The following is a 72,089-nucleotide window of genomic DNA, read 5'->3' as shown; positions in this document are numbered from 1 at the left end:
GCAATCTCGGCCGTCCAACTTCGCTTGTAGAATCGACCGGCCAAGATTTGATTCAAGCAACTAGATAGGCGCGGTCATATTCATGGGAGGCTCAACAATAGCCCCGGCCAATCGTATGCTTCAAATACGCCAGCAATGCCACAAACTGATCAGTCAAAGTGCGCCGGTCACGCGGCTTTGAAAACCTTGAATTGAATCAACGGAAGTATGCAACTGCCGAAAATCATCTCATCCATCCAACTTGGCTAGCCAAATTGACCGTCTTAGATTTAATTATGGACGACCAATAAGGTGCCATCGTGCTTACCGGTCGCCGTTTTTCATGAGAGCCGATCGACTTGCCCCTTGACCTTCTCGAACGGCTCCTGGAAGCTGCTCAAAGATGGCTGGCCGCGCTCCTATGAGACATTAAGCTTCGCGACCAACCAAGACAGTCTCTATTAAACGATTCTTCATGAGCATCGATTATTTTGAGTTGCTTGCTTAAAAATGATGCTTTACATGCATCGACTGCAAGCGATATCCAATAAACATCGATTTCATGAATAACTTATTTATTCAACTTAAGAGCATTACATGTTATTTCTTGTGGCAAGACTCACAACTCGACTTGTCATATATGACTGCCCGCCGCCTAGCTTGTGCGTGATTGATTAGAATAATTAGGTCTTGCAGACAAGACCTACTCAGCAACATGCTGCATTTTTTCTACAAAATACTCGAGACATCAAACATGTCACAAACTGAAAGATGTTCATCAGGGTATTGGTATGGCGGTTTACAGCGTGCGGCGTGCAACACGCCCATTATAGTAAGTGTCAGGAAAGGCGAACAGTTAGTGGCAGCAGAGAAGTAGTGGGTGTAACCGACCGTTCTTCCCCTCATAGTAGGAACGTGGTTTTCAACATTTTACATGATCATTACTTCTCCATCACTCAACTATTTCCACTTCCTTTGGGATTAGGATGCGTTCAACTATGACTTGTATAAAATAGGTTTTCAACATATTTCAACCAACAATGGTTATCAACACAAGTATCCAGAAAACACCAAGAACATATAGCTTGCATTCGGCAAGCTGGTTCTACATTCTGATACAAGTCATAAAACAACCACACGTTCATCATTCAGATCTCAACACCTTCTTTGCTTCCCTCCCTAAGATCAACCCTTCTCCCTCATTTTGTGGCCGAAGCAAGACTGAAACGGGCATTTCTTGGTTTATGCCAGAATTGTACAGATTGGTCTTGGTAGGCTTTTAAGAGTGTAAAATAAGAGCAAGAAAGAAGCCTACTTGTTATACCTGCAAGTGCACAGGGTCTGTTGTAGTAGATGTGTGCAAGTCAGGGTCGAACCACAGAGACTACGTGTGTGTGATTGAAGGTTTCCTAGATAAGCTAGATCTCTAAGTGTAGCAGTGGCAGTGAGCTAATGAAACAAAGGCAATGAGCCTAAGGCAGTGAAGTGACAGCAAAGAAGTAAAGGGAATCAAATAAAAACAAGAAACAGTAAAGGAAAGAGGGATTTTGGGTGAAGACTAGGGATTAGATTCCACCATTTCACCTAGACTAAGTTAATCTCAGTTCAATACTGCTCTTGTCCCTTTTATAGTTATCAGTGAGCTTCTTGGCTCAACTGACTAACTAGATGGCAGTGGAGGTTCTATGCGTGCTGCTCATCAAAGGGTTGGGTTAGAAAGGAGGCTAAAGGCACTAAGATAATTCTAAACCTTGTAGTAGTTGGGGCTCTCACACTGCAACTACCCGCAGAGAAGCCACTTAGGTTTTTTAACAACCTAAAGGATGTTCTAATCACAACTAAAGTGCTTTGATTAAGACTATCCTAAACATTTCAGCACAACAAGCACAATATCTAGCTTGGATTAAATTAGCAGAAGCATCATGATTTCATCTCCCCCTTAGCAAATAAACTAGGACATGATGAATTTGATGAAACAACTGAAGATTAAAATGAACTGATATTGAAAACAAAATTAACAGTTGAGGACCTGGCTATTCCAGGCCTCTTAGTGGTGCTCTGGCTAATCCAGGCATAAGTTTTACATACACCCAATGTTCTCAATTTATAGTACAATGTTTTCCCCCAAAATTTAGAAACCCTAAATTTTGAAATCCTAATTTTGATTTGGGAATTTTCAATTCAACTCACCCACTGTGATTTCTGCTTCGACCCATGCTCGTACTTCTCCTCCTCTGCTAATGTTGCTGCTCTTGTCGTCTCTGAAATACTAGCTCGATATGTCTTACAAATCCCACACCCTAGGGTTCAGAGAAAGAGGTGCGAGTTTTGTAAAATGTCTAGGCTAGTAGAGGGATGGGTTTTGGGGGAAGGACTGAGCTGATGGAGGTGGTGGCAGTGATAGAAATAGTTGCGCCAGAGGAGACAGTGGAGGAGGTGGTGTTGCAGACGAGAAGAGAGTTTTGCAGAGGTGAGGGAGGAGAGAAGAGAGGGGAAGAGATCGATGGAAATGGGATTAGGGTTCGTTTGGTTGAGGGTGTAGGTTTATGATGCTAGGGTGTGAGGCGGGTGTATCAAAGGTTGATGCTCAGCGAAGCGAAAGCGTATGATGAAAAGGTGATGGAATGATCCAACGACGCGATAGGAGCGACCTTTGGATGATGAGATACAACAAAACTGACGGCTTCAGATGGAGTTAGGTACTACAGTGTTTGACAGGAGCTTCGGAGTTTGATGCACAATGATGAGGCGACCGTTGGATGATGAGATGGATCCAATCTGACGGCTCTCATGGAAATGGGTATGGATAATGGAAATGGATTTGGGTAAGGGTTTTGGGCCTTGGGTATGCCAAGCCCATATCTTCTTTAAGAACAATTCTTCCTCTTCAAGCCCACTTCTAGTTGATCCGTCTCTTGCAAACATAAATCTTACTTCCTCCTAGCGGGAATCTTTGCCGGTTCTTTGCTCTTTTCACTGCGTAATTCCATCCAAACTTTATTTACAACCTAAAAATGCAAAATTAATTAATAAAAATATTTATTCTTGAAAACAATGAAAATACAGAATATGGCATAAAATGTAGAATTAATGCACAAAAGATGAGTTAAATGCCAATAAAAAGATATAGAAATATGCACTTTTTAACACTCATCAGGTCTTTAGAATCTAAAGTACTCATGTGCAGTACATTTTTTTAGGGTTTAGATTCGTTTCTCGGCGTCACACCCAATTTACCATTTTCAACAGAATCAGTTTTTACCCCCCAAACAGGCGACCGCAGTGGGAGATTGGTCTCTCGGTTGCGAAATCAGTTTCTCAACGTTCATTCCAGTTTTATCCATTTCAAAAGGGTGGATCTTAGATCTAATTCAATCATTAACCAGAATTCACTTCAATCACCAATTCTAACTTTCCATTTTATGATGTACCCCGGTCAGCCAAACTCTTCCAAAGCCAAGAGTGCTCGAAATCTAATCACCATGGAAGGTATGGAAAAAATGCTAGAGGATATTGTCGCAAATCAAGCTGATATGTTGAATCTGCAAAATGAGACGTTTTATCTTCTAAAGAGTATGGAAAACCGGTTGCGGCAAGAGTCAGCAAACATTCGCTCGGAGAACGCCGTCAATTTTAAAGATGACACAAAAAATGTCTGAAGTATGTACCTCCGCCAACGACAATGCAGACAGAGTACGTATCCGTATCGTACGGGAGCAGAAAGGAAATGACCAACTAAATTCAGCCAACGACAAAGAGATGAGGCAGTTTCACGAGGCTAAGGGAACAAACCCGCTAGGTGTGTCACAATATCTGCATGATAAAATCAAGGAACCCGTTTATAAAGCTTTGTTGGAAAACATGTATCTTCAGAGCCTCGCAGAAGTTCAAAGATTTTTCCAACAGTCCGCAGCCATGATTGCTCTAACCTTACTAAAAGGAGAAGCACCTGAAGAAGGGGAAATCTACCAAGGCACCCACAAAGACGAGAACTGCGACAATGAACGGTATGTACAACCACCTCATATAGTTGTCACTGATGCAGAGCCTTCAAGAGAAGTTACACTTCAACAAAATTTCCAAACTAAACGATCCGCGCCTGCATCAACACTCGCTCATTTCTCGATTCTTCCCTCGAAACGAGCTCCATGCAAAAGCCTACAAGAGTTTCCACGGTATCAACCACTAACGCGAGATAAACCAGACTCAAATTACCTGCGCTTTCCACTCCCTATAAGGAAAGTGCTAGAGTTGCTGGAAGCGTGGGTACGAGATGGGGTTGTTCAGCTATCTCCTGTACGGCTTGGTAGGCTCGGAAACCTACAATAAAATACTGCAAGTGCACAGCGTCTAACTAGTAGACAATGGCAAGTACATGTCGTTCCAACGAGGAGTGTGAAATACTCTACCAACTAATACCAAAAACTAAGTAATTAACAATATGATGTTTTTGAGAGTTTTCAGAAATTCGGACAAAATGAAATAATAAATAACAAAGACGTAACTAAGAATGTGAGATTTGGTAACCAAAGTTTTATGGAATCCACCACTATTTCTATTCAAATACTGAAATGAAACATAATTACGAATATTTGTTTATCTTTCGTTCTATTGACATCACCTATTATAAGCTAGAATCGCAAATGTCACTGGTATGCCCTAAGCATGATGCATCAAAAGAATAAATCCAAGCATACACCATCAAATTGCATCAGTGAGAAAATTACACGAAACTAAATATTAATTCACAAATATTATTTGACTATTCTAAGCATAACTCATCAAAGAATTTAATCCAAGTATGGACTATCAAACAATGAGACCAAAAATATTTGTAAAACTATCAATTACGAGCAAAAGTTTCTAGAACCGGCAATGCAACAACTCATTTTTCAATTAATCAATAAACAATAATCAAAAATCAATCAATTCAAATCATAATGGTCTATTGCTTCATTATTCAGTTCAATTAAAAGTAGCTTAAACCCCAAGTAGCTTCAACCATAAAAACCCTAGTTACAAAACTATTAGCAAGACATGGCTTTCTCAAAAGCCGTAAACATGTTAAAAGAGAAATCAATTGCTAATCGGTAGAAAAAATACCAGAAACCAGAAAGCAGAGAATCACGAATCCTTCTCTTAAATATTTCGGCTCTCCAGCCGCCTCCAGTGATGTGATTTCAAAGTTGTTGTAGTAATATGATTCGTTCAAGACTTGTGAAAGAGGATTTTTAGATTTTTTAATAAACAAAAATTGCGACCTAAATTAAAAAGATGTTGTGAAAATTATGGAGAGAATGGGACTAGGATTCCACCATTGGTTGATATTAGTGATTTAATAAAACAATAATTATGCAACTCAACATTCAAATTGATTCTAATAGTATTGCCTAGACATGTAGATTTCCAAAAGAATAGATGTTAATCCAAGCATAGAATATCAAAACCCTAAAGCAAGCATATTCTATCAAGAGAAAATACACCTAACTAATCAAAATCATATAAACAATTTTTAGTTCAATGCAAAAATCATAATAGAGTTTTTGTAATTAATTAATAAAAATATATCACTTTTACCGAAACAACGGCTTCCTCTATATCCCCAAGGATTGGGTTTAGCTCCAACATATTGGAAACACACTCAGAATTGCTCAAAAGTGTTTACAAGTGATGAAATGGGAGAAAATAATGATTAAACCGGGTTTTCTCTAAACGATCCCCAAACTCTCCATCTCCTCACTGATACCCAAGACACTCTTATTTATACTGTGAAGCCAATCTTAGGTCGACAATCATCTCAATTACTCCAAAGATCTTTGCAGTTAATGAAAGTATTTCACGGGAATATTTCCTCTCCATTTTCACACGTCTTCTGAGTTGTATGGTATATCCAAATCTTCTCATTTAATTGAGCCAAATAATGAAGAGAATATCTTCAATTAATTCCGTGAATAATTCCTTCCCTGTTTTCGAAAATATCCAAAAGTATACGATTTCCTTCCATTCAAGACACGTACAAAATCTTACTGTCATGGTAAGAAGATAATCATGTCTTAAAGACACAAATATCCCCATAATATCATGACCAGAATCTCACACAGTTGAGATTTCTTTTCCCGCCAAATATCTTTCCCGTGAAGAAGATGGGTGCCCCCTATCCGGTCCTGGGGTGCGAATAGCATATACCATGAGGGGTGTCTCTGTTCATCTGCTTGGGTGCAAGTATCCTTTGGGTACCCCTTATCATTCGGGCGCCCCTTATCCACAAGTGAGAGTCTGAATAACACGTTCCTTCCGGTGCTTTAGACGACTTTTCGAGCCGATTTTTCCAAGAATGTTTATTTCCAAAAATACCTAAAAACACATAAAATACCATAATAAGTACAAAAATCGAGTACCAACAATACATGAAATTAAGGACAATGTAGACACAAAAATGTGTCTATCAAATACCCCCAAACTTATTATTTGCTAGTCCTCGAGCAAAACTAATCTAGAAAATAAAATGACTACACTTATCACGTGCAGCAAGCCGTTAGACCGCTAGGTGGCCCTAGCGGCGGAGTGTTGCTTCCGGAGGGTTTACCAGAGGTGTACCTACAAAACCTTTACTAAAGACCCTAGCTATCTACGCAGAACCTTGGAAGGCACTAAAGAATCTCCTTGGTTGGCATACAATCATTGACTATAGGAGGAAGTACCCTGATGCGAAATTCCAATTGATGTACACGAGTTTGCACTCAGCATACTAAAATTCATATATAAGTGACAGAGCTCTACTCAGATAGTTTGGACATCATAACCGGAGTCAAACGATCACATGGAAAAATTAAGAAGATGGATAAAGAAAAAGATGGTTTAAAGTGAACGGTGTTTCCCATATCTGTCTGAAGGCCTCTGCCAGGATGAACCTATCATAATGGACTGAGATACCGGTCTGACTAATATCAACACAACTGGCATATACAAGGGGACCAGTGGTCGATAAACCCAACTCTAGGTCAACACAACTGGCATATACAAGGGCACCAGTGGTCGAATTTATTGAATTTATTCCGGTTGGTCTAATGGTCTGGTCTCTCTTTTTTCTTTTTCTTTTTCTTTTTTCATTTTTTCATTTTTTTTGTTGGTATCTCAATCACTCTATTCCACTCTAGCAAAGGTAACAACTTGAATCGTGTGCCCCACCAAATCACTTAAAAAATAAAAACAGAAGGATTAGGATTCAACGAGATATGGCGAAACTACCATGTTTTTTTTAATTCTAACACCTGAGCTCTGTGCTTTTATGAATAGACTCTTTAGATGTTTCCATCTAATCAGATTGGTTCCTCAACTCCTACAACCAAGATGTTCCCATCCACTTAGATTGGTTAGTGCCAACCTTAATAAGCATAAATTTCTAGGCTCTGGAGTTTATTTGTTGCAGCTAAGAGCTAACAAAAAGTTTCTTCCCACCCCCAAACTTAAATCTAACATTGTCCTCAATGTTCTAAAGATGAAATTAAAAGCATGAACAATAAGAAACTGTTACCACTTGATGGATGGAAAAAGAAATAAGGAAGGATATTACCGTAAGCATGAGTACCTCCCAGGAAATGCTAAATTTAAAGTCTTTAGCTAGACATCAAATACCTCAAAAAGGATTGTCACCTTCCAAAGTCATATATCAATAGTCGAAACAATTGTGGGTCCATAAGACCAAATAGAGCTGACACCAGTATGAGACAACTGCACTGATTCAGAAAAATGAAAAGAAGGAGCACGTCCTCATCTAAGGTTTCTGTCAAGACAACTGGGTTTATTGCGCGCGTAATTGAACTTCATATGTGTGTCTCGATAAATAGATTCATCCGAAAAACGGGTCTCTAATACCTGGGTTACCTCCTGGACAGTATCAGGAGGATCGGGTTGCGGAGTCTGAAAAGACTCAAGTAATATCTCAGATGTACAAGGCTCGAGTCCCAAGTTAGGGACTCTAATTAGGGATACGATACAATCACAAGAACCATCACCCCCGAACTTAGGGTTCACAGACAAACCTCTAACTATTTCTTGAATTTCTGGATCTTCAGAGTCCTTAAAATACTCAAGAGATTCTTCTAGTTCTCTACCCCCAAAAACTTAGGGTCATCATTATTCTCAGAAAAACCTAAAACTATTGCCTGAATTTCTGGGTCCATAGAATCTTTAAAATACTCAAGAGCTTCTTCTAAAGATTGATCACATATCTGATCTAAGAGAATGGTTTCCTCAAAATCATCTAAAGAATCTACCAGTAAAGTGTCAAGCCAATTATCCTGAACCAAATCCTGAACTAAAGTGCTAATCATATTCACTTCTTCTAAATCATCGTTCTCAGAAGGTTGTCTAGTAACATTAAAGACATTTAGTTCAGTGGTCATATTACCAAAGGATATGTTCATAATCCCAGTCCTACAGTTGATGACAGCGTTAGCTGTGGCTAAAAATGGGAGACCTAAAATCACTGGGATTTGACGACTTGGGTCCTGAACAGGCTGAGTGTCTAGAACAACGAAATCCACAGGATAAATAAACTTATCAACCTCAATCAGAACATCCTCTATGTCACCACGAGGGACTTTGACAGACCTATCAGCTAATTGTAGTGTCATTTTAGTCGTTTCAACTTACCAAGACCTAGATGGGTGTATACATGATACGGGAGTAAGTTAACACTAGATCCTAAGTCAAGTAAAGCTTTATCGACCATGTGATTACCAATCGCACAAGATACGGTGGGGCATCCAGGATCCTTATACTTAGGGGGTGCTTGGTTCAGAAGAATGGAACTTACCAGACCATCTAAAAAAGCTTTCTTATGGACATTAAGCTTACGCTTTCGTGTAAAAAGATCTTTAAGGAACTTGGCATAAGCAGGCATCTGCCTAATTGCTTCTAATAGCGGAATGTTGATGTTCACCTGCTTAAATGTTTCCATTATCTCGTTGAAAGTCGACTCCTTCTTTGTTGGGGCTAACAAATGTGGATATGGGGCTCTAGGCACAAAGGTAGACCTATCAGGAATTTCTTGGGAATCCTTAGAGACTGTTTCAGTTTCCTCGTCTACGGGCTCCTCTTGGGAAGTAGAAGGTGGAACTACAGTATGTCCACTAGGCATGGCTACCTTATTGTCTACCGTTTTACCCACTCCTAAGGGTTGTTATCGAGTTCACATGGTTTGATGATTTCTCACCAGCTAAAGATATTTGATGGACTCCCCTAGGGTTGGGTTGGTTGACTAGGAAACTTTCCTTTTTCTCTCAATGTCTCATTTATCTGACTATACCTGGGTTTTCAACTCGGAAATAGCCTGAGAGTTAGCCTGACCTATTCTCTTATTTTCTTCTAAACCTTGAGCAACAGATTGCTGAAACTGCACAGTGTTACGAGTTAACAAAGCAAGAGACTCTTCTAAACTCATAATCTTCTTATCCGAAGGGTTCTGAAACTGTGCCGGAGCTGAAGGATTCTTAGTATAGCCAAAACCTGGGGGAACCTGAGCATTACTAGACTGACCTTGATTCTGGCCCTTGGACCAAGAAAGGTTTGGATGGTTTCTCCAGCCAGGGTTATAGGTTTCTGAATATGGGTCAAACTTCTGTTGGTTATCAAACCTAGTGTTGTTATAAAGCATTGGCTTGCTCTTCAACAGCATGGCCTTCCCAAAAAGGCTCATTTCTTCCACTACTACCACTAGAATGACCTAATTCTAAGGCTTCTAACCTTTTGGCTATAGCTGCTATTTTGGCATCTGACTCATAAGATCCTTCTACCCTATTAACATTTCCTCTACTTAGAAGAATTGTTTTCTGGGGTTCCCTACTATTTTCCCATTGTTGGGTCTTATCGGCATCGATTTCATTCAAAAATGTCATCGCTTCATCAACAGTTTTATTCTCAAACCCACCTGTGCATAAGGACTCAACCATGGTTGTTGTTGAATAATCTAAACCCTCGTAGAGGATCTGAACTAACCTAACCTTCTCCAAACCATGATGAGGACATTGAGATATCAAGTCATTGAACCTTTCTAAGTACCTATATAAAGATTCTCCCTCTTTGGGCAAAAGTACATATTTGTGTCCTAATAGACGATGTTTTATGCCTTGGGAAAAACTTATGTATAAAGGCAGAAGTAAGTAAGTGGTCATAGGTTTCAATTGACTCAGAGTCCAAATATACAGCCAAGATTTGGCTTTATCTTTTAAGGAAAAGGGGAATAACCTAAGTTTCAACGCATCATCACTTAGGTTTTTAATTTTCAGAGTACTACAAACTTCCTCAAATTCCCTAACATGAAAATAGGGGTTCTCATTCTCCTTCCTTAAAAAAATTGGGAGCATCTGTAAAGTCTCAGGTTTCAGTTTATAATTTGCCTCGGCTTCAGCTAACTTGAAACAAGACGGACGAGAGGTCCTAGTTGGGTTTATCAAAGCTTTCAAAGTTGCCATTTCTGGCACTACCAAAGGACTAGGAGTACTAGGGTTACTTTCCTCACAAAGAGACATATTCTCAAAACCGAAGTTTCCAAAAACGGGGCTCTCAAAAGAAGAGTCTTCGAGCTCCCCGTCTTCACAAGAAGAACTACTAGGTTTTTCACTAATCAAACGACCTAGAGTGTTTCTTTTTCAATCCCGTTTAAAAACTTCGGGCATACACTAGAAAAACAAAATCAAAAAGAAAAGTCCTAAAACGGAAGGGATGTTCTACGCAAACACAAACAAGGCTGACTCCACCACAGCAAACCTACTGATTTCTAGCAAACAAAAATCATGATGGCTCCACTTAGATTGTTTCTAGACCAGCTTCTAATCCTTCGAACGGGAATTCGTTACAATTTAAGCAAACTCCTCTGGAATCAATCCGAGTCAAAGTAAGTTGAATAGAGGCGAGGGAAGCTCGGTGGAGCTTTGATACCCAAGGCCTCACCGGTATTACAAGACGGCGCAGTCACGCATTCAACTTACAGAAACCATCAAGAACTTCGAAGTATGCTTAAAAGAGTAACCAATATTTTTCGAATGACTTTCCTGTTAAGCTCGTTACCCTATCGGTCTCGTTCTTCTCAAAATTTTAGGCTTAGGTTCGCGTTTGGTGTCGTTTTCCTAAGGCGGGCAAGAAGAGAACAGTGATGAAATCTGAACCCTTATCTTGTATGGCCAGTCCTTGCCCTTTACTAGGAAATTAAAGCAGCCGTTTTCAATTCCTCGACATATATGCATACAAAGGAAGACAGTAACTCGCTGACAGGGGATTCGCGAGTGTTTCGACAAACTTACCTCCCGTACCAGACGGGGGATGAACCTTTGTAGTCGACTCGGGCCACGACTCCTATGTCATGTACGAACCCGAGGGGCCGAGGTGATATCGTAATCACCGTCCTTCTCTGCAAACAGTTTATATTTAAACTACTCTTCCGTAGGGTTTAAAAAAAATAATGTCCCAAAATTTAAAGTCCAAAGTCCAAAAATATAAAGTGCAAAACAAAAAGAAAGTCTACGAAAATAAAAATGTCTCTCTTTTTTTTAATTTATATTTTTTTCTTTTTTTATAAAAAAAAAATCTTCTTCTTTCGCTCCTTTCGCTTTTCCTTTCACTTGAAGTCTTTAAGTATTCACCAAAAGCTTTGGCAAAATTTTCTTTCGCTCCAAATTCCGAATTCTGTAAGAAAAGGACAAAAACCCAAAAATGTAAAGAAGAACAAATAAAAAAAAACCTAAAAAGAAATATATATATAAACTCTATCCTAAAGACAAGTCCCCGGCAGCGGCGCCAAAAATTTGATGTGATTTCAAAGTTGTTGTAATAATATGATTCGTTCAAGACTTGTGAAAGCAGATTTTTAGATTTTTTAATAAATAAAAATAGCGACCTAAATTAAAAAAATGTTGTGAAAATTATGGAGAGAATGCGACTAGGATTCCACCATTGGTTGATATTAGTGATTTAATAAAACAATAATTATGCAACTCAACATTCAAATTGATTCTAATAGTATTGCCTAGACATGTACATTTCCAAAAGAATAGATGTTAATCCAATTATAGAATATCAAAACCATAAAGCAAGCATATTCTATCAAGAGAAAATACACCTAACTAATCAAAATCATATAAACAATTTTTAGTTAATAGAGTTGTTGTAATTAATTAATAAAAATATATCACTTTTACCGAAACAACGGCTTCCTCCATAGCCCCAAGGATTGGGTTTAGCTCTGCATATTGGAAACACACTCAGAATAATTTTTCCTTGCACAAAAGTGTTTACAAGTGATGAAATGGGAGAAAATAATGATTAAATCGGGTTCTCTCTAAACGATCCCCAAACTCTCCATCTCCTCACTGATACCCAAGACACTCTTATTTATACTGTGAAGCCAATCTTAGGTCGACAATCATATCAATTACTCCAAAAGATCTTTGCAGTTAATGAAAGTATTTCACGGGAATATTTCCTCTCCATTTTCACACGTCTTCTGAGTTGTATGGTATATCCAAATCTTCTCATTTAATTGAGCCAAATAATGAAGAAAATATCTTCAATTAATTCCGTGAATAATTCCTTCCCTGTTTTCGAAAATATCCAAAAGTATACGATTTCCTTCCATTCAAGACACGTACAAAATCTTACTGTCATGGTAAGAAGATAATCATGTCTTAAAGACACAAATATCCCCATAATATCATGACCAGAATCTCACACAGTTGAGATTTCTTTTCCCGACAAATATCTTTACCGTGAAGAAGAAGATGGGTGCCCCCTATCCGGTCCTTGGATGTGAATAGCAGATGCCATGAGGGGTGTCTCTGTTCAGCTGCTTGGGTGCATATATCCTTTGGGTATCCCTTATCATTTGGGCACCCCTTATCCACAAGTGAGAGTCTGAATAACACCTTCCTTTCTGTGCTTTAAACGACTTTTCGAGCCGATTTTTCCAAGAATGTTTATTTCCAAAAATACCTAAAAACACATAAAAAACCATAATAAGTACCAAAATCGAGTACCAACAATACATGAAATTAAGGACAATGTAGACACAAAAATGTGTTTATCATCCAGCTCCCCCCTTTTTCTTTCTTCTTCTCAGTTGATATATACTCGTGCTAAGAACAAGTTCTGTCAAGACCTAGCGATAGCTTCCAAGGCCCAGCCCAATGACCCGAAGGCAGCTTCCAACTTTAAGCTCCACCGCTTGACTGAACCATTTAATTATGGGGAAATTAGGGGGAGACCCAAAAAAAAATATTCTCATTCTCCGGCCCACAATTAATTTTGGGTACTGTGACACCCATAATTATTTCCGTGACACCCATAATTATATGAAATTATTAAAAACTTTTGCATGACGGATTATGCATCTGCATGACTGAGTTATGCATCAGGGGTATAATTGAAAACTCAACTTGGACATAACATATCTAAAAATCCGCACCTTAGAAATTTATAAATTTTATATGGTTGGAAATCTTTTAAAGAGAGCTACGCAACGAGTACAAACAACAATATCAAATTTTTGCTTTTCATGAAAAAATCAGAGGTGATCATCGTTTTAGGAAAAAAAATCGAAAACTGACTACATAACCATTATGCAGCCACCAAAAAAGATGCATAACACATTCTGCAGACGCATAACGAATTATGCAACCATTTTCTCGACTGCATAACAAATTATGCATATGCATAACAAAGTTATGCATCTATAACAAGTTATGTAACGAATGTATTAGTGCGTGCATAAAAAATAGATGCATAATGCATTATGCATCTTTTTTCTCGATGCATAAAAGATTGTGCAACAATTTTCTCGATGCATAATGCATTATGCAGTCGTATTTTCAAATGCATAACAGGTTATGCATCTATTTTCGCGACTGCGTAACATGTTATGCAGATATTATAGGTGCATGACAAGTTATGCAGTCTTTGTTTTTGTTGGTTTTAATAGTGACAAAAAAATTGCTGCATAAAGTGTTATGCAACCTTGTTCTGGACTGCATAATAGGTTATGCAACAAATTTTGTAGATGCATAATAGGTTATACATCCATTTTTATAAATGCATAATCATATTATGTGCTTTTCTTTCCTTGTATTGCACAACAATAATTCGTGCTTCTCTTTCCCTGTATTGCACAACAGTCATAAATTAATTCCCGACAGTAAAATCATTTCCTGTAACTTCTTCTTGCAATAACTATCTTCTCAGCTCCAACATTGCTTTGTGGATTGCCCTCTTACTCATTTCTTGATTCACTTCCCAAAACAACAATTTTAAATCAGACTGTTGTCATCACTTTTTGACTATGGGAGATAGATACAACATATATCTTGGCGATCAGTCTGAGCTTCTAGGCAGTGTTGTTCGAACTGGACGTTAAAGAGAGCTTGTTGCAACTTTGCGAGTTGTGTCATCAATGGGTTAAGGTGCTCTGCAAAACCATGTGCAAGAAACAGGGAGGTCACCTTTTCTATTTTTATCAAGAAAGACGAGAGTATTCAAAACCTTAGATATTCTCCAATCATCCCGTCCTTAGCACGCTGGCCATGATATGCAAAATGGCAAATATGAAATATCAAAGTCGACGGTTTCGTAATGAGGACCCTTGTTCTTGAAACAAAATTGGTGCGGACCTTCCCTGTGAACCACAAACTCAAATTTCTCGCTCGTCTTGTCATGAGAATAGTGAACCAATTCTCCTCTTGGATCCTTTGCCTGCATTATCGTTACTCCTATAGAACATCATCTTAACACAGCAATCAAAAAAAAAGACACAAAACTTACAATAAGATCGATACCGTCCTTCAAACCAGAATTACATGGTACATCTTGGATTCATTCACAGTACCACTTTCACCTTCCATATGATCAGCTGCAACCATTAAACCAACCAAACCATCTAAATCTATTACAATTGCTCAATAACATCTCAACCCATTCATTCTTGGCTTCACTTTCTCCTCCGTAACAGCTGCAGTTCCATGTATTTCCAGCAATCAAACCCCTGTTAATCATAGATCTACAGCTTCACTTTCTTGAAACAAGGTTTGATATAATCATAGATCTACCGCTAAAACTTGTTTTCAATGAAGAAATTTCGGATTTTTATGAAATCAGATTGAAATCAGATAGGATCTTGAGATGGAAGAGAAAAAAAAAAAGGAGAAAGATGAAGAGTACGATAAAATTTAATTTCAATAATTTTGGGTCCCAGAATATTTTTTCCCTAAAAAATGGGTGCGCCCCTTCAGATTTCTGGGCGTGGGTTTCACAGTGGAAAAAATCTGAAAAATGGGTCTCCCTATAGTTTTCACTTTAATTATTTACTTGGCCACAGCTAAGATATCCATCAAACTTCAGTAGAGGCACACAAGCCAGCCGCATCATCTAATCCAACATCTCCCAATACGCAGTCTCTCAACACTGGCATCTCAGCACCTTCCAGATCTGGCCACAACCTGCAAAATCGATTCTCCCTGGCCACCTAAGCACCACGACCGCGAGCTCTCCATCTCAGCTACCACTGGTAATAACAGCTCAACTATCTACTCTTTGTTTTGCTGCCATCAGCATCACTACCATTCACCGGAAAAACTAACTCACTTCTATTCTTCTCAAGCTCAGTCCACTGCACCAATTCGTTTTCTACTCATTTCCCTCTAGTCATGTAAACAACCCCAGCGACTATTCAGGCTAGGCGCTTCATCTCTATCCGTCTCAGCTACAGCATAAATTCCTCCACCGATTGCACCTAGTTCATCTTCATTTCTCAATATTGAGCACAGTATGATGTTATTCTCGGTACAAGACCCATCTAAACATCACTGCCATTCATCTTCTCCACTTGGGTACACAATAGCTTGATGTTCTTTTATCCAGCCACCAAACGAACTACGACAACACCACCTTCACCGGTTCTCAACACACAGACCCTACATCTCCTATTTCCTTGAACTGCATTTCCGAACCAACCAACTCCGACTGCAACCATCTACCACTGTACGGAAAAAACAACTGCAATTTCCGTTTACTGAACCTTCTCGACAATTACCAGTCGACCAGCTCATTGTTTCACTGCCATCTCCATTCGAGTATCGGTGGTTCGATGCCATCACTTCCCATGCAGCCTTCTTAATCATTCGCACACTCGCAGAAGCCATAGCATCAGCATTTCCACCAGTTCGTGCGTAACACTGATATCCAGACCAAGTCATTCTTCATAACTCGGATCAGCCAAGATCCGGACCCAAACTACAGACGAGCACCTTTACTTCTTCGCAATTTCATTTCTCCATTTACGTCTCAGCTTCATCTAGCTAACATCTGCCAACCAAACTCTATCGGCAGAAAAACACCATGTTGTAGTTAAAGAACGTCTCCACTCTTTCTTTGTTTCTGTAGGGAACTCGAGAGAATCACCACTCTTCATTGGGAACTTTCAGTAAAAACCATTCATGCCTGAATCGGTCATCACTAACTTCAATCTTCCATCTCCATTCGTACACAGCAAACCCAACGGCATAATCAACCAGATTGAGGACATATATCCATCACTGCCTTGTCTCACTGCTACGAACGAAACCATCAAATGATTCTTCCATTACTACCGGCATACAATTCAGCTCAAATATAACCCAAGTCTTCACCTTGAATCCCATATCACCATTGCCTGTTGATGTTGCTTCAACTTCAACTCGTCAAGAGATGAACAGAATATCGACCCCATATCTCTGTTTGATCCATGAAATTGCAACATAAAGAATCGGTGAGGCAGCTGCTTCAAACCCATTACTCCTCACTTTCTCACTTTCTTCAATAAGAGATGAACAACACTGATTGTGGTTGTACAAATGGACACGTTCTCCATTATATGTTTAAGAACTATGATTTTGGGCATACCAAAATCTTTCAAGGCATACTGAATGAAGACAAAAAAAGGTTGTGAAATAGCAAAATCAGATAACCCCTTAACCCAAATTTTTTTAAATGGCAAATCTGCCCTTTACGTATTAGTGTTAATAATCTTGATTAGTGATTAAATATTTTGTTTAGTGATTAAAATAATTTTCAGAATTATAAGAGTTGTTTAGATGAAAAATTTGAGGAAAAAAAAAATCAAGTTTTGGTTTGGTTAAGAAGGAGAGAAAGAGAAGGAGAAAGTGAGAAAATTCTAATTTTTGATTCAATGGAGGATGAGGAGGGTCATCATTCATCTAAAAAACCTAGGAAAATACATATCAACTACAACAATGATCCAAAAATGGCTGATTTCTTAGATTATGAGAATGATTTTACACCCACTCAAACTCAAGCTCAAACTCAAACACAAACTCAAGATGATGATTTTTATGAGCCAAATCCTGATGATGAAGACATTGATGAGGAACCCAATGCTTCTAATACACAGGTACACTTATATCCTATACTTAATCTCACTTCTATAGCTCTCAATTATCAAAAGTTAGGTTTTTTGAATCATGGTTCGGCGAAACAGGTTGAGGTTCGGCTCACATCTATGAGCCGAATCTACCAGTTGATGACCGGTTCGGCTTACTGAATCTGTTTACTGCATGCGCCGAACCTATAATTTCCAATTCCAACCCTTTTGCTAGACACTAGTTCGGCTTATATGAAAGTTTCATTGTAAGCCGAACAACATCCTGAATAGCCCGGAATAGAATCATTACTAATTTGGCTTACATATCCAAAACCGTATGTGCCGAACATAATTTGTTTATTTTTGGGTTAAACTATTGTTCGTGGTTCGGCACATATTGAGGATATCGTATAAGCCGAAACCTGTAAATGTTTATAGTTCGACACATAATGTGATTATCGAATGCGACGAACCTTGTTATTATATTCCCTTTCTAGTGTTTAACCTTGTGATATTCTTTGTAGATCGTGCTTGGACCCATGGAAAATCAACCTGATCCAGTAGACATAATTCACGAGGATACCAAGGATAACTAAAACATGAAATTGAGGAACATCAACCTGATCGTGCTTGAGGAACACCAATACTGGATTACACCAATAATGATTTTTAAAGCTCGTCTTATAACTCAAATTATAGAAAAAGCCGAACCTGAAGGACCATTAAAAACAAAGTTCAGCACCTAAAAGCAAAGGTGTTTGCAACACCATAAAAGTGTACTTAAAACTTAATAAAAAGTGTACCATAAAAGTGTACATAAAAGGGCATTTAACCACGACCCCTCTTCTTAGTTGCAGGACCACCTCTTCTTCCGCCTTGGTCTTCATCTTCCGATGCATCATTACCGGGTTGGACGGTAGCATCACCTTGGCTTGTACCTTCACCAACTTGTCGAGACCTCTTAGTGGTAGGCCTTTGTTCGGGTTCCTCGGGTCCTTGTCCTTTGTTGATGATTGCATCCCACTTGTTGATGAGGTATTTTTGTTCTTCCACGGTCATTGGTGTTTTGCAACCAAGTTTGGCCTTCATTTTTTTCAACATCTCCCTACCCGCGGCAACCTATTTTTTCATTTGTCAACAACTTATAACCATGAGGTTGAAGACATTTTTACCATAACTAATATATGAAAATAGTATAAAGTGAAGTCATTCTTACCATAATCTTGAAAGCCTTGACTACATCTTCGGAAGTAGACTTGTTGGTGATCTTGATTGGCTTCGCCTTCCCCATATCAGCTATCTTTTGCCTTTTCTTATTGATAATGAAGGGATGAGAAATTTGGTTATACCAATCCATATAGCTCGGATCCTCTTCACATGGATCATCAAGTAAAGGTGTTAACTTGGACGCATCTAATGTGTGATTGTCTAAATTATTCCGAAACTCAACGGTGGGACCAGGATCATACTTTGGTTCCCAAGATGAAGTGGTGCTTTTAGTTCCCTTACCACTCTTTGGTAACAACCTGAATTTCTCGTCAAACAAAGGAACCTTTTGGACGCATCCTAATTGACGGAGTACTCGCCTAGGATCGTATATAACATAACCACCGGGATACCACAATGGCCCATGATACATACCTACCGGCATATCCTCATCTTCAACAACTTCATCTTCTTCATCTTCCTTCTCATATGGTTGAAAAGTGACATCATCAACACCAAGACGGTCTAACGTCTCTCTCAAACTTGCCACCAACTTCTTTTTGTTCCTTTTCTTGGAGTCCTCGTACGCGTACCGTTCTGCAGTTGGCTCAGTATCAACATAATCGACATCTTTCTCAAATACTTTGGCCAAGTTCAAAATTGGGAAATGGTCATATATCCACACCTACATCCAAAGAACCACATTAAAAAATCAAAGGAATTGAATTGATAGAAACAAGTTTTACTTGGAAACATCAAAGTAAGACTAAAGTTTGCAAACTCAGAGAACTGTTCGGCTTATATGGGTCAAGTATTATAAGCCGAACCAAGTAAGTAAAAACTTCGGCTTAAAATATTTTATGGTTATAATCCGAACCATACTCTGAACTCCCAAAAGTTACCTGGAGCAAAGTGAAGTTCCCTCCGATGTTTGTACTTGTCAACCTAGACGCGGTGGTAAGTTGGTCCAGCAGGTAAGCGAGCGTAGTCGTTCCCCAAGAAAACTTGTTACAAGTTTCAAGATTGTTTACCAATTGGAGATAATTAGCATTTACCTTGTTTTCGGTAGTGTCGGGAAAGATGTCTCTACCAAGAGTATAAAGCAAGTAGGCAGTTCCGGTTTTCTTCACTTTGACGGGATCCATTATCAACAAACCTTTTGTGACTCTTTCCTTTGTGTTCTCAAACTCCCCTTTCAAGTTAGTCAACTTGATCTTCTTATTCTTCTTATTTCTGCCACCTGGTATGCAAACGGTATCGACATATTTAACCGATCGACAAAACTCAAACTCAGTTTTCTGTGAACCCCAACCAAGGCATTCCAGGTACAAATTGTATAGCTCATCCCAACTCATGTCATAAAAACCAGCATCCACACTTACACCCCTTGCTTTAAGGCATGTAATCTTACTAGCCTCATCAGGAGTGATTGCCATCTCTCCAAAAGGTAATTGAAATGTGTAAGTTTCTGGACAAAAGCGCTCGATAAATGCAGAGGCCGACACACTATCATATTCCTTATGTCCATAATTGATGATAGGCCATAAAGCACTGCGTTGTACGTAAGCAATCACCTCAGGAACCTCTTCATCAAGACTCCATTCCGCTGCCCTCTGGTGTCTCAATACTCGGACTGCACGGTTGTGATCAGGAGTCTCATAAATTTTCTTCGCCCAAGAATCGGCATAACCAATCAACACATTTCCTCCATCTTCCGGAAGACCATGAGGCAAACCATCTGATCGAGGTGTAATTACGTCATCTTCATCAGGAATGTGTAAACCAGTGATCCGTCGATCATCATCGTTCTTCTCTTTCTCGGGTTCTGCCACCTTCTTACCTTTCTTATCTTTCTTGGGTTTTCCTTGGGGTTGTGTTTCTTGATGAACTTCTTGATTATCATCAACTTCTTCATCTTCAGCTATTCCTTCTTCTTGTCTTTCAATTCTTACTTGTTCAGCTTCTTCTAAAATTCCTCCTCTAGGTCCCGCTCCCAATTTTTTCTTACCTCCTCCTCTAGGATCGGGAGTTTTAGAAGTAGAAGGTGTTACCTCCATCTTCTTCCTCTTTGTAGCTGCATTGGTCCTGACACAAGTATGAAAGTTATAAGACTAATTCGAACAACAAAGAGATTTGGAAAGCCAAAAACTTGTAAGAAAATAAGAAGGCTCGGCTTACCCGAAATAACACATATGAGCCGAATCATGTCTTGAAATTTTTATTAGCTTACACAGAGAGTGGATCGGCTCATACCACAAAACAATTATAAGCCGATCCTATATATTCGGCTCACAACCGATACCGTCGAATAAGACGAGTCTATGGTTATGAACTCAAACATGTATTCGGCGCAACATGATATCATATAAATAAGTCGATCCTATACACTTGTAAAATTTATGAAATTTTAACAATGATATTCGGCGCAACCCTAATATTATCGAATAAGCCGAATCTAGACTTATGAATTGAAACCTTTATTCGGCGCAAAACTAATACAACCATACAAGTCGATCCTAAGCACATGCAAAAATTCTGAAATTCAAACAACAATTATTCGGCACAAAACTAATACTACCATACAAGCTGATCCTACGCACATGCAAAATTTCTGAAATTCACAAAACATATTCGGCACAAAACTAACACCATCGAATAAGCCGATCCTAAATATAAGTCTCTGTGTCACTAAGTTCGGCTCAAAACGGATTCAGATATACGCCGAGCCGTTCATATGCACTTTCAGGGTTCAGTTTCAAGAACAGCTCGGCGCACATCTAAGATTTGTTTTGCGCCGAACCATACCCTGTAACCGCCGCAGAAACATGATTTTGACGAATTAAATCAATCAAACCAATCAAAAACATCAAATACGAGATGGGTTTGTAAAACTAACCTTCTTATTCTCATTTCTGGAGTTGGTTCTTCTTTAATCTCTTCTTCCGGTTGATTTTGTGGTTGATTTTGAGTTTCTTCTTCACTCTCTAAATCTTCTTCTTCTTCTTCAATGGGTTGTTCAATCGCTCGATTAGAACAAGATACTGGCTTACGGCGAACCATTATATAGATGAGTTTAATCGTCGACTAAATTTTCACGAATCGACGATTAAATTTCGGCAATGATACGATGAAAAAAAAAAGGAGAAGGTGGGTTCGGCTGTGGAGGATGAGGAGGAAGAAGAAGGGGTTGAAACTGATTTTAGGTTTATGATTATAGATTTTTGTATTAAGGTTAGAGATAGATTAGTAATTTATAGGATTTAAGGGCATATAGGTAATTAAACCACCCATAGGGTACCCCTTATAAGGTCACCCAAGTTAGTACTAGTCCTTTGTATGCCTTGAAAGTTTTTGGTATGCCCAATATCATGGTTCATGTTTAAGCTCTAATGGGATTCTCATGATTCCTTGTGCCACACAGTCTATTGTTCTCTGGACGTGAAATGATTCCATGCTGTTGAAATATGGAGATACCAGGCCAGCTATTTGTTATTTTCGTCGCAAACGCCATTTAGCTTTATATGACCATTTATTCTACCGGGTGATCCAATTCACTTGTACTTTCTAAAAAGAACTAAAATAGTGTTATTATTAAAAATATAGAGTCCTGGCTAATATAAATGCGGGTATAAAATGTCGTGATTACGTGCTTATCAGATTCCCCAACACTTATATTTTGCTAGTCCCGAGCAAAACAAAATAAAATCCACTCTACAGCTGGATAAAATAGGAGATAGGGGTATCCGCTCGACAGCGGGATAAAATAGGAGATATGGTATCCGCTCTACAGCTGGATATAATACTGTTTTCTTTTTTTTTTTTATTTTATTTTTTTGATGAAAAATTCCTAACGAAAGAGCCACTCCCCCACACTTAAACCTTAGTTTTGACTAGGTTTTGTTAGGGGGAGGTCACCTTCTGCACTAGGTTTGGGTAGCCCAAATTCATCCTCAGCACTCAAATTTGTCCTCAGCACCTCAGTTGGGAACCTACTATTTGCACCCCCGGTTTGGTTAGAGGGAGGTCACCTTCTTCACCTTTGAATTTGGAAAATTGGCGGGAAAACTTGGTGTTTTAATGACAGAATTAGGGTTCGAGTTTTGGTATTTTTCCGAGGAGACTCAATGGATGAAACTGATGGCAAGCATATGTTAGAGCATAACAGGGATAGTAGGAGTGATTTTGTCGATTGAATTTGGATAGAACTCGAGTTGGAAGGAAACAAAGGTGTGAACTTTTCACGGGTATTTCAGGCAAGATTTTGCTGGAGCTTTGGACGGATTCAATGAGTTCTTTGGATTGGATATACCCTGTTTCTACTAAACAGGGTTGGTAATCACTCCAAATTCGATAAAACAGGGTTTAATCCTTGTGTCAAGCAAAACAGGGGAAGAATATTTACTCGAGGATATCACGGGATTTCTGGTTATGTTTGGGAAGATTTCTTGTGGCCTGAGCGTGTTTGATACATGCTGGGATGTGTGGAAGAGTGTTTGGATGGAGGTTGACTACAACAGACGCATGGACAAGACAAGAATGGAAAGAAAATATTCCCGAGAATATTTTCTTCACTTCTGAGTAAAAGGAGATTACTATGAGTTATTACACATGATTTTTTCACCTGTTAAGTATAAATAGCCTCTTGGAGTATCATAGAGGGGTTACGGAGAGTTTGGGGGAGATTACAGAGTTGTGAAAGTCGAGTTGCAGAAGAATCACCATTTCTGCTCCTGTGAAGAACACCAAGAACATTAGGCGTGCAACAACAGTCGTTTCTCAACAGTGGAAACGACACACATGCGAGGGTCGAGAATCAGCGACAGTATTGTTCTATCGTTCTTTTTGATGAAAAATTCCTGACCAAAGATCCACTCCCCCACACTTAAACCTTACATTGTCCTCAATGTAATTGAGTCATCCAACATAAAAGTTAAAATGGGAAATTCATAAGCAAACAAATAAAAATAAAAACAAAGGATAAAGAAAAGGGAACAAATCTGATGGGTTGACTCTCACGAAGCGAAAGGTATTTGTTTCCCTACTTGCCAGTAAAGAATCTTAAACAAGGTGTTGATACACCAAAATAAGTTTCCAAGCATACATATAAAGTCTGAAAAGTTGGGGATCAATCCAACAAGTCAGGTCAGCTGCAAATATGAACCTGCCAACACTATGAAACTCCAAAAAGATATGTAAATTCAATCCCAATAGAAAACTGTAAGTGATACTCAAATAATGCATGGGAGGGATAAGTAAATCATTATAAACAACAAATTCAGATTGTTTAACAGTATCTATTTGCGGAGCATGCTCTAAATCAGGTTCTAAATCAGCTGAAATAATTTCCACAGCTGATATTGGTTCAAATTCAGCAAAATATGGCACACAAACATATATTGGCTCAAATTCACTAGCTGAACAATGGTTCAATGGAGCAATAATATCATGACTCATAGACCCATTCTCATCAACAACAGTTTCATTATTAACATCATCAAGATGAAAACAATCAGACCCTATGATAGACACATTTTTGTGTCCGATTTGTCTCGATTTTATATATTGTTAGGGCTCATTTTTGTACTTATTATGGTGTTTTATTTATTTGTAGGTATTTTTGGCCAATAAACATTTTTGGAAAAAATTGGCTCGAAAAGTTGTCGGAAAGCACCCGGAGGACATTTGCTATTCGGACTCTCACTTTGGATAAGGGGTAACCTAATTACTAAGGGGCATCCCATTTCCATGCAGTTTCTAATCGCACCCCTACTCTGGATAAGGGGCAACCATCTCCAACATTTCAAAAATCAGGTTTTTTGGCGGGAAAATAGTGCAGTGAAGAACAGTTTTGGAAATCGTGATTTGGAGGAGCTTGAGCTCGATTAAACCTCTGATTTTCATAGGATAGACTCCTTATGGGTCTAGGAAACTGATATGGGTGTTTAAATCGATTAGACTGGGCTCAATCGACGGATTTTTCTCACAACAGAAAATATGAAAAGTCACGTGTGTGACTTTTTTTAGGGAATTTTAGAGAGATTAAAGCACTGTAAACCTTCCCAAAGATTTGTATCTATCTAAGGAAGAGTTTAGAATAAAAAGGAAAGCTCAGAAACGCGTAGAAATTCTAAAACAAGAAATTGCCGCAACTTGGCGTGAAGAGAAGGAAAGAGATTTTGGAAGATTTGGGAGAGATTTAATCGGTATTTTGATATAAATAGATGTCTTGGGTCATATAGAAGAGGTGTAGAGAGTTTGGGAACCTAAGGAGAGCCAGAGAAGAAGAAATCAGAGCTTTACCAAACTTTGTTTCTGCTGTTGCTGCTGCTGATGAGAAGAAGAACGCGAAGAACATTGACGCACGGTAAACAGTCGCAAAACAGTGTCGTTGTTTAACAATTGAAGAACATTAAGCTGGGCAGGGCAGTCGTATTCTAGGGTCTTAAAATCAGCGACAAAGCAACAGTTTTTCTGTAACAGTTTCATTGTAACAGTTGTTTTGCAACACCAATACACTGTTGCAAACAGTCTGTGCTATTACTTTTCACTCTTTTAATCATCTTTTGAGCAACAAACACATATTTTGAGATCATGATTAATATGAGGAGCTAAACCCCATTGCTGAGGCGATAGAGGAAGCTATTTTTCCAACAAAAAGTGGTATATTCTATTTTATCTTTTTATTTGCAATAATTATATGATTATTTGCCTTGAACTATTATTGAATATGATTTTTATTTGAGTGATTGTGATCTATTTTGATGGAGTATGCTTAGTTTTAAGACTTTTGATGCTTCATACTTGGTATTTACAATTATTACTTTTGAAAATATACTTGTTGCAATATTTTAGAATCAAATTAAACAAGAAAATTGCATAAATATAAGTATTGGTTTAATCACTTTGAACTTGGAAAATAGTGGAATCTTAGCCTCAGTGTTTCTTTTAGTATTGATATCATCTTTGATTGTGTTTGCCATAATTTTTAGTGAGTTTTCTATTTTAATATTAAAATTTAAGTCTAATTAATATCCTTCACAAGTCTGAGAATCAAACCACTTTTACCACTATCAACAAATCACATCAATACTTAGCGTCGCTGACGCAGACTTGTTTTTAGGGTTTTAGATTTATTTTTTTATTTTTTTTATTATTATTTTTGTCTTTTTTTATGTTTTTGGGTATTTATCTTGTGTCTACAGGTTCTGGATCATAAAGAAAATTGAGCCAAGGATTTTGGTGATTTCATAAAGACTTGGAGCTAAAGATTAAAGCAAAAAGAACATAAAAGAAGACAATTTTATTTTAGACAATTTTAGTTTAGGGTTTGTTTATTTTATTTAAAAAAAAACTGTATTAGGGTTTATTATTTTTGTAATTTTTCTTTCTTTATTTTTTTTTGGACTTTTGGAATTTTGGACATTATTTTTTTTTATTACCCTACGGAAGAGTACTTTAAATATAAACTGTTTGCAGAGAAGGAGGACAATTACGATATTGTCTCTGCACCTTGGGTTCGTACACTAGACATCGGAGTCAGTGGCCCGAGTCGACTACAAACGATTCATCCCCCGTATGGAACGGGAGGTAAGATTCTAAACACTCGTGAATACCCTGTTAGCGAGTTACTGGACTTCTTCGTATGCATATATGTTGAGGACTGAATACGGACATTTATTTTTCTAGTAAAGGGCAAGGCCTGGCCATACAAGATAAGGGTTCGGATTTAATCACCGTTCTCTTCTTGCCCGCTTTAGGAACACGTAACCTACGCGAACCTAAGCCTAAAATTTTGACTAGAACGAGACCGATAAGGTAACGAGCTTAACAGGAAAGTCATTCGAAAAATATTGGTTACTATTTTAAGCATACTTCGAAGTTCTTGACGGTTTATGTAAGTTAAATGCGTGACTGCGCCACCTTGTAATACCAGTGAGGCCTTCGGTATCAAAGCTCCACCTAGCTTCCCTCGCCTCTATTCAACTTACGTTAACTCGGATTGATTCCAGAAGGGTTTGCTTAAATTGTAACGAATTCCCGTTCGAAGGATTAAAAGCTAGTCTAGAAACAATCTAAGTGGAGCCATCATGCTTTTTGTTTGCTAGAAATCAATAGGTTTGATTTGGTTGAGTCGTCCTTGATCTGTGTTTGCTTACCCTTCCAATTTAGAAAATTCTACTGTATGCCTGAACGTAAAAGAGACACACTAGGTAGATTTGTTAAAGAGAAACCTAGTAGTTCGAAGCGTCTCGATTACCTTAATCTAGAAAGTCCGGCTTTTGAAGAGTCTGTTTTTTAATGTTCTTTGACTGAGGAGAGAATCCATGTTGCTCTGATAGCGCCAGAAATGGCAACTTTGAAAGCTTTGTTGAATCCAACTAGGACTACCCGTCCTTCGTGTATTAAGTTAGCTGAAACGGAGGCACCCTATGAACTGAAACCCGGGACCTTACAGATGCTCCCAGTCTTTTTAGGGAAAGAAAATTAAAACCCTTATTACCATGTTAGGGATTTTGATGAAATTCATAGTACTCTAAGAATTAGAGGCTTAGATGATGATGCTTTGAAACTTAGGTTATTCTCATTTTCCCTGAAAGATAAGGTCAAGTCGTGGTTGTATAGTTTGGACTCCGAGTCAATTGAGACATATGAACAACTTACATCTGCCTTTTTCAATAAGTTTTTCCCTAGGAACAAAACATCGTCTATTAGGACGCAAATATGCACATTTTCACAACAAGAGGGAGAATTTTTATATAGGTATTTGGAAAGGTTCAATGATTTATTATCCCAGTGTCCTCATCATGGTTTAGAAAAGGTTAGGCTAGTTCAGATCCTTTATGAGGGTTTAGATTATTCCACAACGACCATGGTTGAGTCTCTATGCACTGGTGGATTTGAAAACCAAACTGTTGATGCGGCGATGGAATTTTTTAATGAAATCCCCGAAAAAACCCAGCAATGGGAAAATAGTAGGGCACCCCAGAAAACAATTCTTTTAAGTAGAGGAAACGTTAATAGGGTAGAAGGAGGCTATGAATCAGATGACAAAATTGTTGCTATAGCAAAAAGGTTAGAAGTCTTAGAAGTGGGCCAGACTAGTGCTAGAGTGGAGCCTTTTTAGGAAGGCCAGAATATTGAAGAGCAGGCCAATGATCTTTATAATAACACTAGATTTGATAACCGTCAAAAGATTGACCCATATTCAGAAACCTATAATCCTGGTTGGAGAAACCATCTGAACCTTTCGTGATCCAAGGGCCAAAGTCAAGGTCAGTTTAGTAATTCTAATGCTCCCCCAGGTTTTGGCTATACTAAGAATCCTTCAGGACTAGCTCAGTTTCAGAATCAGTCAGATAAGAAAATCCTAAGTTTAGAGGAATTTCTCGCTTTGTTAACTCAGCAAACTGCAAAATTCCAGTTATTCGTAGAACAGAGTCTACAAGCTAGTAACAGGATAGGACAAGAAAATAATCAGGCTATTTCCGAGTTAAAAATCCAGGTTGGTCTGATAAGTGATTCTTTGAGAGAAAAAGGTAAGTTTCCTAGTCAAACACAACCCAACCCTAGAGGAGTTCATGAATTAGGTGCAAAACCATCGAATCAATTGAATACTGTTAGAACCCTTAGAAGTGGTAGAGTTGTAGACAATAAGGTAACCATGCCCGATAGTGAACATACTGTAGTTCACCCTTCAGGATATCACCTATCAGGACCAGTAGCTGAAGAGACTGATAAAGTTACTGATGATGTGAATTCGGTTCCTGAAAGGTATGATTTTAGGCCTAGATCCCCATTTCCTCAGCTATTAGTACCAACAAAGAAGGAATCGAACTTTAATGACATAGTGGAGCTTTTTAAGCAAGTTACCATAAACCTTCCCTTATTAGATGCAATTAGGCAAATTCCTGCTTATGCCAAGTTCCTTAAGGATATGTGTACGCGAAAACGAAAATTTAGCTTCCATAAGAAAGCCTTTTTAGCTAGTCACGTAAGTTCAATCATTCAGAACACCACAACTCCAAAGTACAAAGACCCAGGTTCTCCTACCATTTCTTGCACAATAGGTAACTTCCGGGTAGAAAAATCTTTACTTGACTTAGGAGCCAGTGTGAACTTACTTCCATTCCATGTATACTTACAGCTAGGACTTGGTGAAATGAAACCTACTCAGATGACACTGCAGTTAACTGATAGGTCTGTTGAAATCCCTCGAGGTGTTATCGAGGATGTTCTTATTGAGGTCGACAAGTTTATTTATCTAGTGGATTTCCTGTTCCTAGATACCTAATTTGTCCCTGACCCAGAGAACCAGATACCTGTGATTTTAGGTCGCCCATTTTTAGCTACGTCTAATGCGATCATTAACTGTCAAAATGGTGTGATGAGTTTATCTTTTGGTAACATGACTATGGAGATGAAAATTTTTAATGTCAGTAAGCAACCTCACGAGCTAGATGACGCATGTGTTAAGGAAGTGAACATGATAGAAGCCTTAGTTCAGGAGTCATTACCAAACATCTTGTATGAAGACCCATTAGAAAGTTGTCTATCCCATTTTGGTTTATATTTTGACGACGATAGCACTATTGAACAGGTGAATGCTCTATTAGATTCTACCCCTGTGTTAGACACTGATAGATGGAAAGCTAGGTTCGAACCGTTACCAATTTCTGAGACTACCCTAATTCCTTCTTTAGAAGAGCCCCCAAAGTTGGACCTTAAACCACTACCCGATACTCTAAAGTATGTGTTTTTAGGCCCATCTGAGACTTTACCTGTGATTGTAGCTTCCAATTTGGATAGTGATCAGGAAAGTAGGCTAGTAAATGTACTTCAAGACAATAAGGAAGCTTTAGGGTGGACTATAGCAGACATTAAGGGTATAAGTCCTACTGTGTGTATGCATCAGATTCATTTAGAGGAAGACTCCAAACCTTCTAGGGAGATGCAACGTCGACTGAACCCTAACATGAAAGAGGTAGTTCGAAAAGAGGTGCTTAAGTTGTTAGATGCGGGTATTATTTACCCAATTTCAGACAGTAAGTGGGTCAGCCCTGTTCAGGTTGTCCCCAAGAAATCAGGTATCACTGTAGTCCAGAATGATAATAATGAATTAATCCCAACCCGAGTGACCACGGGATGGCGTGTGTGTATTGACTATAGGAAATTGAACAAGGTCACAAGGAAGGATCACTTTCCCCTTCCTTTTATCGACCAAATGCTAGAGCGATTAGCTGGACATAGTCACTATTGCTTCTTAGATGGCTACTCCGGTTATAATCAGATCGTTATTCCCCAGAAGACCAAGAGAAAACCACTTTTACCTGTCCCTTTGGTACCTTTGCGTATAGACGCATGCCTTTCGGGCTATGTAATGCCCCTGCAACTTTTCAGCGTTGTATGATGAGCATATTTTCTGATATGGTAGAACGGTTCTTAGAGGTCTTTATGGATGATTTTTCAGTGTTTGGTTCATCTTTCGATGAGTGCTTGCATCATTTGACATTAGTGTTGACTAGGTGTAAGGAAAAAAATTTAGTGCTTAATTGGGAAAAATGCCATTTCATGGTTAAATCAGGAATTGTATTAGGGCACATCGTCTCTTCAAAGGGTATAGAGGTAGACAAAGCCAAAGTTGACCTTATTAAGACTTTACAGGTCCCAAAAACCGTAAAAGATATTAGGTCATTCCTAGGGCATGCAGGTTTTTACCGTCGATTCATTAAGGATTTTAGCTTGATTTCTAGACCTCTTTGCAATTTGCTTGCAAAAGATGTTAAGTTTGTCTTTGATGATGCTTGTTTAGAGGCTTTTGAGAAGCTTAAAACTTTACTCACTACTGCCCCGATAGTCCAGGCACCTAACTGGAACCTACCCTTTGAGATTATGTGTGATTCTTCAGATTATGCTATAGGCGTCGTTTTAGGACAACGAGAAAACAAATTACTTCATGTGATTTATTATGCTAGCAAAACTCTGAATGATGCCCAAATGAACTACACAACTACCGAGAAGGAACTTTTAGCCATCGTGTTTGCCTTGGATAAGTTTAGGTCCTACCTATTAGGTTCTAAGATCATAATCTATACAGATCATGCTGCTTTGAAATACCTTTTATCTAAGAAGGATACCAAACCTAGATTGATTAGATGGATCCTATTGTTACAGGAATTTTCCCCAGACATTAGAGACAAAAAGGGTGCAGAAAATGTAGTAGCAGATCACTTGTCTAGGCTAGTTGTTAGTTCCCCTAGTGATTCCCTTCCTATAAGGGATAGCTTTCCTGATGAACAATTGTTCTCTGTTTCCCAATCACCTTGGTATGCAAATATAGTGAATTATCTTGTTACTGGTCGAACCCCTCAACATTGGGGTAAGCAAGATCGTTCTAGGTTTTTAGCCGAGGTTAAGCATTTCTTTTGGGACGATCCTTATCTGTTTAAGTATTGTCCGGACCAGATTATTAGGAGATGTGTATCTGAGAGTGACCAGTCTAGTATTATCTCCTTTTGTCATGAACATGCATGTGGGGGTCATTTTAGTGCTAAGAAGACTGCTGCTAAGATTTTGCAGTGTGGATTTTACTGGCCTTCGTTGTTTAAAGATTCCCATAGTCATTGTGTTTCTTGTGAGCGTTGCCAGAAGTTAGGAACCATTTCCCGTAGAAATATGATGCCTTTGAACCCTATTTTAGTGATTGAGGTCTTTGATGTGTGGGGCATTGATTTTATGGGTCCATTTCCTATTTCGTTTGGTTATCTTTACATACTTGTCGCTGTAGACTATGTGTCTAAGTGGGTTGAGGCGGTTCCGTGTAAACGAATGACCACAGGGTCGTAGTCCAGTTTTTGAAAGAGAATATACTTACACGTTTTGGTACGCCGCGAGCTATAATTAGTGATGGAGGTTCACACTTTTGTAATAGACCGTTTCTCTTTTAATGAAACAATACGGTATTACCCATAAAGTAGCAACCCCATATCACCCTCAGACTAGTGGTCAGGTAGAGGTTTCCAATAGGGAAATTAAACGTATTCTAGAGAAAACAGTTAATCCAAATAGGAAAGACTGGTCGTCGAGGCTTACTGATGCCTTATGGGCTTACCGTACTGCGTTTAAGACACCCATTGGAATGTCACCTTATCGTTTAGTGTTTGGCAAGGCATGTCACCTGCCTGTTGAGTTAGAGCATCGAGCCTATTGGGCTATTAAGAACTTAAACTTTTCACTTGACAAGGCAGGAGCTCAAAGAAAGCTCCAGCTCAATGAGTTGGACGAGATTCGTAGAGATGCATACGATAGTGCTAAGGAGTATAAGAACAAAATGAAACTTGTGCATGATAGGAATATTTTACGAAAGTCATTTTCTCCAGGTCAAAAAGTTCTTCTGTATGACACTCGTTTGCATCTATTCCCCGGGAAGTTGCGCTCTCGGTGGACCGGTCCTTTTGTGGTCCGTACTGTTTTCCTCATGGCGCTGTTGAGATTGAGACACCAGATGGTAGTAGTTCTTCGAAGGTTAACGGTCAGCGATTGAAGCCCTTTTTAGAGCCTTTTCCTACAGGTGATGTTGAGGAGGTCCCTCTGGAGGACCCTGTTTACCTTGATTGACCATCGAGGCGATTTTGTATGTTGTATAATATTTTTGTAGGTTTTTGGTTACACTTCACCCAGGTACTATCTTTCCGACTTCTCTCTTTACTATTTCCTCATGTTACTTATATTTTTGGTACTTTCTTTGATTAGAAACATTGAGGACAATGTTAGATTTAAGTTTGGGGGTGGGGTAGAACTTTTTGTTACCTTTTCGTTGCAATAAATAAACTCCAGAGCCTAGAAATTTATCCCTATTAAGGATGGCACTAACCAATCTAAGTGGATGGAAGCATTTTGGTTGTAGGAGTTGAGGAACCAATCTGACTAGATGGCAACATCTAAAGAGTCTATTCATAAAAGCACAGAGCTCAGGTGTTAGAAATAACATGATAGTTTCACCATATCTCGTTGAGTCCTTTTCACTTCTGTTTTTATTTTGTTTTTTTTTTTAAACTATGTTTCTCTAAGTGATTAGGTGGGGCTCACGATTCAAGTTGTTACCAATGCTAGGGTGAATTAGAGTGATTGAGATACAAAAAAAAAAAAAAAAAAAAAAAAAGACCAGACCAGACCAACTGGAATAAATTCAATAAAGTCGACCACTGGAACCCTTGTATATGCCAGTTGTGTTGACCTAGAGTTAGGATTATCGACCACTGGTACCCTTGTATATGCCAGTGTGTTGATATTCGTCAGAACGGATCTCAGTCCATTAGGATAGGTTCATTTTGGCGGAGGCCTTCAGACAGATATGAGAAACACCGTTCACCTAGTAAACATCAAAACCATCTATGTTTTTCTATATCCATCTTCTTGATCTATCCATGTGATTAGTTTTGACTCCGGATATTGATGTCCATAGTGCGACTATCTGAGTAGAGCTCTGTCACTTCATATGAATTTTAGTATGCTTGAGTGCAAACTCGTGTACAACAATTGGAATTTCGCATCAGGGTACTTCCTCCTGTAGTCAATAAGTATGCCAACCAAGGAGATTCTTTAGTGCCTTCCAAGGTTCTGTGTAGATAGCTAGGGTCTGGAGTATAAAGGTTTTGTGGGTATACCTCTGGTAAGCTCTCCGGAGACAACACTCCGCCACTAGGGACACCTAGGGGTTTAAAGTCTTATTGCATACGCTAAATGCAATCGACGATGCCTGCGACAGTGAGTTAGGATTTTATTTCTATTTTATTTTTGCTCGAGGACTAGCAAATAATAGGTTTGGGGGTATTTGATAGACACATTTTTGTGTCCGATTTGTCTCGATTCTATATATTATTATGGCTCATTTTTGTACTTATTATGGTGTTTATTTATTTGTAAGTATTTTTGGCCAACAAACATTTTTGGAAAAAATTGGCTCGAAAAGTTGTCGGAAAGCACCCGAAGGACATTTGGTATTCGGACTCTCACTTTGGATAAGGGGTAACCTAATTACTAAGGGGCATCCCATTTCCAGGCAGTTGTTAATCGCACCCCTACTCTGGATAAGGGGCAACCATCTTCAACATTTCAAAAATTGGGTTTTTGGCGAGAAAATAGTGCAGTGAAGAACAGTTTTGGCAATCGTGATTTGGAGGAGTTTGAGGTCGATTAAACCTCTGATTTTCATAGGATAGACTCCTTATGGGTCTAGGAAACTGATATCGTTGTTTAAATCGATTAGACTGGGCTCAATCGACGGATTTTTCTCACAACAGAAAATATGGAAAGTCACGTGTGTGACCTGTTTTAGGGAATTTTAGAGAGATTAAAGCGCTGTAAACCTTCCCAAAGATTTTATCTATCTAAGGAAGAGTTTAGAATAAAAAGGAAAGCTCAGAAACGCGTAGAAATTCTAAAACAAGAAATTGCCGTAACTTGGCCGTGAAGAGAAGGAAAGAGATTTTGGAAGATTTGGGAGAGATTTAATCGGTATTTTTGATATAAATAGATGTCTTGGGTCATATAGAAGAGGTGTCGAGAGTTTGGGAACCTAAGGAGAGCCAGATAAGAAGAAATCAGAGCTTTACCAAACTCTGTTTCTCCTGCTGCTGCTGCTGAAGAAGAAGAAGAAGAACGCGAAGAACATTGACGCACGGTAAACAGTCGCAGAACAGTGTCGTTGTTTAACAGCTGAATAACATTAAGCTGTGCAGGGCAGTCGTATTCTAGGGTCTTAAAATCAGCGACAAAGAAACAGTTTTTCTGTAACAGTTCCATTGTAACAGCTGTTTTGCAACACCAATACACTGTTGCAAACAGTCTGTGCTATTACTTTTCACTCTTTTAATCATCTTTTGAGCAACAAACACATATTTTGAGATCATGATTAATATGAGGAGCTAAACCCCATTTCTAGGCGATAGAGGAAGCTATTTTTCCAACAAAAAGTGGTACATTCTATTTTATCTTTTTATTTGCAATAATTATTTGATTATTTGCCTTGAACTATTATTGAATATGGTTTTTATTTGAGTGATTGTGATCTATTTTGATGGAGTATGCTTAGTTTTAAGACTTTTGATGCTTCATACTTGGTATTTACAATTATTACTTTTGAAAATCTACTTGTTGCAATATTTTAGAATCAAATTAAACAAGAAAATTGCATAAATATAAGTATTGGTTTAATCACTTTGAACTTGAAAAATAGTGGGATCTTAGCCTCAGTGTTTCTTTTAGTATTGATATCATCTTTGATTGAGTTTGCTATAATTTTTAGTGAGTTTTCTATTTTAATATTAGAATTTAAGTCTAATTAATATCCTTCACAATTCTGAGAATCGAACCACTTTTACCACTATCTACAAATCACATCACCCTACTAGGTCAGACATTGGCTTACGGATCAAAGTCGGAGACTCAGGCAAAGCTAGAGGTTCTATCTTGGGCTTCCATTTATTCTTGTCTAGTAGCGGTGTGGAGTCTAACAACGCATTGACTTCACAAATAACACTATCATCATCAAAATCATACCCAAAATTAGCTAAGAAAACCTCTAATAGATCTTCCAAGTCGCTCTTGCATAAGCTTAGTGAGTGCATACTTTCTTTTCGCCCACAGCACTTCAGGCTAAGGTACCTAAAAAAAAATCAAACAAAATGCGTAAAAAGAACCAAAAGAAATCTAAAAGAAAAACAAAATAAAATTATGTACAAAAAGATATCAATCAGAGAGTATTTTGCAACCACTCCCCGGCAGCGGCGCCAAAAACTTGGTAGGCTCGGAAACCTACAATAAAATACTGCAAGTGCACAGCGTCTAACTAGTAGACAATGGCAAGTACAGGTCGTTCCCACGAGGGTGTGAAATACTCTACCAACTAATACCAAAAACTAAGTAATCAACAATATGATGTTTTTGAGAGTTTTCAGAAATTCGGACAAAATGAAATAATAAATAACAAAGACGTAACCAAGAATGTGAGAGTCGGTAACCAAAGTTTTATGGAATCCACCAATATTTCTATTCAATTACTGAAATGAAACATAATTATGAATATTTGTTTATCTTTCGTTCTATTGACATCACCTATTATAAGCATAGAATCGCAAATGTCACTAGTATACCCTAAGCATGATGCATCAAAAGAATAAATCCAAGCATACACCATCAAATTGCATCAGTGAGAAAATTACACGAAACTAAATACTAATTCACAAATATTATTTGACTATTCTAAACATAACCCATCAAAGAATTTAATCCAAGTATGGACTATCAAACACTGAGACCAAAAATATTTGTAAAACTATCAATTACGAGTAAAAGTTTCTAGAACCGGCAATGCAACAACTCATTTTCCAATTAATCAATAAACAATAATCAAAAATCAATCAATTCAAATCATAATGGTCTATTGCTTCATTATTCAGTTCAATTAAAAGTAGTCTAAACCCCAAGTAGCTTCAACCATAAAAACCATGTTAAAAAACTATTAGCAAGACATGGCTTTCTCAAAAGCCATAAACATGTTAAAAGAGAAATCAATTGCTAATCGGTAGAAAAAATACAAGACTTGCAAACCAGAAAGCAGAGAATCACGAATCCTTCTCTTCAATATTTTGGCTCTGCAGCCGCCTCCAGCTCCCCCCTTTTTCTTTCTTCTTCTCAGTTGATACATACTCGTGCTAAGAATAAGTTCTGTCAAGACCTAGCGACAGCTTCCAAGGCCCAGCCCAATGACCCGAACGCAGCTTCCAACTTTAAGCTTCACCGCTTGCCTGGACCATTTAATTATTTACTTGGCCACAGCTAAGATATCCATCAAACTTCAGTAGCGGCACACAGGCCAGCCGCATCATGTAATCCAACATCTCCCAATACGCAGCCTCTCAACACCGGCATCTCAGCACCTTCCAGATCTGGCCACAACCTGCAAAATCGATTCTCCCTGGCCACCTAAGCACCACGACCGCGAGCTCTCCATCTCAGCTACCACTGGTAATAACAGCTCAACTATCTACTCTTTGTTTTGCTGCCATCAGCATCACTACCATTCACCGGAAAACTAACTCACTTCTATTCTTCTCAAGCTCAGTTCACTGCACCAATTCGTTTTCTACTCATTTCCCTCTAGTCATGTAAACAACCCCAGCGACTATTCAGGCTAGGCGCTTCATCTCTGTCCGTCTCGGCTACAGCATAAATTCCTCCACGGATTGCACCTAGTTCATCTTCATTTCTCAATATTGAGCACAGTATGATGTTATTCTCGGTACAAGACCCATCTAAACATCACTGCCATTCATCTTCTCCACTTGGGTACACAATAGCTTGATGTTCTTTTATCCAGCCACCAAACGAACTACGACAACACCACCTTCACCGGTTCTCAACACACAGACCCTACATCTCCTATTTCCTTGAACTGCATTTCCGAACCAACCAACTCCGACTGCAACCATCTACCACTGTACGGAAAAAACAACTGCAATTTCCGTTTACTGAACCTTCTCGACAATTACCAGTCGACCAGCTCATTGTTTCACTGCCATCTCCATTCGAGTATCGGCGGTTCGATGCCATCACTTCCCATGCAGCCTTCTTAATCATTCGCATACTCGCAGCAGCCATAGCATCAGCATTTCCACCAGTTTGTACGTAACACTGATATCCAGACCAAGTCATTCTTCTTAACTCGGATCAGCCAAGATCCGGACCCAAACTACAAACGAGCACCTTTACTTCTTCGCAATTTCATTTCTCCATTTACGTCTCAGCTTCATCTAGCTAACATCTGCCAACCAAACTCCATCGGCAGAAATCACCATGTTGTAGTTAAAGAACGTCTCCACTCTTTCTTTGTTTCTGTAGGGAACTCGAGAGAATCACCACTCTTCATTGGGAACTTTCAGTAAAAACCATTCATGCCTGAATTCGGTCATCACTAACTTCAATCTTCCATCTCCATTCGTACACAGCAAACCCAACGGCATAATCAACCAGATTGAGGACATATATCCATCACTGCCTTGTCTCACTGCTGCCAACGAAACCATCAAATGATTCTTCCATTACCACCGGCATACAATTCAGCTCAAATATGACCCAAGTCTTCACCTTGAATCCCATATCACCATTGCCTGTTGATGTTGCTTCAACTTCAACTCGTCAAGAGATGAACAGAATATCGACCCCATATCTCTGTTTGGATCCATGAAATTGCGACATAAAGAATCGGTGACGCAGCTGCTTCAAACCCATTACTCCTCACTTTCTCACTTTCTTCAATAAGAGATGAACACCACTGATTGTGGTTGTACAAATGGACACGTTCTCTACTATCTGTTTAAGCTATAATGGGCTTCTCATGATTCCTTGTGCCACACAGTCTATTGTTCTCTGGCCGTGAAATGATTCCATGCTGGTGAAATACGGAGATACCAGGCCAGCTATTTGTTATTTTCGTCGCAACCGCTATTTAGCTTTATATGACCATTTATTCTACCGGGTGATCCAATTCACTTGTACTTTCTAAAAAACACTAAAGTAATGATATTAGTAAAAATATAGAGTCCTGGCTAATATAAATGTGGGTATAAAATGTCGCGATTACGTGCTTATCATGACTCCCGCCAACTGATCAAGAAATGCTAGATTCAAGATATTTTCACTATCACAGATTCATCCATCATCCTACCAGTGAATGCAATGGCCTGAAACGCATTGTCCAGGAAAAAATTAACTCGGGAGAATTACGTCTATTAACCGGAGGTTCCCCATTTTTCTACAGGCCAACATGTGTGTTAACAAAGGCAACAAATTCCGGCTGGGGACTTCTCATTGTTAAAGATGCCTCATGCAATGAACTTGGATTTGAAGCAATTATCCGGGAAAGTCCAGTTTTGTTTGTTGGAAGGTCTCGTGAACAAGTAAGCTTCATTTAAAAATCGTCTACACATACAAAGGTTTTGAAATTTGTTGGGGACTAGACACATACGTCAGTCCATATTAATAATAAAAGCCAACGACCGGATTATTCTAAAATATCATATCATCCTTTCTTCTATAGCATTTCCACTTTTCATGAAATATTTACGATTTCTCCAAACTGATCGCGCTACTCATATTCATAATTAGGATTTCAGCTTATTAGTTGATCTACGTATCATTCCTTTCAAAAAATTACTCACGAATCATTTAAAAAATAAATCAATTCAAAATCCTCACAAAGCAATCATCTACTAGTTCAAAACCAGAAAATCAAATCACAAAAGAGGCTTCTCTTGCCTTTCAAAAAAAAAACTAAGAGGAGAAAGTTCGGAAAAATAAAAGCATTCAAGGGAAACCATCCAACAACAGCTCATTCTTCTTAGAGAAAGCGTCCTTCATGTTTTCGAGAGCAACCTACTTCAGCTTGAATTCTTGGGATAACTTCTCGATCTATGCCTCATGCATATTAGTGAGATCCAGGGAGGGAACTTTGTTCATTTCAGCTTGCGGATTTTGGATTTTGGAAAGCCCTTACAGAGTCAGGAGGCGTTAAACTCAAAGTTCACGCACATGTCCCGATGGTACTCCAGTTTGAGACTACTTCTTCAGAAACGGTATGTCCAGTCACACTGCACATATCACGGATTGAAGATAGGGTTTCCTCCACGCGTTTAACCAACGAAACACGACTGTTAATTTTCTTGGTCGTTGCGATGTGTCCATGCTTTTCCCATATTTGGGTATACAACTCCGCATACTTAGCTGGTACGCTGAATCCTCCAATTAACACATGATCTGCAAAGGGAGCAACAAATGGAGGGTTGAAGGTAGCTCCTACAGCAGAATGTACGACTAGCGCTCCTTCAACTTCAGAAGATTATTTGGAAACAAGTGCACCCGCAGCCATAGATATGGTGTCTACATTGGAATGCGCAGCAACATCCTCATTGTGATTAGTCTTCATATCATGGTTATCTCCAGGTGCAGTTTCTTTCTGTAATACCACAAATTCAATATTTATTTCATATCAAAGAATAAGTAATCCAAGAAGAAAAACATGTGGGAGACTCACCGACTCATCTGTTGGCTCATTCGAAGAGATGGATTCGCTACTACTATATTTAGAAGTGCTTTTCTCGTCACCACCGGATCCTGAACTTTCTTATCCTTCATCTTCACCTTTGAAACACTCAGTATCACCGGATTTCTCCTCTGGAGATGCCATGTTTTGGCCGCGTGCAAGCCTGGAAAAAGCGTTCATGATCTCAATCCCCTAGTTTCAAAAAAAAAAAGGGAGTTCCGCAAGATCATTCCAAAATACTTAAATATTCGGCTGGTCAAGAAGAAACGTATACGTACCTGCATATTCGAAGAATTAAAAACAACCGGAGTTGTCGAAGCCATTCGAATGCCACTTGCACGCCTCTTTGATCTAGTTTCTTTCTCCAGGGGACTGCACCCGCTTTGTTTAGAAACACGATCTCTCACCTGAACCGGTTCACCAGAGGGTTTCCGTTTACTCGAAGGAAGCGTCTTCAATAGCTTGTGTTTCTTCAAGATCTCATAAGTAGGCTTGCCGCGTGGAACTATCACAACTTCCTGTACAAACTTATGAAGATCAAGAAACTCTTTCTGTCAGGAATCTTTGTATTTAGGAGTTACCACTGGTTTCCTTCCTGGAAGTAATAATGGAAGACTTCTCTTCGTCACATGAACACTCATGTTCAAAATAGATTCCAAGAGGTCATCTGAGGGTGCTGACGGATGACAAAACGGAACTCCCTGGTCAAAACCCATCTGACGAGCGGCTCTGTCGATATTATAAGGACTAACAGTAAAAGATTCCATGAAGAAAGATAGAACATATCCAGGTGTGCAGCTTCGCAGGAATATGGCTTCTCCGATACTCAAATCTTCGTTATCCGAGTGCAATGTTGTACCCAAAACAGAAACAAAAGTATGTGGTTGAACCATAGATGTATGAACCGATGCCAATTGAAGAAAGTTAAATACATGCACGTTATCGAAGAAACCAATGAGCCTTAGGCCAGGTTTTGGGCGCTTTTTCAACCAATGAAGTATTCTGGCACCTCCATATATGTTAGAAAATGAAGTTAAAGGATTATGAGCATAGCCCTCAAAGTGCTCCCACAAACATGCTTGGAGAAATGCAATATGAATATGTGATTCCATCTTCATGTGTCCATTGGAAGCATACATATCTGCTGCTAGAGAATCCAGATGGGAATATAAGGATCCAAGAAACAAGCTACCTATAAGTAGCGCCACACCTTGCGCCAGCCTTATTGAAAAAGTAACAAGTTTTGGCCTTATTGTCTTTGTACCAGAACCATCGCCAAAAACGTCCCTAGACAGCCACAGGGATAAAAATGCAGCAACACTGAGTATGTCATTCAATACCTGACCCGTCTTTGGTTTCATGGGGTACCATTCTGACGCCCACCAAGTGTAGAAGCATTTTTAAAGGTTATCCTCAGCGTCAAAATCTTCTATCTTTTTAATCAGGGTAGCTTACAGTACTTCTTGTTCTTCATACAAGACGAAGTTAAGATTTCCTATGATTGGAAGGGTCAGCAGAACATCTACACTCTCCAAAGTAATAGTCATTTCTCCCATCTACATATGGATGTATGGGTATGAATGCACCATCAATAAATAAAAGTAATCAAACCTGACACATCCTTCCTAATGTGAAGTGTTGCAGACGCCTTGACAGCTTCAACGATTTTTGCTTTATTCAAGTTGTCCCTCACATGATCGTTACTAAACATATATCTCATCCACCCATCATAAGAGCACAACGGAATATGGAAAATTTTAAAATCAATAAGAGAAGCTGGATACTCGTTCTTCTGGAGACATAACCTCATTATACGCTCTGGGGAAATTGATGAAACAAGTTCTTGATTCTCCGAATCAGTAAAGAGAGTTATTATGTGACTGGGATGAGTTCTCATAATTGAGTAAGGCGCTGTGAAGGATTCATCGTCTGTGTTCGGCATATCTTTGGAGTCATTCATACTTCCTGGCTTAGCAGCAGAAACATATCCAAGTGACATCTTATTCAAATAAGAATTCCTTGCGTTATTGTTCACTTTTGAGTATCTACAATGAAGAAAAATGGGAAAAGAGTCACTACTTCATACTAAAAAGAGGGAATCATGCATACAACTTCTTATCAAAATTAGATGTAATCACTAATGGTCGAAGCTCATGGATGAGGAAGTATGGGGATCACATGCCAGCGAGGATGGTGAATGGAGACACATTCATGTAAATAAAAAATAAAAAATTTCTTTGGCTGCGGGATATACGCACACAACCTGCTCGAGTAGGGACCTTCATCCGCTTGAGCAAATGAAAAAAAAATTCCGCGAGAATTATGCCCGCGGGCGAAAACCTAAAACTAGGTTTTACAAAAAAATAAAAAATAATAAAAAAAACAGTAGCACTCACCTTCGAATTATTTGCTCGTCTTGCTGGTGATCTTAAGTGATGCTAATTACTTTGTTATTGATGTTGCTATTGAGGCTCACTACGATACTGCCAACGAAGAAGTATCATTCATACTGGGATAAGTTTTCAAGTTCATGGAAGCTACACCTAAGGCTAGGGTTCACATTCACACACAAAAAAACGGAAAACAAGATGCACTTACCTTTAAGCTGGTAGTTGGAGCTCCCAGTGATGATGACAACGTCCAAGGGACGCACACTTCCAAAGAAGAAGATACAAAAGTGAAGCAAGCGAAAGATAAAATTAAAAAAAAAATCGTCTCGCCCTTTTATGCAAACGGATTTTCCAAATCCGAGAGGGAGAAGGAACTCTTCTCGGTTCGTGCACCGGTAAAATTGATCGGTCTCACGACTGCCATATTTGCGCCATGTGGATTGAGTTAGCAGCGCGTTAATACAAGGACCACTAGCTGTACGGCCCCATTGCTGAAAGCCAAATACAACTCTTCTGGTAACTTCCATTTCTTTTGTCTTGAAAATTTCATTTTGTCTATCACCATCTAGTGCTTACCCCGCAACAATGTCACTGTTATATACTAAGCAGGGGACTCAATGTTGATGGTGGTTTTTAGTTCAAGTGAGCCATCATTCTGCAAAGAAACTGAGCCATTTAAAAGTGATGAGTGCCCAGACCTCTTTACTTACATATGTATTGAGCATTTCAGTATATTTATATATAAAATTTATCCAGAATGGTGCATGTAGCAACAATCCCAAATATTCTATAAATTTTATCTTCCACATGCATTACTCACTATTGCATGGCATGTCGAGTATTTATTCTATGTCATGTTCCCCAGACGGATCTTGATGTTGACATGACATGAAAATTAATGTTCGCTCGCAGCTGAGTAGCATAAAATTCCCGAAATGTCGGGATTAATATGTGCATGGAAGTACTCAATTAGAGGCACGCAAAGTTATGCTTCCCTCTGAAACATAATTAGTGATTTTGTATGAACACAACAAATTCACCAGAAATTGATTGATTTTGTGTCATCTCGCAAAATTCAATCTTTATAACCTAATTTTATTAATTTACAAAAATTAAGTCTTTTTTGCGGCCTGCGCAATATCTCGAACCCTATTGGTCGAGACCAAACCTAAGCAAGCTAGGAAATCGATCCGCCATGGACTAGTATGAGCAAAATCCTACCAAAAGTGGAAAACAAGAAACAAAGAGAAACTGCGGAAAATAAAGGAAGCAGCAAAAGGAGGAGCGGCCACATCACTTGGACGGCCAGTTTGCCCTAGAAGGCGTTGCCCGAGGCCGACCTGCCACCCCTTATATTACTGCCTGCTGGCCCTCTTTCTCATCGACCAATCAAATCACTCCAAAAGCGCCGCCTGCACTTTTTATTAAAGTTGGAAGTTGGCTGGTCGAGACACTTAATTCCTTAAGGAATCGAATATAGGCTGCCCATGTCAGTCTCAAAACGATCGCGACCGTGCTTTTTGGCTGTCAGATTTGTCAAGCTTGGCCGCCTCCTAACGCGACCGGACAAGCACCATCATGTACACTGGTGGGCCCACTAATACTTCGGCCAACCGAAGCTCTCCCAACCTGCAAGCAGAGTCTCAAAACTATCTCTTAAAGAAGGTTGGATGCACAGTTTTTAAACCCTAATTTATGTTAGCGGAAGCATATTACTGTCGCAAAACGATCTTGGCCGTCCAACTTGGAAAGACAAATCGACCGATCCAGATCCAATTTTAGTCGGCCAATGAAGTACCAGTATGCTCACTGGCGGCTTGCCTTCAGCCCTGGCTAATCGAATTGCTCACAACCAGCAACTAGCACTTCCAACCGTTATCCAAAGAAGGTTGGCAACACGGCCTTAAAACCTCAAGGTCGACCAACGATAGTATATAACTGCCACAAAGCAATCTCGACCGTCCAACTTCGCTAGCCGAATCGACCGGCCAAGATTTGATTTCAAGCAACTGGCTAGGTGCGATCATATTCACGGGCGGCTCAAAAATAGCCCCGGCTAATCGTATTACTTCAAATACGCCAGCAATGCCACAAACCGATCAGTCAAGGTGCACCGGCCACGCAGATTTAAAAACCTTGAATTGAATCAACAGCAGTATGCAACTGCCTCAAATCATCTCAGCCATCCAACTTGGCTAGCCAAATTGACCGGCTTAGATTTAATTTTGGGCGACCAATAAGGTGTCATCGTGCTCACTGGTCTTATCTCTTCCATAAGAGCCAATCGACTTGCACCTTGACCTGCTCGAGCGGCTCCTGAAAGCTGCTCAAAGATGGTTGGCCGCGCTCCTTTGAGACATTAAGTTTCGCGACCAACCAAGACAGGCTGGCTCTATTCAACGATACTTCATGAGCATCGATTATTTTGAGTTGCTTGCTTAAAAACGATACTTTACATGCATCGATTGGAAACGATATCCAATAAATACCGATTTCATGAATAACTTATTCATTCAACTTAAGAGTGTTACATGCTATTTCTTGCGGCAAGTCTCACAACTCGACTTGTCACATATGACTACCCGCCGCCTAGCTTGCTGATGTGATTTTTTAATTTGTTGTTGTAAATAGTATTCGAACTCTAAGACTTGTGAAGATTAAATTTAAATATTTAATAAAAGCGAGAGTTACTGGGACGAGGAGTTCACCGAATTCATAACATAAGGCTCAATTACGTATTCTCAATAATTATCGCTCAATAAATAAAACAACATGGAATCTTATTTTTGCTAAGGTAGATTCTCAAAATATTAGTTATAAATCGTAAGCATGGGACATCAAACATCTAAGCAAGCATGACCCATCAAATAAAATGATAACTAATTAATTCAAATCATAATTCTATTTTAATTAGTGCAAAAGTCATATAGAAAATAAAACAAATTCACTCATGTATGAAGTTCGGCTTCCTCCGTCGACCCAGTGTTGGGGTTTAGCTTATCATGATGAAAACACACTCTAAAATATAATTCATAGCTCAAATGGTGTTTTTATTGAAGAAAACTAATAATACAATGAATCTGTAACGCTGTATTGGCATTACAGAAGTCACCGTTACAAGAGTTGTTGCAAATTCAAAATAAGCATGCCAAACTGAATGTTACGAGTACTGTTTATGAGCGACAATTCTCTGCGACATTCAATAGGCGTCGATGTTATTCTTATTCTTCTTCCTCCGCAACCCTCTTTTCTTCACCCTTATCACTCGATGATCTTCTCTGCTCTCAGGAAACTCTATTTATACTCACAGGTCTTCAAAAATCTTCATAATTACTCCACAATATATCGTCATAACTCCACAACAAATAAAAATATACTCGGGAATTTCTTTCCTTGCTTGCTTCTTCATGCGTCTTCTACAACTCAGCACACTCCCAGTACGATGCTACACGTATGTTTATTGAGTATAACTCTCCGCAACACATGAGATCCTCCAGAAATATCTCAACTAACTTGTGGAATACTCGAGATATCCCCGTATCCTGTTTTTCTTCGACTTGAGTTATCCAGCCAAACTTAATCGAACCCAATACCTATATGACGCCTGTTAAGCCCAAACAAACCTTCCCAAAGAATTCCAGCGATTTAATCTCGCTAAAACACTTCCAAATCAAATCCATAAAATCCCACAGAATATTTATCACTTTTCATGTTTATCGAAATCTCTTGAAGTCCTACCTTCTTTCCAATTTTTAACTCTATTACCAACCCTGTTTAGGTAAGAAACCTCATTACAAACCAATTTCCGTGAAAGAGTCACCTCAAAATTGGATTAAATCTGCACCAGGAAACTTCGCCTGTAGCTGCTCACTTTTCCGCCAAAAGTATGTTTTATGTTTTGCTTCAAGTCGACCGTTCTAGACAATTTTTATTGAAACGAAGACTCATACCAGCTTTGTTTAGGTCCTAGGAACAAACCCATTTGATTTTAGACATTTTGTCTCACCCAAACACCTCCAAAACTGAAACCCTAATTATGCTGTCATTTTCCCGCCAAAACTGAAATTTGAATTGTTGAAGATGAAGTGCCATGATCCAAAACATGGGCGTCTTTAACAACTGGGATGCCTGGGGGTGTCCTTATCCAAAATGAGAGTGCCTTTAACGCCTTTTTGGGGGTGCCTTTAATACTTTTCCTGAGGTGTTTCCAATACATCTCTGGAACGCTTTTAACACTCATTCGGGGGTTCAAAAACAACTTTTCGAGCAACTTTTTCCATAAGAGCTTATTTCCTTGAAAAGACTTAAAACAAGATTATTAGTGATAAAATGAGTCCTAGCTAATGTAATTATGGGTGAAATGCGTCGCACTTTCGTGCTTATCACTTGTGCGTGATTGGTCAGAATAATTAGGTCTTGCAGACAAGACCCATTCAGCAACGTGTTGCACTTTTTCTATAAAATACTCGATACATCAAACATGTCACAAACTGGGGGATGTTCATTAGGGTATTGGTCTGGCGGTTTACAGTGTGCTGCGTGCAACACGCCCATTATAGAAAGTGTCAAGAAAGGCGAACAGTTAGAGGCAGCAGAGAAGTAGTGGGTGTAACCGACCGTTCTTCCCCTCATAGTAGGGACGTGGTTTTCAACATTTTACACGATCCCCACTTCTCTATCACTCAACTACTTCCACTTCCTATGATATCAGGGTGCGTTCAACTATGACTTGTATAAAATAGGTTTTAAACCTAGTTCAACCAACAACGGTTGTCAACATAAATATCCAGAAAACACCAAGAAAATATAGCTTACATTCGGCAAGCTGGTTCTACATTCTGATACAAGTCATAAAAACCCGCACCTTCATCATTCTGATCTCAACACCTTCTTTGCTACTCTCCCTAAGATCAACCCTTCTCCTTCATTTTGTCACCGAAGCAAGACTGGAACGGCCATTCCTTGGTTTAGGCCAGAATTGTACAGTTTGATCTCTCGAATCTAAAGTACTCATGTGCAGTACATTTGTTTAGGGTTTAGATCCGATTCTCGGCGGCACCCAATTTACCATTTTCAGCAGAATCAATTTTTACCCCCAAAACAGTGGGAGTTTCTAGAGGTGTGGGAGAAATAATAATAAAATAACAAAAACGAAAAGTGAGAGGTGTGGGACCGGCCGCGGCCCGGGCATGGTCGGCTAGCCGGTGTGTCCGGTCCCTGCACCTCTTATTCTTTCTCTTTTATTATTATTATTATTTTGCTTCGCTTTCCTATTTTGCATAGGTCTCCATATATATCCTCACGCATGCGTTAAATATTTTATTTTGAACTATTTAAATAATATATTATTTTAATATTATTATTTATTATTTTATATATTATTGATAAAAAGAAAACCTAATAGTCGTCGGACTAGGTTTTTGGGAGAGTTGCGCGATATTTGGAAAATATGGAAGCTCGGAGTTTTGCTCTAACGAAGGAGTTTCAAGAGATGAGGGAAAAAATTAATAAAACAAGGAATTAGAGAGCCATGGGACCATCCACGACCGTCGCATGGCCGGCCAGCCAGTGGACTTGGTCCCAACGACGCCTCTTCCTTATTTCTATCACTATTACGTTTTAATTTCCTTAGCTCTTCATATTTCATCGTTCGTCCATATTTGAGTGATCGTTTGTACATATTTGGGTGCTCCGAAAAAGTGGGGGTCTAACAACCACACCCAATATTTCGTTCGTCAATCTCTATGGATTAACTCCAATATAATTCCAAGAGAATCAACTAGACAGTCAGACTCAATCAAGGAAATATATCCAAGAGTTATATCTCAATTTCTCAACACAATCTGCAATCGAACACATAGAAATATGTGAGCCCGATTTATATGAGAAATAACTTGAATGGTATCAAAAACCAATGTTCAAGTGTCAATCAACAACCAAAGGTTGGATTTAGCAATTGATTGAACTACGTACAACCTGTGATATGTCAACTATATAAAAATATAATACGAAAAATAAATAACACAGACACCAAAAGTTTTGTTAACGAGGAAACCGCAAATGCAGAAAAACCCCTGGACCTAGTCCAGTTTTGAACACCACACTGTATTAAACTGTTACAGATTATAGAATACTACAAGTTAACTTCGGACTGGAATGTAGTTGATCCTTAACCAATCTCACACTGATTAAGGTACAGTCACGTTCTTTACGCCTCTGAATCCCAGCAGGACTCTACGCACTTGATTCCCTTAGTTGATCTCACCCACAACTAAGAGTTGCTACGACCCAAAGTCGAAGACTTGATAAACAAATTTGTCTCTCACAGAAAAGTATATTCTGATAGATAAATCTGTCTCCCACAGAAATATCTATGGAGTTTTTGTTCCGTATTTTGCTAAATCAAGGTGACAGGAACCAATTGATAATCCGGTCTTATATTCTCGAAGAACAGCGTATAAATATCAATCACCTCAAAATAACTTAACCATATGGTAGTATAACAAGTTATTATGGAATCATAAAGAATGAGATGGAGAGCTTTGTGATTACTCTTTATATCTTACCTATCGGAGATAAATCTCGAGCAAATATTAGAGAAGATAGTACTCAATACAATAGAACAAGTAAGATCAGAACGCGCAACTACAGATAAAATAGTTGGGTCTGGCTTCAGAATCCCGATGAAGTCTTCAAGTCGTTAACCTATAATGGTTTTAGGAAAAACCTAGGTTAAAGGAGAATCGACTCTAGTCGCAACTATTATCACTCAAGAGGTGTGGGGATTAGGTTTGCCAGTTGCTAGAGTTCTCCCTTATGTAGTATTAAAATCAGGGTTTGATAGCTTTGAAACAAAGCTATCAATATTCACTGTTAGATGAAATCCCGATTTAAGATTCAAGCTAAGTTTTCTTAAAAACAAAGCAATATTACTCCACCTTTAGATGGTCTTAGCTTCTTACATACAAATGAAATATACCTTCATTTAAATATGGGTAACCGTACTTAAACGTGTATATTGAGTTGGCTCAACAATATTTAACCGAAGTTAACCATATGAATACTTTTGTATTAACCGCATTCATCTTAACACTTCTAGATCAAATGATAATCAAATGAATCTAATTGTGTTACTCATAAAGTTGTTCGATTGTTTATATTCTCAGATTGTTTCAAAGAATCAGTTCGTGAACATTTTAGCCACGGTTTGCAAAGATTGCATTCCTTAATTTATAAATGTATTTGTTCATGAGTATGAAATCATACTTAACTGATTTTAGAACTTAAACTAACTCAGTTTGCAAAAGGGTACGCAAACTAGAGTTCCGGACTTTGATCTTTTCCGACAGTTCGCAAACGGTTACGCATACTGTCGTTCCAGACCGAACTAAGGTGAAACAGTTTGTAAACGGGTACGAAAACTTGGTTCTCGGACTTTTAAGTTAAAACTGTTCGCATACGGGTATGCATAATTGGTTCCCAGACCTGAATCATTCTTACAACAGTTTGCATACGGGTATGCATACTGTGTTATATCCAGACAATGGTTATTTGTTCTAAACTCACATTTCAATCATTGAAACATCCTTAGAAGATGATAATAGCTGTCTCACACAAACTATTAGCTTATAAGTAATTTTCAAGTGATCAAATGATCAATACGAAACATTCCGAGTCTACATCAAATGACTGTCTCACACAAATCATGTAAGATGTTACAAGGAGATTTTCACATGATCATCTTTTGACTCATTATTTAGTTTACAACAAATAAATTGTTTCCAACTAAACTCGTTAAGAATAATAATGAATGTAGTTAAAACAAAACACTTTCCAACACATATTTCGAGAAAGATATAAGCGAGTTAAACTCAACTCGAAATATCAAATGCGTATAATGTAAAAGTCTATATAACTGTACGACTTAGTCTCAATAGGAGATATAAGATAATAGACTTCTGAGTGATAGATAAGTTTTAGTCTCCACATACCTTTTGTTGATGAAGTTCCTCCAAGATCCTCAGTAGATCTTCGTCTTCAATTGGTGAAAGCCATGAAGTCTAAAGCTCAACTACACATTATATCATAATACGAGACATAGCTATAAGTAGACTAGAAATCAAGTATATAGTTTGATCAACTAAACTTGACAAACAAGCTTGAGATAGAAACGCTTGCGAGTTCGACCGAGCAGTGCTCTAACAATCTCCTTCTTTGTTAATTTTAGTGACAAAATTATAAATACATATGGATTACAAAATAAATAACTTTGTAGCTTCTCATCCATCACGCTGGATTTCTGGCTCTTCAACATTCCTTGAATTCTTCACTACTCTAAGTACTTCAGTGATTCTAAACGTGTTCAACTCAGCATCATAGTTGTTGAATATCCGTAGCCATAATAATAAGAAAACAGATGTTCTCAATTATTGTTATACAGTTTCGTAGTATTATTACACATCATCAAATTTCAATTGTATCACAACTTTGACAATAATACTACGGTGATATGTATCACTCTCCCTTAGTCAATACTTCATCTCACAATGAAAACCACTCCCCCTTGCGTAATGATCCATAAACCATATGTATGTAGTGTGAAGTACGAAATAATTCTCCCCATTTTTGTCAATATAAATTGGCAAAGGTACGAAAATTAACTGGATCATAATGAAATTCTCATAGAGACACTTCATGACTAAAAGAGAACACATCAACTTTGTTTCGATGATTTCACATAGTCGAAACTTAGTGTATTCATCAAGGAGTTTATAAAGATACAAGATAACTCGTACAATATTCCACAGTCGTACTCCCGATAAAAATTTGGCAATTAAGCACAAGTCAATTAAGAACTCTCCCCCATAAAATGACATTCCCGACAGAGCAACAAGAGAGACCTTACTTTTACGAGAAAAGAATGATTTCTTTGGACATTAACAAATCACATGAAACATGAATTTATATCTAGTAAACTCAATTAAATTAACCATAAAGGAACCTTAATGATTAATTTAATCGAAAATGCTCAACATAAGAAAACTTATGGAGCCATACACTACTTTCACATAGAAGTGGATCAAGGAAAGATCAATACTGCGGAATATATAAAAGTTCATTCTATCTTTTATCAATATTTGCATAATGACATAATAGACTTAACTTTTGACATATATGGGACAATCATAGGTCAAGGACGTAAACACACATATCCCATAAATTTTTTGTAATATAAAAAACCATAAAGATTAATACTGCAAAATCATCTTCTAAATAACTTAGAATTTAAATAAATAAACCTAAAGCATTGCAAGATGAAAATCGTTGGCAATAGCTATAAGAAATCACAATATATGTTATTCCAAACCCTAGTTATCCTTCTTAAACACAAGAATAAATTCTCATAAGAAGTTACCTATACATTAAGATTCTTGAAAAATTCTTTGTCGTCCCCTAACTCTTTGTCGTCAACAGACATTTGAATATAAGGTTCATGAAGAAAGGAGTCAATTCCAATGAACCTTCTAGACTGATGCCGAACCAGGGCCTTCTGAATTTCAAGAGTTCTCAAAACAGTAGCCTTTATTTATTGAATCTCCTTCCTTGTTTCCTTCAACTCTTCAAGAACACCAGAAAACTTCTGAAGATTGGAGGGGATAGTCCTTGGTTTCTTCATATTCGTCCTTTTTCTCTGTAAAGTTGTAGAGGATGAGATTTATCTTTTTCCTTCATGATTGATGGTTTAACAATCATATTAACATCTTTTCCATCAGAAGATATGATGCTTGGAGTCTCTATCAATATGGAATTGTGAGAGAAATACACAATTAAAGCTCTACAAGCAATCTTGTGATAAAAAGAGTTTTCAGGGAAGGAAAAAAGAATGTAGGGTTATGAAACCTATACACAGAGTAGGATTCACGTACGACCAACTCTTAACCTTAAAGAAGGCAGAATTGTCGATTTTAACCCTCTTTCAATGATCAAAAAGGGAAAATCTTTTCAATGCCAATTTATGATATGAAAAGATCAACAGAATTCCAGAAAACAAAAACAAAAAATTTCTTTTCCTAAAGCCTTATTTGTGCTTAACTCTTGTCTCTTTGAAGCCAGGCACATGAGACAAGATGCACCTTCAACACAATTAAGTTGTGTTGGGATGAACAATAATATATACACCATACAATTCTTGTACGGAATTCCTAATGCCCTATTTCATAGATTGTTTAGACCTTGTTCTTTTCTGTAGAGGTCTATCTTTTTCTTTAGAAATGAACTTCTTTAGAGAAATGTTGAGTTTACATACCTCAGATGAATTCAACTTCTTGTAGTAGGGTAAAAGCTAATTATGCTGAAAATAGTAAATTGGGTGTGTTGATGAGAAACAAACTCAAACCCTAAACAAAATGTACTGCACATGAGTACTTTAGATTCGAGAGATCAATCTGTAAGACTCTGGCCTTCAATTCGGTCACAAACGAAAGAAAAGGGTTAATCTTAGGGAGGGAAGCAGAGAAGGTGTTGAAATCGTAGTGATGGAAGTATGTCCCTCGTAGACACAAATGATTTTTGTATCAGAGACTCTTTAATGGCGTTCATGTACTTCTGAGTCCAAATGGTCAAATTCGAACTGAGTTGGTTGATGGGTTTAGTCAAAACCCGGTTAATTGTTTGGTCAAGGCATGGTCCATTGGGTTGACTAGGTCATAGTTAACAAATTGCACATATATAGTCCATTATATATGAAGTACTCAAGCTCATTGATAATAAACTTGAAACTATAAGCATATAGACCAAAATATATTGTTAACCCTAAAATAAACAACTTCATCATCCAACTGTAGTGATCAGAAAACAATTGTAACACGTCCGATGATTATGAAATTTTTACATAAGATCCATTATAACGTTGCGCCAAACATAATAAAATTTCAAAAAAATCCAACAGCCAGATAAAAAGATATTCATGACACCGTATGACTGTTCCAAAGAATGTTTTTATGAACACAGCTGGAAATATCACGAAATTTGGAGTACTTCCCATGATTGTGATATTTTGGTCATTTACATTATAATTAACCCAGTTAACCTAGGTTAACCCACTGGTCGGACCATATGACCCTTGAACTCGTAATTTCGGCAGTTCGACATCTGGGCCGGTTTTCATAACATACCATCCAGTTGAATTTAACCCTCAAATTCATACATAACTTCTCCAAGCTTGATGGAAGTTGTAACAGCCATATCAAACAAGAACAGTCGTTATTGGTTATTCCCTGTTGAATAAATTTTTCCAGTCAAGCAAGCGTGTATTGACTGACCAGCTCTGCTTGAACTTTTTCCTATTATGTACTAGTAGTCTTGATTACTCCTAATTAATGGATGTTTTTCAAGTTTAAACTTTTTGTACTGGTAATAAACACTAAATAATTTTGACTCGATCTAGAATGACATTCAATTCTCTGTCATTATGTTCATTCAACCCCTAAACTTTCAACGCTGCTTGCTGATGGGGGGTGAAGCAAACTGGTATCCCATGATCCAGACCCAATAAGATCCGATCAGAGATTCGGATATTGGACCTTACACTGTTTAAAATACGGAGATAAGTCGACCCGAATCAGCACTTCAACTCTGACTTTATGTAAGGTTAAAAACCAATAAAAGTTCGCCACATCATTCCGACCATCTGTAGAGAGAGAAAAAGTGGAGGAGAGAGTAATAGTTCTGTAATGTCTAGAGAGAGAGAAGAGAAAGAGAAGACCCTAATTCGGTCCTTCCTCCTAACTAGTGTCGGAGAAGAAGAAGAGGAAAACTTCACAGCTCCGGTTTAACTTTACGAAGTGAATCGGCGTGATTGAGATTGGCTGGGAATCAGACATACATTTCTTACAACTGAAGAAAAAGTCAAAATTGGAGCTGATTTTTATTGATTTTCGAAGATCTTAAGCTTTGATTTGGATTCAAGAGGTTTTCTTAAATGTATGTGGTACCACCTCCACGGAGTGGAGATCCAAGCGGCGGCGGCGGTGGTGGTGGTGGGGGTGGAGATACTACTGAAGGTTCACCACCAAGGGTTTACCAAACATGGAAAGGAAGCAATGTAAGTATTAAAGTTTCCATTTCTTGTTGAATTTATTACAATTTGAATTCAGGGTTTTGATGAATTTCGATTATTATGAGCATAAATGGACTTTTTTTTTATTTAGGATGAACTTTTAGGGTTTTTTTATTGCTGAAGTGAAGATCAATTTTGTTATGGATAATTAGGCCTAATTTGTTATAGGCATCATCCATTTATTATTGTTTGTAGTAGTCTTAATAGTTCTGAACAACGAGTCATTTTTGTTAATTTGTTGGGGAAAAAAAGGTTAGTTTTTTTGGGGTAAGGAAATTTGTATGCTTACTAATGAGGGATTAGAATTTTAATGTAAAGATGTGCGAAGAAACCTTGTTCGTAAGAAATTTGGTATATCGACTAGTGTGTATTAGAGTTACAATAATGAAGTCAGAAGAGGATATTAATAGAATTCAGTTGCTATATCAGATGAGGTGCCGCTTAGTTTCCTAGTATTTGATACTTTGAGGGATTCTTTTGGTAATCAAGTCCTACTGATCGACCTGCTTTGCATCCAAGATATTCTGGATAACCAATGGGTGAGCTTTTACCTTCTAGTATAATCGTGATTGTATTGTTTCTTCGCGTTTGTGCTGGATAGTAAACCGTTTCCCTCGGGGGATGAAGATAATCTCTAATTTGTTATCTGTAGCTGATCAGGAGTATGTGTAGCCAGAGTACTAGTTTAGGAGGGCTTTAATGCTGAGTTTCCTAATCTGAAATAGCTACTAGAGTTTCCAACGAGTTAGTGTTTCTATTCAGGATTTCGAATTAGTAAAAAGTAGTAACCCTAGGTTAGGTAACTCTTATAATTAGAAACCTTCTTAAACTAGTATCTCTAACTGTAGGTACTCCTGCATCAGTAGCTGCTTTTAATACGTGGCGGTGGAGGTTAAAAACTTGTCAATACCCTAGTTACTAAATAATATATTGGAATTTCTGTCAATGATCCATTATATAGAAATATCTTTTCGAAAGTCAAAACAGTAAATTTATGTTTTGCAGTCTTTATGAATTGCTTCCTCTTCTCTACGACAACAAAACTTCTAGATATATAATTTAAGTGATACATTAGAGTTTAATTAGTAAACTCGCATGTACGCCTATATTATGGGAGGCTTTTCTTTAATGAAATTCAATATTTTTACTCTTGATGGGTCCCTGGACAAGCTTGCCGGGTTGATTAATTTATTCGTTGGATCCTGCTGCTTTATACTGACATTCAAATACTACTAGATTCAATTGAAAAGAAGTTAAGTAATTTATTTTCCTGTGTAATGCAGGTATTCTTCCTTCAAGGCAGATTTATATTTGGACCAGATGCGAGATCTATGCTGCTGACAATACTTCTCATTGCTGCTCCCGTCATAATTTTCTGTGTTTTTGTGGCTAAAAAACTAATGGACGATTTTCCTCATCATTATGGCATATCCATAATGGTGTGTGCTGTGGCATTCACAGTATATGTGAGTATCATCTCCAGTTCGATTTAAAGGAAATATATAGTCACATCAAAATAGTATTCCAGTTATTTATTATATGTTGACAGAAAAAATGCGTAGCTATCGTCTTAAAACGACAAGGTAGTTAGTAATATTGCACTCTCATTTAAATGTATCTCCAGCCTTAATGTTTGTCTTCACATACCTTTTTTTGTTTGATCTGACTGGAATGTGTGTTTCCATTACAGGATTTAGCTCTTCTTCTGCTTACTTCTGGAAGAGATCCTGGTATAATACCTCGTAATACTCACCCTCCTGAACTTGAAGGCTATGAAGGGTTTGCTGATGTTGGAGGTGGCCAAACCCCACAGTTACGTTTGCCTCGTATGAAGGATGTTGTTGTCAATGGGATTACGGTGAAGGTCAAATACTGTGATACTTGCATGCTATATAGACCTCCTCGTTGCTCACACTGTTCCATCTGCAATAACTGTGTGGAACGTTTTGACCACCATTGCCCCTGGGTTGGGCAGTGCATTGGACGGGTAAGGAACTACATCTCTTCAGCGTTTGTAAAATCTTCTGAATTTTTCCTTTTGTTAATAATGATTAGATGCTTGAAGATATCTCTGGATCTGATTCAAATTAAAATTCTCTCTTGCAGCGGAATTATCGTTTCTTTTTCATGTTTGTGTTCTCAACAACTCTTCTCTGCTTATATGTGTTTTCTTTCTGTTGGGTTTACATCACGAGAATAAAAAATGCCGAGGATATTTCAATTTGGAAGGCAATGATAAAGACTCCCGCATCTATGATACTCATTATTTACACCTTCATAGCTGTCTGGTTCGTTGGTGGCCTGACTGTTTTCCATTTATATCTCATCAGTACCAATCAGGTAAGACCATTGCTTCTCCCCGAATCATTCTAGCTGTAGATTCCATTTATGAAATTCATACATATGTTGGTGACTGGTGAATCTTTATGTTTCTGTGCTCTGCCAGACAACTTATGAGAATTTCAGATACCGATATGATCGAAGGGACAACCCATATAACAGAGGCGTAGTAAACAATTTTGGGGAGATATTTTGGACCAGCATTCCTCCATCCAAAAACAAATTTAGGGTAAGGGTACCACTGGAGCCAGAGGTACCTCCACGCATGGCTGGGGGTGGTTTTATGAGTCCAAATATGGGAAAAGCCATGGGTGACATAGAGATGGGAAGAAAGCCAGTTTGGATCGAGGGTGGAGCTGGTAATCTTGATGGACAATTGAGCAATGAAGATGGGTCAGACGGCAAAGGAGATCACTCTTGTGATGCCTCTCCAAGTTTAAACGGGACACCACAGGTCGAAATGGCAGGAGGAGGAATTGATGGAATTCAAAACAGACATTCAAGTTGGGGAAGGAAAGGCGAGAGTTGGGAGATATCATCTGATCTTGCTCCGAACGTAGAAGGAGTTGGTGAACTGAACCAATTTAGTGGAGGAAATATGAAGAACAGAGACAGATAATACAAAATGTAAAGACTGGTGGATGGTTTGGGATCGACATTGCAAAAGTCAAACCCAAAAGAAAAAGGAAAAAATAAACAAGTTCTTGGGGTTGTCCGTCCCTTTCATTGTGTTGTTATGTGAGACTTTTGTTTTGTTGTATTGGATTAACAAAGGCAAGGATGAGTGTGGGGGAAAGTGGTATGCAAGCCCATATAGCATTTGATGATTTTAATGTTCCAGGTCTTGGCATTGTGTTGTATTGGCTTTGAAAATGGTGATGCAGTATGTTTTTACATTTGGGTTTTCTTTCTTTTATTCTCTCTCCATCTTTTGTTGTTCTTTCTTTAGGCTTGGGTGTATAGGGTTGCTGGGGTGTTCTTATTCTTGTCCTCTTAATTTTCTGTTATAAGTGAAGTTTGTAAATTGAATTTGAGAAACATCATTACTATCTTTCAGTTGAATATGCTGTCTATGCGGTCTGCTAAAAGAAAGAGCCTTCATGCCGGGGTTTCAGTAATCCTTTCGATTGGTGAATATTTTGGTGGATAAGTCGGACGCCCACCTGGAATCAATCGCCACTTTGGACGTTCAGGTAGCACCACCGGCTAGAGCCCATCATACTCCCATGGTGTTTGTTTTTCCTGTAAGCTTTGTTTGATCTGAACAAGGAGAGACAGGTTTGTAGCGTGGTTCGCTGTATGTCATATCACGTCGAATCTGTTGATACTAATCCAAGATCCTCTATTTATCTGTATCCTCAACTAGCGGTTTCGTGTCTTCTCATATAGACCGTATTTGTGTCATACGACCTGTATTCACCGGCACGTACAGATATAGCCGATACCGGCTCCAATATGGAAAACTCTATAACTGGGACAACTAATATGGGCCAGATCTAGGACAATCAAACCAAACCTTAGATTATTCTCATCTTCACCCCACTAACAATCCCAATGCTAGCTAGAATCATTCTCCTCTTCACCGTTAAGTTTGTGACACGTCATGTCCCAAATCTGGACCCTCAAATATTTGAAAAAATAGATTCAGTGATCAACCTTTTTAATCAATGAAATTTCAATCAACAACCTCATATATCAATGTATTAGTATCGTGATAGATGAGAAGTATTATTTGAAGATTCGTCTAGTTCCTACACATATGCTCTACAAACGATAGGCGAAAAATATCCTTTGAAAATTCGTCTAGTTTCTAAACACATCCTCAACAAACTTTGCAGTGTCACATTAAATGATCTTAAACCTTACAGTCAAACTCATGCCTCTGTCATTTTCAAGAAAATTTATTATTTTAACGAAGTAATTAATATACCAAAGATTAATTTATTGAAGTTTTACTGTAGTAATTCAGTAGATGATTCGCGAAACTTCCGAATTAATCTGTCACGCATGTTAAGCGTGTATAATTCCAACCCAAATCAAAAACACTTATTTTCTCGTATGGGTGAATTATTCACAAACTTCTTGAACTCTTTAAGATTTGGACATTATTTATTTCAAATCCTAAATCTTTCAAAGAGATTTTATAATATAAAAATAAAATACACATGTCTATGTATAGACATCCTACAACCACGGTCTAACTGATATAAACATTTTACGGCGGGGGATCGATAGATACTTGATGAGAGTAATCCACCTTCTACTGAAGACAAGGGACGAATAAATTATGATATGGATCCTTCGAAGATAAATGATCCTAAAAGGAAACAAGTTTACATACCCAAAGACCTCCAGTCTTCAAGTGTTTAGTTTGTTGGGCAAGATCCTACCGCCAATATAATAGAGGTAAGAACTCAAAGGCAAGTACTGGTGCTGAATCAAGCGATGATGGTATAACTAATACGGAGGCACATATGCTGGTGATGGGATCTGGTGGAGACAGTGAAGCTTCCACACTAACTTATGAAAATCCCATCAATCAGAGACGAGCTGATACAAACAATAAAATGAACGATATGGAGCAGGTGATTAACACTAAGATTGCAAGTGATGATTTCGTTCAGGTAGAGACTGTGTGTTAGAGCATAACTCGGTTAAACTCACTAAGCATCGGTATGTCAAGTTTGGTTGTCATATTTTGGTGAATCAAAACTCATTTAAAGATTCGCTTGATTATGTACTACAGTCAACTTCGTATAGGTTAGCTTGAAATTATTAGGATTTGAGACATTACAAGTATTACATGAAGACTTGAAGAAGTGAAGAAGCAAGGAGCTACAACGACGACATCATCCTTCCTTTTGAGGTTAGTAATATTTGACTTGAACTGTTTCATTCCCTAACGTATCTTTCAAGTCGTGCATATTGAAAACATAACTGCGAAGCATGAATGATTATACTATAGTTAGACATAGTATTAAGGAATACAATACGAAGTATAACGCTTATCTTTTGAACTTCATATGTAAGACATTGACATAATCGTATGAATGCTATTGTAATTATGTGTATGGGTAAAGGTGAAGATTTCATCCTAGGAAACAATGTTTTACATTTGTTTAAAGGAAGTAGTAATAAACTTGGTTTGTGAATCGGAAGGGAAATCGCTAGGCTTATTGGTATTTGTTATTCATTGCAAATATTTGGATTACCAATATGTGTGATTAGTATAACCGCTCATGACTTGTTTATGTTCTTGGTAAAACTATTCACAAGGCCTGACTTTTGTATTGGTATGACTTTTATTAGTGAAACCGATCTTAAGTAATCACCTGAGATGGTATGATCGATTTGTTGTTATTAGTATGACCAACTCTAGTCATTTAGGAACCGATCCTATAAAGAGGTGCAACCGATCACAAAAGGGGAATCGATCCTTGTAAGAGGTGAAGCAAGTTTCTAGTTATTGAGAACCGATCATATGAACATGTGCAACACGTTTTTAGATGTTGGGAACCGATCCTATAGACATGTGCACCAAATACAAGTTAGATACCATATGTCTGTGGGAAACGATCCTAGTACCTAGTCAACCGAATTTTGGAAAGCTAGTATGACTAAGTCCAATACTCACATGGAGGTAGAACCGAAACTTTTTTGGTAGAACCATGAAACCCATGATTGGTGATTGAGTGTTCTTGATCAATCACATAGTTCCTGGAAGTCAGATGAATCAATTCTAAACTTGTTTGGAAGTGTGGAAAATCGGTTCCAAGATTGTAAATATGAAAAAGGATTTACAAAGTAAAGATGTCAACATACTTTGAACATGTGCAGTAACTCTTATCATTTATTATTCAAAGATATTTCTTAATAGCTAAAGGAGAATCCCGGATCGAAATAAATTGAGAATATTTTAATTAAGGTTTATATGTTTTTATTTTCCAGCAAATAAATGCATATCTTTAGAAAGTTAAAATTGGTAATGTGCATTTACTAATTAATATTTTCTACTGAGATTTCGGTCATTATTTGGACAAAGCATTTCCAAGAATTATGGAAACCGAATCTGGGCATTAATGCATATCTTGAGAATATTTTCGGTTTTGGAAATTCCTTGGTGTCCAAACTTCCTTGGTCTATAAATATCAAAGTTTGTATTTCGAGAAAACTAATCCTCAGAGCCAGCAAACCTACCTAGTTGTGTTGTTACTGGTGGAGCCGCCTATTCGGAGAGGAAAGTAACCTAATTAGGTGAAATCTCTTACGGCCGCTCGGTTTAAAGACTTCTTTGGGATTGAAAAGCTCTATTAGTATCGTTGGTGGGAAACTAGATAATTGCATTTTATTATTAGTTTTCATTGATTTGATTGACTAACGGTGGTTGAACTTTGATTGCACCTATTCTGTTTATGCTTGAGAATCTTTTCTTCTGGTATAAGATTCACTCAAACTAGATCGAAGTTTCGAAGGGGATCTTTAGACTGTTTGTAGATCTAAAGACATTTTGTGATAATCCAACGTTAACAGACTCCGTTCTGTGTGTGATTGATTACAAGAGATTCAAGTTGATGGTGTGCATATGTTTATTGAAGATCTAAGAAGATTTTAAGACAAAGAAGACTTTGAAGATTTCTGATTTGGGTTTATAATCTTTGGTGTACACAATACTTGTTTCGGCTGGAAAATGATCCAACTATAATCGTTTTATCCTTGTGGTAGATTGGATTGATTAGTTGTGTAGATCGACATCAATATCATTCTTTGGATTAAGAATATTGATTGCATAGTATTGAAAATTACTTTGATAGTTGTTGATAAGATTGATCTAAGAACCTGACAAAGGAATTTATTGAGATAAATGGCAGAGCCTTTTGTCGAACTTATATCACTTGATTGAAAAGAGTTGTTACCGAACAGATTTGTTGTTCCTTTACTGTTTGAAATACGAACCAAAGGAATTGTTCCAAGTACGTGACTTATTGCCAGTTGGAGGCGTGAGAATACAGACGGAACTAGGTGAACTATAGGTTTAGTTGCTTGGTCTCAACTATACAAAGTTGGTTTATTTTGTATAGAGGATTAATCCTAAGAGTATTCAATTCTGGACAAGGTCCCGGGGTTTTTCTACATTTGCGGTTTCCTCGTTGACAAAATCTTGTTGTGTCTTTTACTTTTCAATTTCCGCAATTATAATTGTTTTATTATAATTAGAAGTAAAATACACCAACGTTAATTCCTATTTTACTTGATAGCAATCCTTTTGTTAAGTCCGAACCTTTTATCAAGTAAACATACTTCGTTGTTGTATTGACTCGATCTTGTATCCATAGTCAATCACACAAGTTATCTTGTTGTCGTATTGTCTCGATCTCGTATCTATAGACGATCACACGAAGTGTGAACCAATTAGTTGTATTGTCTCGACTCAGTCCATAGACAACCACTTTCGGAGAAAGGACTTATAGGTGGAAAATTTTTAGATTGAGGTATATTTGGGTACCCTCGTCTTTTCACTGTGGTTATGGATTCTACGAGAAGTGAAACTACAATCAAACTGGGTAGGCTTAATGTCGGCAGTGATCAACTTGCATTTGTTGAGCAAATAGTGTTTCAAGAAGCTAATCAAGCCATTAAAGAATTCGTAACAAATGTTGCTAATGAAAGATCTCCCGACTACTACCAGTTATGTTAGTAACATCGTTAGTACCGTGGCTCATTTTTCTCTAAAAGAAACTCGCTGGGCGGAATTGTCTGAGGAGGAAGATGGGATTTATGCACAAAGAACAAGAAACAGAGAATGGTTCTCTTCCCAAAAGATGAACATGGTTTCCAGTGCAGATGCTAATATATTTAATATGCTAGCCACGTATACAGATTATAAAGAATATGATGACTATACAATATTTTCATCATCGTTGAGTCTAGAAAACATGGTGATTGAAGACAATCCTTATCCTCTATCGGATACTTTTTAACCTATTTCGAGCAAGAAGAAGCCAGAACATGAAATCTCCTGAAGAGACGATGAGACGTTTTGCATGAGCTTGTTAATATAATTTCTCGCTTTTCCAAACTCTATTTTTATTTTTATTTTATGTTTCGTTCTTTTATTCGATGGAGGTTCAGGCTTTTGTCCCCCTCTAATTCTGTTTTCTTTTTGCCTATTATAAATAAATTTTCCCCGAGAGTTCGCCGATTTTTTGTTTTAATAGACTATGGTTAACTCTAAAAGTGAAAGAAAATAAGTTTAAGATGATTTTACGGTCCCGGTTAATCCTACCAATGTAGTAAACCAAAATTCTTAGTTTAATTTACATCTCAGCTAATCCTAAAAACTGGTTAACCACAAAAATGTGAGGCCTATCGTAGGGCGAAGTAATACCTAGCATATGTATATTTAGTTTCCTAAAATATTTTCATAATCTTTTTCCATAAGTATTTTCTATAATTCAGGTAAAACAATCCAATCTAACTTATTTAAGGAATTAAGGATTACACATTATACTCTTACTATGTATTATCCTGGTTGTACCTTTTTACGGTTAGTTGGGGATTATGATCCTAAAGTGGTTAGGTTAAGGTAAGAAATTTAGCTTTTTCCACGTTTATGGTATGACGTGGCACTAAGGTTAGCTTAAGCTAAAAGGTATAGTTTTTTACAATCATAGTGTTAGTCATATGTCCCGGCATGGCAAAGTTGGTCGTCCTACTAAATAATCTACTGACCAATCTAGAAAGAATCTCAGTCGCTTTTTGTCCATAATAAATGCCCTCATTCCTTATAATATAGAACTCAATTTTTAGATTATCTATAATATATATATAAGTATACTAGTTTTAGTTGAATTTTCTGTGTTGAATTCGTGTATGTAGAATGAATTATACATGAATTAACTTTGTTCTGTATTATGATCGAAACAAGAATTATGGACTGACTTTACTTTTTATGAATGTGAATAGTACTCTTACATTTTCTATCCCGAACTTTTTCATACGTCAATGTTAACGAGGATCTGCAAGTGATAAATATAAGACATTAACGAAAGGTTAAATTTAGACATAACCTATAAAAGCGAAATTTCCATGCCCATTTTTGTCACACAACCCATTGATTTTTTTTATTTCTTCCACGTTTGATCAAGTTAACATAAATAGGTTTACTGTTCTAGTTTGATATAGATTTTTTGTTGTTGTTGGTATGAATCTATAAATGATTGTAGTGTTTATGGTATTGAATAAATATGGTTTTGGAAGCTTAAAGTCAATGAACAATTTTTCTAGAAGTTAAGAAAAGAAAAGTTTTAGGTTCTTGCGTAATATAACTACTCTTGCTTGAAATGTTAACATGCGCCCTCACATACAAAATGAGTATACACGTAGATGTTTGTATGTAATTTTTGGTAGTTAACAAATTTTCAGTCAATTTTTTGAATATAATATATATCAATCAAACAATCATATATTTTTCAATACTAAACCAAAATATGCGAATGATATTATCTCAAAACTAGTGACAATCTAATAAAACTTTTTTGTTTTGATCTAAAGCTACTTTATATTAGAATACGATTAAAAACGAGCTCGGAAGTTCAATTCTAGTTTCCATATGAACCTTCGAGCTCGTTTTTAGTTGTATTCTGAAATAGAAGAACTGAAGCGCATAGAATAAGAATTTGAATGCTGACCTCGTCCTCGAAAGTTTGTACAATTTGGAAGGACAAAGGGAAGCGACAGTCTAGCAGGTACTCAATTACCAACACGAGCTAAAGCAAGATTACAACAACTTCCTTTTACCTCATAGTTTCCAAGTTGGAAATATAAATCTATGCCTACTTTCCCATACACAAAAAATATCGGACAAAGAAAATTAAACTTCATATGGGGAAGATCATTCATCGACACAATAGGCACAACAAGAACATATGACCTGAACAAAACTGTCAGAGCATCGATCGATAAAAGTCACAAGTTTTGATATGTCAAGCTTGTTGTAAAATTTGGTTGATCAAAACTATATCTTGACGTATAGTTTACTAAAGTCAGTATGGACTAGGAATAAAGCATTTTAGTTAAGTATCATAATTCACCGATTGACCCTTGAAGATTGAAGACTGAAGAACAACGAAGATATCCACGCGTACTTCATCAACAAAGTGATTGTCCAATTTATTACCATTCTATCTACTGAGATAATGCCGTTTGACTTTAGTATTATGAGGAAAACTTCAAAGAAGAAATTTGGTGTTCACGCTAGTACTTGATAAACCTTGAACTATAAATTCAAGGAATGGAAATTCTACAGAACTTATCGCATAACAGGTTAAAAATAATTCATTGTTTATTATATCAAAATTGTGTAAGAAACTCATAATTGAAAACAATTTAATATTTAATATATCAAATTTGTGTAAAAAAATCATATGAGGCACCAAGTTACATTCATTTGTTCATGGACTGATTTGATTAGTACACAAACTTTGAGTTTATTGGTAATATACTTGATTAATAAATCTCTTATTAACTCATGTCCACGAACAGATGTGGTCAGTTCTCGAACTGGTTGATTTTGAGATGTCCATGGACACTTTTGAATCCTCAACTATACGAATTTCTGATTCAGTAAGTAGCAAACATGTTGATTTTAAGTGGTTCTCGGATACTTTGTGGACAGTTCGCGAACTTGTTGATATAAAAAGTTCTTGAACTACGAGACGACAAATAGTTCATGAACTTTTTTGTTCAGTTCATGAATTGATCTTGGCTTCATATTTTATCGAACTCCATTATTTCTTGATGGTTCACGGACAACTTAACCTTATTCTTGGGCTAACCTTTTACTGCACAGAGCTTATATCGATACGTATGCGGGTTCATATTCTAATTTTTAGTTTAAGGTAAACTTCTCATATACTTACATGATCAATCTATATTGATAAGCTGACCTTACTTGATATCAAAATCATTTTTAAACATGGAAACTAGTTCGTGAACTTAGTTTGATTGTAAGCTGCCTATCCTTGTTTATTACTATAAATAGTGGATTCTCTGCATACTATAATCTCAATCATGGAACGATATGTCCTATTTGCGGCAAGAGTTGTCCTCTCCTAGAGAAACTGTATTAGTTTATGAATTTGAAGTCTTCACTAGGGATTCTTGAAGCCTAATCAGATTAATTGTACCTGATAGTTATTGATATCTGATATATGACAATTCGATCAGGTAATAAAATTGATACAAAATAAAAAATTCTCTTCGCATCAGACTTTGTATTCCATAGGTTTCATATTTGTTATTAGATTTATCTTGTGAGGTATAATCGGTTAGGAATCTTTATAAACTTTTAGAGAGAGTAAGTTATCCTAATTACTGAGGTTTTCAATAAACTATCTGTTAGAGGAAGCAAAGTTAAAAGTATTCACTGCGGCTGAAGCAACTCCTACACCTATAAAGGACGCCGGCTAGGTTAATCAAGCGCGTAAGGTAATGCGAGATCCTCGGGACATATGGATTATGATTGAAGCTGAATTTCTTGGCGATTTAATTGGATCTCAACTACATTGCAATCAAAATTCAGGTAGTAGGATAGTGTTTTTAGCAGTTTAATATAGCATGGTATTCAAGGTGAGCGAGGTCTCGGGGTTTCCCTACAAGATTTTATTTTTCCTCATTAACAAAATTTCTGGTGTCTCGTGTTATTTCTTTTGTACACCATGTTGTTTATCTTTTGTAATTTGAATATCACAAGTAGTACGTTAATCAACCTAAATAGTTTTTAAGCTCCAAATTGTATAAAACCTTTAAGACTTGTTATGATGAATTTGTATCTTGATATATAGATTACAAGACTTTATCTTGTTGGAATTTGTTTCATGTATACTTTGGGTACATACTAGGTTGACCTTGTTTTACAATCAGGTACAAGGATGTTTTCCAGTTGATCTATACTTACGGATTGTACAAGAAATTGTCCTATGAGTTCAGGAACGAAAAAGTTGGTGGTGTAATATGTACCATCTCCTTTTCGATTGGTATTAGAGGAGGCAAGCACGGAAAATACTGAATAAGTCTTCGTTTGTAGTGATCTGTAATCTTTGGCAAAAATATTATATTTGTTGATATATCATCTGGTTATAGATTCTTAATGAGCCTTAATCCTTTTCATGCTTCAAAATAGATGAATAACATTTTGTTCCCATAAATAATTCTATTAACGGAAGAAGTCATGACAATATTTATCTCTTCTATCTTACTGGTGAGTCTGACTCAAAATTTGAAAGAAAGCATCCAAAGAAGGTGATGAATTCATTAAGCATATGAAACTTCAGTCTTCTAAAGTCCTAAGGTTGGAAAAAAAAAGGTCAATGCCCTTATTATTAAGACTAATGAAAGAGATTCACGAATCAAAATGTTAAAAGAGAATAATTCTTTGCTAGATTAGAAAATAAGCGACTTCGTATTAAGATTAGAGGAAGGAGCCTTTGACTTAAAACGTCTACAAGATGGTCCTCCAACTCTGTGCAGTCATTTTGTCAATGAATCGTAATTTATTTTCTTATCATTGGCTTCTAAAAAAATTAAAAAACTTGAGGAAAAGATCGTCTATTTCAAGAATTTATCTCGTAAAAGTATTTTTACATCTCCTCTACCAGAAGGATGTGCTCACAGTATACCTACTCATTCAAGGGACAAACAGTTATTTTTACGGCAAAGAAAAATTTGTTCTCCTTGATAACAATTAATCACTTGTAATTATAGTACTAAAACGACTCAGAAACTCTGCTACTTTGGTAAATCATAAGGAGACTTTTGAAAAAAGTACAAGTTCAGATTGGAGAACTGGCGAATCAATAACCTTCAGGATACATTTGTGGATGGGGAAAAACGATTTGCTGGTTTTTCAGGGAATTTGAAGAGACGAGCTTGTTGTCGAGACTCCTCAAATGAGAAAATTGTTAAACCTCACACAGATGCACTGCAAAGGGAGTGCTTAGATTCGAGAGATCAATCTATAGGACTCCGGCCTAAACCAAGTCAATAGCCGTTCCAGAGTCAATTCGGTCGCAAAGAGGGAGATGCGTTGATCTGTAGGAGGGAAGCTGAGTATTATGTGGGATCAGTGATGATCAAAGATTGTGGATGTGTTGAAGGTTTCTGCAAATTTTGGTGAACTGATGAGTTCGAATAAGTTCTGGTAGATTGATGAATTCTTGAGAGTAGTTACTCGAGAAATTCTGTGTAGACAATTGCTGATTGCTGATAATCATGGATTCAGAGACTTATTTATATTTCCAGAATAGTAAAGACCTTGATCCCTGTAAGTGTGACGGTTTCTTGAGTGAAAGAGCGGGGAAGCAGGAAATCATGGTGAGACCAATACCAGGTCGTGTGGAGATTCGGTTAACCATCCACCCACTACTTTGCTAACTCCTTAAACCGTTTTCACGACTTACTCACACTTATCATTGTGGATGAATCCATGTGTCTAGATTTTTTTGACTGATTAGACATTGAGTCTAGATTTTGTTGAATTGAGCATGAGTGATGAATGCTCGGTGATTCATGGATTTAACATGCATAGTTCTTTTGAATGATGTTGACATTGTGCCAGAAATTGTAAATTCGACGATGAATTACTGATAAACTACTGAATTTTGATATCCAGATCAGTATCTGAGCAAGTATTGCTCATTTTAGTAAATTACTGATAATTTACTGAATATTGATAGACTGAGCAAGTATTGCTCAATTCGACAAACTATTTATGGGTGACGTGACCCAAATAAATATTAATTAAAATATTGGTAGACTACCAAATATTATATGATTAATCCAGATGTTTGATTGCTGAATCAACATGAATTTATTAGTGTTTGAATCTTGCTCAGAATGATGATTCGTGGAGCATTTATTCGAAACCCTAATTTTTGATCAATTGTTCGTCAATTGATGAATCGCTGAAAATAAGTCATGAGTGATAGAGGGGCCGACCACATGGGATGATGGATGTCCATGCGACTCCCAAATGCTCGAGTGAGCATGCACCAGAGTCCTCAGTTGGCTGGTTGGTGAAAGAATGATGATTAAATGACGGTTTCATCATTTATTGAAATAGTGCTCGATTGAGCATTAGGTGATAAAACCTAATTATAGAAAAGTGAGGGACCGACCAAGAGAACATGAGACTGGCTCTTGGTGGTCATGAGACCAGCTGGTGCTCGTTTGAGAAAACTCCAGGTTGGTTGAAAAGAGTTTGGGCCCAATATGAGCAATTGAGCAAATTAGGTCAAAATTATGAAAATGTGTGGGACCGGCTTTGTGCGAGCCTTAGGTATCTTGGTCGGTCAAGGAAGCATGCTCGTGTCACCGTAATGTTCGTGTCGCAATCCTGAGAGTTTCAGTATTTTCTGACGCGCGTTTGAGCAACATGTTGATTTTTCAAAAGAGTTTGATCTTGACTGAAATTCTTAAATTTTTGCTCGAATGAGCATGTATGCTCATTTGATCAATATTTTGTAAATATTAAAATAAGGATATTTTAACATTTAATATTGCCGTGAGAAGCTAGCCGGTCGTGTGACCATGTTGGCTTATGGATTTTTTCATGATTTGAGCAATATTTGAGAATGGCTGGCCGGATAGGTTTCCCGATCCCGCAACATCTTTCCCAATTTTATATTATTATTTTTCATGAAACTGTGAAACTATGGAGAAACCATGAGTTTTGTTGAAACGGAGGAGTTTCATGAGATTAGGGAAATAGTTATTATGGAAGACTAGGGATTGCAAGGTGTGGGACCGGCTACGGCTTGGGCATGGCCGGCCGGCTAGGTTGTCCGGTCCCGCAACACCTTTCCCTATTTTATATTATTATTTCTCATGAAACCATGAAAATATGGAGAAATCGTGAGTTTTCCTCAAACAAGGAAAGTTGCTAGAATGAAGGAGTTTTCATGAGTTCATGAAAATAACAAAATAAGGAAAAATAATGGGAGAGGCATGGGACCGGCCACGGCTAGGGCATGACCGGCTAGCCGGTGGGCCCGGCCCTTGAGTGCCTATTATTATTTTATTATTATTGTTTTTCTCCTGTTTTGTGTAGGATTTCTTATTTATCCATATTTTTGAATGCTCGTTTGTGCATTCGGGTGCTCGGTCGTGCATCATTGTCGAGTACACTTGCACCATTCTATGGGGCTTACTCAATGATGGTCCTGATGCCCGGTTGTTGAATAATTATTATCAATTTATGAAATTCAGTGGATAATAATTCATGAAACTGAGAGATAAAGATGAGTATTTATTTATTATAAATTCATAGGATCAGCCGTGGAATCGACCATGAATTCAGAATAATAAATAAGCATGACCATTCTGTGGGATCATGGATTTGACCATGGAATTAAAATAATAAGATTATATATTACCATTCCATGAGATCAGCCGTGGATTCGATCATGAAATCGGAGTATGAGATAGGATTGTTGTCTATTGCCATTTCATGAGATCAAGCCGTGGATTCGATCATGAAATAGGAGAAATTAGATAAAATAGATTATCTCTAGGAATTCAACAACGAATGTCATGGTAGAATTAATCTATTGCAGAAAGGGTATTAGCCAGTTAAAGCGTCATACACATTCTGAAAGGTGCATAGTCAGAGAGCAACGAGTGTTTCCGGCAACCTGAAGGCGTTAATGCTCTCAATCTTACGGAGAACCACCTGAGTCTATACACGGTCTCTCTACATAGTCAGGGAACAGTGAGTGTTACCGACGTCCCGAAGGCGTTGAGTTCTCAATCATACGGAGAACCGCCCAATTATTTTATTCTACATAGAGGTCATGATGAAATGCGAGGAATCGAACATTCAGCAACTGGAGGATTTTCGAGAAACATGTTCATCATGGTTCATAAAATATGAATCGTCACATGCCTGAAAGCCGTGTCAGAAACATGCAGTATCATGATTATACGATTTTGACCTTTGTTGAAAATCCACCATCTACATTAAGTCCCCTGCTTAGTGGGGGACAGTCATCTACATTGAATGGTGATTTTCAGTCGACGAGATCAGTGGTTAACCTCGGTCGTACAAAGGTATTCTCAGAATCCTGGATTTGCTACAATGGTGCCATGTACGAGCAGATGTTCAGGTGAGGACCCTGATAGTATGATAGAGGGTCATTCCGTGAGCATGGAGAGATGAGGCAATGCTGATTTGGACGACCAGAAGTTCAGTTTTGGTCGTTTTAGCGTTTACGGGCCCAAACCCAAAAAGAAATCCTTGTTTTAGGAACAGACATTTGTTCGTTCGTTAGTTTAAGAAACAAACAAAATAGACTCGAGTCTAATGATAAAAATTTTGTCTATGCGCTTTCACGGAAGCCAAAATTTTATTTTTTAAATATGTGAGATTTCACAAAAAATAATAAACTCTTGTTTCAAAGATGGATGCTCGTACGAGAGAAAAGTTCTTTTTTTTTTGAATAGACGTGCATCTGTTAGCAATAAAATTCTTTATCTATGAGCTTTCATGGAAAAATTTATTTTCGATATGTGAGCTTTCATAAATTTTTGAAAATACACTTCTCGTTTCAAAGACAGATGCTCGCGAGAGGGAGCAATAATATATACATATATTTTCAAGTTACGTGAGTTTCACGTTAAAAAATATATTTTTTGTAAAATCAATGTTTTGATTTTGAACAATTGTTGAAAGTAGACAATTATTCATGGTGAAAAAGTGTTTGTATGTGAGTTTTCATAATTGTAGAATGGATGTTTGTCCAATTTTTGAAAAACCAGTGAATGTTCACACAGTGAAAATTTATATGAAATCAAATTTTGATTTTCAACAATTGCTAGAAGCAAACAATTTTTGATAAAATATTATTTTTATGGATTTTGTGGTATGATAGTGTATGCACAAAACCAATGAGTGTTCACTCGGTGGGAGTCCCTCACACGGTGAAAATAATGTGAATTGTTCACATGATGGAAGTTTCGTGAATTGTTCACAGTTTTATGAAAATCACGTTATGGTTTTGAATAACGAATTTTGTTCGTCTTTGCAGGTTTGAAGGAGCGAACAAATTCTCGAGATTGTAATCACTACAACTAGTGAAATTGTAAATAGGTAAGAGTTGGATGGTTACCATTTTTGTAGACGTTGTTGTGAGCACCTTTATTCCATGATTCATTGTTTTGTTGAATCATGTGTTTGTATGAACGATGTGCTGAAGTAGCCACTTTGCAAGAATGACTGACTCCCATGATGATACTTCCAAAGATGGTTTTTCCAGAGATGACATCTCTACGGATGCAACTTTAAGAAATTATACTTCTGGGACCTCTGAGTGATGGTGAGAGATCCTTCATACTGAGTTGTACTCCTAGTTATTTCATTAGCTTTACCACAGGATGATCGTATAGTGAGATCCCGGATCAATGTAGACTCAACGGAAATAGAAGAAAGTCTACGGGAGTGGAGAACCCAGAAGTAAGGACTACAGGATGTTAGCAAATGACGTGCAGTCCCCAGTCGTTTCTTTG

At 37.7% G+C, this 72,089-nt stretch overlaps 1 protein-coding gene and 2 pseudogenes across 1 annotated transcript; 1 reads left to right on the top strand and 2 right to left on the bottom strand.

Moving 5' to 3' along the window:
- Window positions 1–14,199: 14,199 nt before the first annotated feature.
- Window positions 14,200–16,217, bottom strand: LOC113273198 (annotated as a pseudogene).
- An 11,080-nt stretch (window positions 16,218–27,297) lies between these two features.
- Window positions 27,298–27,397, bottom strand: LOC113276798 (annotated as a pseudogene).
- A 26,365-nt stretch (window positions 27,398–53,762) lies between these two features.
- Window positions 53,763–57,593, top strand: LOC113362821 (probable protein S-acyltransferase 7). The gene is made up of 5 exons (XM_026605320.1): window positions 53,763–54,176; window positions 55,475–55,657; window positions 55,882–56,178; window positions 56,298–56,531; window positions 56,638–57,593. Exons 1-5 carry the CDS (start codon window positions 54,054–54,056, stop codon window positions 57,148–57,150), a joined length of 1,350 nt encoding a protein of 449 aa, XP_026461105.1. The 5' UTR covers window positions 53,763–54,053; the 3' UTR covers window positions 57,151–57,593.
- Window positions 57,594–72,089: the final 14,496 nt, after the last annotated feature.

The sequence above is a fragment of the Papaver somniferum genome, chromosome 4 (assembly GCF_003573695.1).
Source record: "Papaver somniferum cultivar HN1 chromosome 4, ASM357369v1, whole genome shotgun sequence".
Lineage (NCBI taxonomy): Eukaryota > Viridiplantae > Streptophyta > Magnoliopsida > Ranunculales > Papaveraceae > Papaver > Papaver somniferum.
This window is presented reverse-complemented; position numbering and strand designations above follow the sequence as displayed.

What these genes read in the sequence shown, in the direction of transcription:
- LOC113362821 (XM_026605320.1), top strand. Translation starts at nt 54,054, where the DNA reads ATGTATGTGGTACCACCTCCACGGAGTGGAGATCCAAGCGGCGGCGGC. An exon ending in AAACATGGAAAGGAAGCAAT is followed by an intron (nt 54,177 to 55,474) that starts GTAAGTATTAAA and finishes TGTGTAATGCAG; the next exon opens with GTATTCTTCCTTCAAGGCAG. An exon ending in TTGGGCAGTGCATTGGACGG is followed by an intron (nt 56,179 to 56,297) that starts GTAAGGAACTAC and finishes TCTCTCTTGCAG; the next exon opens with CGGAATTATCGTTTCTTTTT.